The sequence below is a fragment of the Trichomycterus rosablanca genome, chromosome 7 (genome assembly GCF_030014385.1).
Source record: "Trichomycterus rosablanca isolate fTriRos1 chromosome 7, fTriRos1.hap1, whole genome shotgun sequence".
In the NCBI taxonomy this organism is placed as follows: Eukaryota; Metazoa; Chordata; class Actinopteri; order Siluriformes; family Trichomycteridae; genus Trichomycterus; species Trichomycterus rosablanca.
Genome location: NC_085994.1, coordinates 36,946,861 through 37,010,846, shown reverse-complemented (window position 1 = coordinate 37,010,846; position 63,986 = coordinate 36,946,861). Strand labels below are relative to the sequence as shown.

The window sequence follows — 63,986 nt, the reverse complement described above, 5'->3', positions numbered from 1 at the left end:
ATTGTAATGTACATGAGTGTATGTGTAGTATTGTAATGTACATGAGTGTATGTGTAGTGTAATGTACATGAGTGTATGTGTAGTGTGTGTAATGTACATGAGTGTATGTGTAGTGTGTGTAATGTACATGAGTGTATGTGTAGTATTGTAATGTACATGAGTGTATGTGTAGTGTGTGTAATGTACATGAGTGTATGTGTAGTATTGTAATGTACATGAGTGTATGTGTAGTGTGTGTAAAGTACATGAGTGTATGTGTAGTATGTGTAATGTACATGAGTGTATGTGCAGTGTAATGTACATGAGTGTATGTGTAGTGTGTGTAATGTACATGAGTGTATGTGTAGTGTGTGTAATGTACATGAGTGTATGTGTAGTGTAATGTACATGAGTGTATGTGTAGTGTGTGTAATGTACATGAGTGTATGTGTAGTATTGTAATGTACATGAGTGTATGTGTAGTGTGTGTAATGTACATGAGTGTATGTGTAGTGTGTGTAAAGTACATGAGTGTATGTGTAGTATGTGTAATGTACATGAGTGTATGTGCAGTGTAATGTACATGAGTGTATGTGTAGTGGGTGTAATGTACATGAGTGTATGTGTAGTGTGTGTAATGTACATGACTGTATGTGTAGTGTGTGTAATGTACATGAGTGTATGTGTAGTGTAATGTACATGAGTGTATGTGTAGTGTGGGTAATGTACATGAGTGTATGTGTAGTGTGTGTAATGTACATGACTGTATGTGTAGTGTGGGTAATGTACATGAGTGTATGTGTAGTGTGTGTAATGTACATGAGTGTATGTGTAGTGTAATGTACATGAGTGTATGTGTAGTGTGGGTAATGTACATGAGTGTATGTGTGGTGTGTGTTTGTAATGCACGTGTGTATGTGTACAGTATGTGTGTAGTATGTGTTCGTCCGTGTGTAATGTGGATGTGAGTGTACTGTACATGTGTGTATGTGTAGTATGTGTATTGTGGGTAATGTACATGAGTGTATGTCTAGTGTGTTTGTAATGCACGTGTGTATGTGTACAGTATGTGTGTGTGTATGTGTACTGTACAAGTTTGTATGTGTAGTATGTGTAGTGTGTGTGTGTGTGTGTTTGTGCGTGTGTGTGTGTATTGAAGTAGAGGGACAGTGTAGCTGGCTGTAATCAGGCGGGTGCTTTGGCGTGTGTCAGGGTCATGGTTTAGGGGAGGAGATGCTCGCGTGTATGAACTGCGCGTGTGGTGAATTTGATGGCGGTAGATTTGGCGAATGTCAGGGTCGAGGGAATGGAGAGGAGATGGAGAGAGGGGGGTGAGAGGGGGGTAAACGAGGACCACACCTGTAGCTGCCACACTTTAGGAGCGTGCCTATGAAGACACCCAGCCAGAGTCAGCGATAACACGCTTCAGCTTTCTGATAGGCCTGTTAGCCTCAAGGCTAAAACACTAAAAACACTTATTTACTGAGCACTAATTGTTCATAACTCTGAAATCATTCACTCACCCTGTTTACACCTGCGTTAGCTTTATGTGTCGCCACTGATAAAAGGACCTGGATTAGGGTGAAACAGTCTGTAATGTCTGTAACAGACTGAGGTAATGGATGATATAATAATAATAATATTAATAATAATATTAATAATAATAATAATAATAATAATAATAATAATAATAATAATAATAATAATAATAATGGGTATTGTGATCTCAGTCAGTTCTGAATCAATGTTTGAAGTTTAGAAATTTCACGCACGTGTGGGTTTTCTCTGGGTACTCCAGGACATGAGGGCATGTGTGAGTACATGTGGGACAGTGGTAGCATACTGGGTAGAGCTGTTGGTTATTAACTGAAAGGCTGTGGGTTTGAACCCAGCCAATGCAAGGCCCTTAAATAAGGCCCTTAACCCTCAATGATTACCCATGTGCTCGGGCCTTAGCTTCCAAACAAGCATTTATTGTACTGTATATGTGTATATGTACTGTTTATAAGAGAAACAAAGACATTCCATCTACCCTACATTATCCTTATGTGTGTTGCCGGTCAATGCATGAGGTATTGTTGCCTCATGACCAGTTTAATGGTGAAACCAGACCCACTTAAACCCTGACCTAAGTAAAATATTCATATTTCTTTTATTTGGTTTTGCCTCTTGCCTTTTGTTATTGGATAATTTTCCCCAGTTTGACCAAACCCTTCCTTATCATTTAATATCAGGAAAACAGCTTCCACGAGAACTGGGTGCCATGGCAACACATTACTGATGCTACGACTGAAAAATTACTGACACTTCACAAAACACTTTCTAAATCTATATATTAGTGACTATATTTTCATTTTTCTTACATTTAATGTAATTTTTTTTTTTTATTACAAATCATAATATAAAAATTTGAATCTTTAACATGTACTGTTACATATACACTATATGGCCAAACGTATTTGGACACTTGACCATGAGATTGTTGGAAATCCAATTAAAATAAAGTGACAGTGACCTCTGTGTGATCTTTTCAGCTATAACAACAGATACTTTTCTGGGAAGGCATCTCACAAGACTTTGAAATATGTCTGTGGGAATTTATGCCCATTCAGTCAAAAAAGCATTTGTATGGCTGGTCACTGATGTTGGTCAATTAATGTTCCAGTCCATTCCATAGTTGTTCAGTGGGACTGAGGTCAGGGCTCTGTACAGGTCACTAGAATTTCTTTATTGATGAATAAATACATTTCTGATTAATTCATTATTTAGTTCATATTTTTTAGCTGGTCTGCATTATTTTTTAAGTATTTGCTTGCAAAATGCAGTGATGTGTACATTTTGCTTTTTGAGATAATTAAAGTTCGCAATTTAGATAGATTTTCACAATAAATAAAATTGGATTTTAACAATATGAAATAATTGTTAAAATTGCAATAATCAGAAAATGTTATGTTACAAAGGTTACGTTTTCCATCTCTATGAAGCATCATCCTGTAATTTGTGATCGAAATAATTCCTGGTTTGTGCTGGGTCATTCAGAGATATGAATGGTTTAAATGCTGTGTGTGTATGTGTGAATGTGTGTGTGTGTGTGTGTGTGTGTGTGTGTGTGAGACAGCACTACCTACCGGTCTGTTGTGGCCTTGGCTGAGTGGAGGATGATAGATGGATTTTGTTGGCAACTTTTCAAACCAGCTGCTCCAGATAGTGCAGCGTGCGAGGACTCCGATCCAGAGTCAGCGCCTAAAATGTGCCAAAGAGTGGTGGACAGATAAACTCAGGGCCAGTCCATCTATTAGTCCATCTTATGGGTGACCACCTCAAGTCCTGATCTGTAAGCTTTTACAGAAAACTTTTTGTAGGCCACAATAACAATTGATCCCAGAAAGATCATCACATCCACATTGCAGATTAGTGGTGGAAGCATCATGATATGGTGTTGATTTTCTATAAATGATGACTCATGCTTTGAGACAATGTCTACTGTAAAAAGCGCTATATAAATACAGTTGACTCGACTTGACTACACATCATTAAAGGAAATATAAATGGAGTAAAGATAATATGCTATATCGAGGAACAGAAATCTTTTTATTGACTGAGAAATTAAATGTAAATGTTTTAACATGTCATCGACCCCAAAAAATAACGCCAAATTAAGTTCTGACTGGTTTTGAAAAAAGAATATGAACGGACTTCAATGGCCTGGCCAAGTTATTGATTTTATTTCATTTTTCCTTTCATTTTCAACAACTGCTTTATTCTGGTCAGGGTCTGTAGGTATATTGTTATTGGCCTTTTCTCAGACATAACCAGTCATGTCGTGTAGACACTGCCAGTCGTAGCAACACTGAGATTCAAACCAACAACTGCACCACCCGAGCACTTTATCAAGCTTAATCTTATTACAATTGATAGAGGAATTTAAAATTGTGAGTTTTTCAGCGGGACACTTATAACCTTGGGGATTTAAGGATAGCACAGTAAGAGGAATGAGTGAAAACTAAGCAACAATGCTGCAAAGAGGGATTTTTTTCTTACCATGGACATCTTAATAATGTAACTGCAGCAAAGAAGAAATGTTTTATAGTTTTTGACTAGTGAATATCAGCACTAGAAAAAAAAATTTAATAGCAAGAACAAAAGAGATGGGATACTTGTCCTCTCCCCCACTTTTGTGTCATTTTATTATAAAAGTTTTTCCACAAAGATACTTTAAAGGTTACCAGATGCTAAGTTAACCCCTATGCTACCGTTCAAACTTGTCACGCTTGTACTAATTCTATTTCTGTACCGGGGTATAAGTGGGGTAATGTTAAATGGCCCCATTCTTAAATTCTCACTTATAGCAACATGGGCCCTGTAGTCGGATCTGAATAAACTGCTTACACAGGGAGGAAGTACAGAGCCTCTTCCTGGCAGTAATAAATAACAGCCCTCTACTTTAGTAAATATATTTATACTTTTATGAATCCAAGGACACGTGGGTATTGTCCTTGTGATTCTTGAGCATGTGAACGTATCTCCATTGTTTGCTGATGGACAAAGCGAAGTGCCCCAAATGGTCTAAGACGGGAACCAAGCGCGTGCAGTGTGTCCGGCTGCACTAGCATTGTTGTGTTCAGTGTCCATGTGTTCTACTGTTTAAGGCCACTTCAACCAAAGAAGTACTGTTCACATCAAGAGCACACACACACACACATGGGCCTACATGTGCACACACATACTGCCATGTCAGCAATTTAACTGTTACAGACCGGCACACACTGTAACTACACTTTATATAAAATTATTCTAGGTTAAAGCACTGCAAATGTATTGGCTCCGGTGGTTCCTCCAGTGGGTATAAAGGTTATGACAATATCAGTGTGGGTCATAAGCTTGATTTTAATTATAACTTTATTGGAACAAAATTTATTCAAAATAAAAATATGTTAAAATATTTGCTAAGATTGCATTATCCTGTAATACCTGATGATATTAGAGAATCTACAGCAAGGAATCTTAGTGCCCTCCCTAAAACAGAATCCTTCCAGATCCTCCAGACTCTTTTGTGGACTCTCCTTTTCAATTCACACACAATGTTTTCAATGGTGCTTGAGGTCTTTAAACGAAAAGCTCAAATCTGTGCTCAGCACATCATTTTTGTGTGAATTTGAACATATGTCCTGCTAACAGACACAAATATGACACACTTGGCAGAGGCTGACTTAAAATATTTTGGTACTTTATAGAGTCCATAATACCATGTAGTAACAACACAATTTCTAGGGACATTGTATGAAAACCGACAAATGTAAACCTCTTCCAACCATAATAAAGTTAGGACCATTAGGGCCTGGTTCCAGTACGAGTTTCAGCAGCATGAAACTGAAAAAAGTGTGTCTAGTGTCTAACTATAGGTTTAGACTTGATGACCCCAAAAATGCTACCATCTTATGAACATTTCCAAATCTAATCCTTGGACAATTTTTGACACTTACAAAACACCATTTACAGCTGTGTTTTGAAGCTTTATCATGTTGATGGACCACCACCAAATGTAGGATCACTGATATAAAAACGTACAATGTACCTTTAAGGGCTGTTGGTATTTTTCATTTGATTTGTATTTTTATATATTAATGGTTTTGCACATAGTTTTCTGTTCTGCTCTTAGTGCAGAGAAATCTGTTAAAATTATTGTTCATTGTAATCACACATGCACTGTAGATGTGGTGGATGTTTGAGTATTCCTGGAATGCAACACCGTACATTAAGCATTAAAGCAAATCTGTAGAAAAAAATCTGTCAAAGTTAGAAACATATGAGTTAAATCATTATTCAGAATTTATATAATTTTATAACTTTATAACACCCCACATTTAGAGTTGTTAGAGATCTGTACAGAAGCAGGAATGGTGTGAGCAGGACTCGATCAGACAGACTGCAGCTGTTTTCTTCACTATCAGCAGTGATGTTTTAGAGAAGAGCTTGGAGGAATTTAGCAAACAGCCAGTACGGAGTCAAAGCACTGCACTGATGTCTGCTTCACCAATAACACACACCAACACACACCATCACACACGCTGCAGCTCTGACTGCATTTCTAACCTTGGGACATGAGCAGATATGCTGATATGCTTTTACATTCATTAAAATCAAACATTCAGCTCAGTTTGGGACTATTTTCACACTGTAATAAGATCAAATTGTAAGTAATTAGTACTAACATTAACTGATTGTTAAGAAAGAAAGAAAGAAAGAAAGAAAGAAAGAAAGAAAGAAAGAAAGAAAGAAAGAAAGAAAGAAAGAAAGAAAGAAAGAAAGAAAGAAAGAAAGAAAGAAAGAAAGAAAGAAAGAAAGAAAGAAAGAAAGAAAGAAAGAAAGAAAGAGAAAGAAACAGTGATTTTGTGATAAAATCATAAAGTGTTTTTACAGTTATTGCTTGCAAATGTGGTTCAGTTACTAAGTTGAGGAAATTACTTTTCCACTGGGGTAATATGACTGTAGGATTAATTTGTTTTGTTCATGTCATTTTCATAAACTGCTTTATCTTGGTCACAGCAGGTCCAGTTTCACCGTGAAACACTGGGCAGGAACAGCTTGGACAGGTGTCAATCCATCGCAGAGTTTTGGCCACCCCTGCATCCCTTGCAAAAGCCAGTCATGTCTGTGTAGATGCCAGGTCGACCAGTAGCACCACTGATGCATGCCAGTTCACCTGCTGCATGGTTTGGAAGGTATGATGAAACAAAAGTATGCAGAGGAATCCCATACAGATGTGGTAAGAACATGCATAACTTTTACAGCTAGTGACTGATGGTGTCATACTGCTGCGTGGCACCCACTTTGCCAGCTGCATCACGTGTTGCCTTTGTAACGTTACAGACTGCAAAAGTACCTGGGTACATCGTGGGTACATCCTACATGTTTATGATGGGGCCTCCTTTGTATCTAACAGGAGTCCCTTTCTTTCACCAACAAAAACCCATCAACCCATTTAAGATATATGTAGGTGTGGCAACATGGTGGTGCAACTGGTAGAGTTGATGACATAAAACAACATGGGCTTAGGGTAACATTTACTTTTGTAGTATTTAGCCAACTTCATCCAGTGTGATGTACAATTAGCTGAGTGATGTAGCTGAGTACCTTAACTGTTAAACCACCACTGCCACTGTTTAATCATCTCCTCTGGACGCTGTGAGCAGTTTGGTATGTTCTTGCCAAGTCCTAATACATTTCCTTTAAGTACTCTGGATTTCTCCCATGTGAGAAGAGATGGATTGGCTGCTCTATATTAACCCTTGGTATGAATGATTAAGTGAACGGTGCTCAGCGTAGAGTGTGTTCCTGCCTTGCACCCAGTGTTTTCAAGGTGGCGTTGGTCACTCTGCAGCCCTGACCAGTGTGGTGAAGCTGTTAATTATTCTTTGTGGGATTTAAAATTCAGTTGTACAGAAGTAAAGCCTGTAGGTAATAAATCAGTACTGCAGACATTCATTAAACACTGTGATATAGTGCTGTGTGCTGTATCCTCCTCCTTTCACACTGTGTGTGTGTGTGTGTGTGTGCGTGTGCGAGTGTGCGAGAGTCACATGAGTGTCTAATGTCCAATGAATGTTACCGAGCTCTGCTGTTAGAGCATAAAGAGGAGACTCACGGGCTCAGGAAGATGGGTGAGCGGGTCCAGTGCTGCTGATCACCTCCAGTTACACACTTACAGCTCCATTAGTGCTAGTGTGTGTGTGCATGAGTCTGTTCAGGTGTGTATGACTGTGTGTATATGTGTGTGTGAGAGTGTACATTTATCTGGACTCAACCGGACCTGTTGGAGAACATCAGTTTACCTTACAAACATTACACGCAAATGCTGGAGGCGCAAACTAAAGGTAAGATCCTCATCACCAGCGCAAAATCTGAACCAGCAAGTCAGAATCAATACATTCCTAAATAAAAGCAGGTACAGAGTTTGTTCGTTATTATATTGTATGTGTTCATTATCCATAGTTTCAGCAAAGAAACCAACTCATGAAAACGTTTTAAAATGTAAAAGAAATTATGTTCAAACTACCCGAACTGTAAATCAGTAATAATATTAATAATAATGATAATAATTGTTAAATAATATATTTTTCGAATAATTAAAATTTCTGAGCGATTCATGTCCTTACACCATCTGATTATATTTATGTATTTTGTCAAATTATTTTATGTAAATATGGGTAAACTTGTTTAAAATAATGTAAAAACAAATGCAAAAAATACCCATTCTTGATTATAATTTTAACATTAAAAATGATGTAAATGATGAATGTAAAAGTAAATATAAGTAATGTATTACTTGAAGGTGATTATTTATTTCTAACCAATAATAACACATGTATTATATTATATTTCAATACATTATATAGATTATTCAGAGCCAAATTTACGCAGATCTGATGCCTGTGCGGTTCCTTGCAAAACTTTGTCATAGTTAAAAATAAGCTGGTACATACTCTAAATTAAACATAAATAAATAAATATAACATAAATATGACATTTGAATGCGAATGCTACTTCATCTAGGAAATAAACAGTAATTGTGCGTTTAATGTGCAGAGGTTTGTTCTCTGTAGCATGATGTGTTTACTTACTTTCACTTAAATATGAATAAAATCCTGGAATTTGACCGGGGTGTCCAAACTTTTTTCATAAGACTACACACAGAGATGATGTTTATTAAAGTGGACAAATATTTGTCATGTTTTATTAATTTCGTAATAAATAATAAGAGATGCGTAAGACGACCGATAAATACAAAGATGCTTTTAAAATGAACTAATAGTATTTATTTTCACACAGTTTACAAGTACAATGGCTTTTAGTTTATTACCAAGCTAAGTTTGTTTTAGCCCAATTAAACTAGTTATTGGTGCAAAAATTAACTTAATTAAGTGTGTACCTGTATTAGATTGTATTAAATAACAGTCTATTCATGCCACGCTTCATTTTTCTTCTACAAAATACACACAACATTACTATTTAGTAAAAATGGTCAGTTTTTAGCAAGATTTTCTTGTTACTTCAGGTATTTGTTTATTTTTATTTTTTTTTATTGAAGTTTTTGGAGAAGTAAAAGTAGGCGATATGAAATTAATCTAAGACAGAGTGAACCGACATGGACAATTTCCAAAGGTTTTTTTAAACTAATAAATTATTTATTCACCATTTATTTCAATTCTTTTAGAGGACTGAAGTATTTTTAAAACTGTTGGAGCAAAGCGAAGCTTTTTAAAGAGTAATGTTTTTAGATAAAGTGCAAATATAACGCAGCTTATAATATTGTATAGTAATAAATGACATTGTTTTCTAAACGTCCTAAAACAAAACATAATAATAATAACAATAATAATAGCAATACTAATGTACAACGGTCCTTATGCATTTCATCTTTTTTTACTTGCTTTTTACATTTGGCTAGTTTTATAAATACGCCTTAGACCTATAAATAATAATAATATTAATAATAATATTAATAATAATTAATCTGATATTGAATAAATGGAATATTTGTTATTTGGTTGGTTTTCTTACCGACTTTAAACTGTAATTTAGTCAAAATTATAATCTGATGTGACCTTGAAAAAAAAATAAAAAAAGGGTTTTAAGTGTCATTTCAGGACAAGAATTTTCCTGGAAGCTCATTTTCAAATTAAAAATTGTACCGACAGTGAAATCAAATTCTCATTTAGTAAAATGCTCTATTTATAAAAATAAAGAGAAGCTAGGAACTTTGATTTACCCTCTGATCACACTGGAAATGCGGCCAAGTTTGTATTACAAAGACTTTAGTTGCGGGCTTGAATATTTGTATTTATTTATTGATTGATTTATGGCTGCATGTATGTAGAAACCAAAACTGAATACAGTGTGGAGAACCGTTTGGGTGTAAATAATGTGTAGTGGTCACTGTTTGTGTGTAAGTTCAAGTTTAACAATGTGAAAATGAATAAAAATGCTGTATTTATATAAATAATGGCTGTTAAACCAGAGCAAGTGGTAGGTGCGACTAAACTGAGATTCTTTTAGATTATTTTCTATTTGCTGAGGACTTCAGAAATAGATGCAAGATACAAGTGACTTTAACCTGTAAGGAATTTGTACATCAGTGATTTTAGTTAGCTCCATGATTTGATGCTTTCGCCAATAATGCAGTGACTTAAAATCTGTAGCTGTTATCGGTACCATGCTGTGATACTTTGGTTTGTTTTAATGCATCCCGATAAGCATCTTCAAATAGATCTTCGAACAATCGAATAATCGAACAGGTTGCATTTGGATCCACATCAACTGTTTTTGTATTTGTTATTCAAAAACCACCCGTCACGCTCTGTGGGGTCACGAAAAAAATTGATGTTTATTGGAGAAACGAAAAGTGTAATAAAGAGAGCTATATATTGTGACGATGCAAGTGTTGGTGTCCCACAACTCCAACAGCCCAGGTTTGATCCTCATCCTGGAATCTTTATTTCCCTTCAGCTCAGAACGTTCACGGGAAGCCCGTTCACCGTGACCTTGACCAGGATAAAGCAGTTAATGCACTACATACATAAAAATTGGAAAATCATAGCACTGTAATTACAAAATCACGCTTTTGTATTCTGATGAAACTCCGACGTCACATTTCCTTCCATAAAACAGTAAATATATTTAATACTGTTTTTATATTCTTATACTGTTAACCTGAAACACCTGATCTTTATACAGTAATACTAATATAGCTTACAGAAATACTTCGAGCTGCAATATGTGGGCGATGTACTGTGTTAATATCACGTATTAATATTATAGTCACCTGATATTTAGTCATATTAACACCTGTTAATATTTACTGTTGCTGGATACTGTCACCATAATCTGTGATCTAGCCCTAATTATTCACAATTTTAAGGTTGAGGTGAGCGTGTGTGTGTGTGTGTGTGTGTGTGTGGAGGGGGGGGGGGGGGGGGGGGTGATGCGCTGGGGTTAAGTTGGTGTTAGCGTAGATCCAACACCTGAGCTCTTTTTAATGGGGTTCACAAGTAACTCGTTACCTCCTCATCCTCAGCAACGTGTGTGGGGGGAGTGGGTGGATGGGGGTTAAGTGGGTGTGTTTGCATACATCCAACACCTGAGCTCTTTTTAATGGGGTACACAAGCAGTAGCATCCTCATCCCATAGTCAACGCGCGCTGTGTGTTAGTGTGTGTGTGTGTGTGTGTGTGTGTGTTTGTGTACTTTGCAGTTCTGTAGATATAATTCACACATGTTGTACTTTAACGTGCTTGTTTGTTTATTCGATTCATTTTACTTTATATTTATTTATTTATTTTATAAAAACATTTACTTTGCAATAAAAAATACTTTCATATTTTATTTGAGATTATTTTACATAACTGTTTTATAATTATTTACAACGTCTCATTTTATTATAACTATTTTATTGCAATAACATTTATGAAGATTTAAGATTTAATTATATTGTTCCATTGTTCATGACACATTCTAGTTAAGCACGTCAGGAATTAGCAGTACCTTAAATATTATATTATTATACTAAATATTATATTATTATATTAAATAGCAAAGATGTTAATTGAAGATTTAGATTTAGGATTTTAACTGGTAAGTCCACTTTAATAAAACCTAAGCAACTGTTTGATTCATTAATAAATAAAATAGCTCATACATAACTGGAAAACACAGTAATCCAATCCATTCTATTTCATTCCAAAAGTCCTAAAACCCACCATGCTTAATAAAGGCTGTATCTAATGATTATGTTTATATTTAAACCTCAGTACTATATATATTCAAAACAGTAACAAAAATAAAGAAAAACAATATTTATACAGTGGATATGAACACAACCTATTTATGCCAGGTTTATACGATGTACAAAAATTAGCATATTTTTCTTTTACCTGAGTCTATCAGCATGGCATATCTTGATATGGCAATCCTGGCCTCTTCTTCCTTGCAAAGATGCTCCAGATTCTAAGACCATTCCAAAACTTTGATCTTCTTTTGGCCATTCTATTGTTGATTTGGAGGTATGCTTAGGGTCATTGTCTTGCTAATAGGTGAAACTGTTCTTTATCATAATGCTGCCACCACCAAGCTTCACTGTGTTCTTCTGGTGTTTGTTTTTTTGTGTCAAACATACCTTTTGGAATTAGGGCCAAAAGGTTAAATCTAGACCATAACACATTTTCCACAAGGCTTAGAAAGACTTGTTAAAGGTTTTTGCAAAATGTAGAGCGGCTTGGATGTTTTTCCTTATAAGAAAAGGCTTCCATCTTTCCACCCTACCCCACAGCCCAGACATATAAAGAATATATTAGAGACAAATAATATATTAGAGAATGTTGTCATATGTAGTACACAACCAGTACTTAACATAAATTCCTGCGTCTTCTTCATTGTTCTTGAAGGCCTCTTGGCTGCCTCTTGGACCACTTTTCTTCTTGTCTTTTTATCAATTTTAAAGGAACTTCCAGTTCTTAATGTATTTTACCACTTGTTGATGGCTGTCTTTATTGTGTTTCATTGTATATTTTTAGATGTCCTAGGCTTTTGCTGTAAGATGCAACTAAGTAAATGTTAGGAAAAACCTGCCTAAAGAGCTGAACTTTATATGGTGTTAAGTCACTGTAATTGATGGCAGGTGTCACTGATTATATTTGACATGAGTTTTTTGTGATTAATTTATTCTGAACTCAGCCACACCTTACTTACACAACCACATTATTTTGTATTTTTCCCCTCTAAACTAAACGATTTAAGTTTGTTTTCAATTGAATTGTACAGATTGTAGGTCACATTAAAGGTGGAAATAAATATGAAATTACTTATTTTGGTTTTATTTTTTTTACATCACAAGGGTGTGACTTTCTATATTAACTGTACATAAGATCACTAATGTGCAATGTGTGTGTGTGTGTGTGTGTGTGTGTGTGGAATGCAGTGGTGTGTACAGGTGCAGTGATGGAGTTCAGTACTACAGAGGAGGATTTAGAGGAGTTGTGTCCGGTGTGTGGAGATAAAGTGTCCGGTTATCATTACGGACTGCTCACCTGTGAGAGCTGCAAGGTGCGTCCTTATTCATTATAAAATAGTATATACTTAGTGTTTGATTATATAGAAATGAAATTATATAAAAGTGTGTAGTTTTTCTTTTTTTTTAAATGTTATATTCATATTAAATCTGACTAGATTACTTTCCCTGTTGTTATACCAGCTCTGGTTAATTTAATAATGTGAAGTCTGTGGTTTTCCTAACACATTGAATTCCAGTTTTTATTATTACATTGTGAAGCTTTTTCTACATAACATCGCGAAATAATAGTTCACATAATGTTTAAATATTTTTTAACCATTAGGGTTTATTTTTAATTGATGTTATGTTTACCTGATACAATTCTTAACTTTTGTTAACATTACATTTAAAAACGTTATTTAATTTAATTAAATGTAATTTTCTTTTTGTCTTTATTCATACAACGTTAAGCAATGTCTGCTGTTTTTTTATCGAATTTGTCATTGTCATTGTTTCTTATTTTATCTAATTTTATTACTTATTATTACGTACAGCAGAAAAGGATGAATATGTGATTTACTCAACAGATTATTCGTCAATGATTATTGTTTATTTTTTATTACTTGTATTACTTTAAAAACGTACATTAGAACACATACGTACATTTATTTATTCTTAGTATTTTGTATTTTAGTATTTAAGTTATTTAGTCTTTTTCTAAATTCTTAGAGACTAATGGTTTACAGTTATAGAATGAACTTCATTTAGTTTCTTGGCTTTAATCAAGCACCGTTAATTCCTGATAAATTACGTTTATATTTTTGGCATTTTAGTGGACGCTTTTATCCAAAGCGACTTACAGTTGTGACAGTATTCAATCTAAGCAATTAAGGGTTAAGGGTCTTGCTCAAGGGCCCAACAGTAGCAATCTGGCAGTGGTGGGGCTTGAACCGGCAACCTTCTGATTACTGGACCAGTACCTTAAGTGCACTAGGCTACAGCAATAAATGAATAAAAAAAACGTATTTTCCCTACATCCATCTCATGGTATTTATTGTTTTTGATCATTTAAAGCATATTTGCATTCAGATGTACCCACAATAACCGAGAATATTAATGTTTATATTTTCTGCCCTACCTTTTCTACCTCCTGTCATTATTCTCAGGGCTTTTTTAAACGGACTGTGCAGAACAATAAGAGATACACGTGTAATCAGAATCAGGACTGTGGGATTGATAAAACTCAGAGGAAAAGATGCCCTTTCTGTCGCTTCCAGAAATGTCTCAGTGTCGGCATGAGATTAGAAGGTAAGATATCGAGTTTTTTTTGTTATTTATTTATATTTTATTCAATCTGACATGTAAGGAAATAGCGCATCAATGTAATATGCACGCATGATTATTTGTCCGCATGTCCGATTTTGCACAAGATTATTGAAATAGCTACGTTTTGTAAATGCTGGTAGCTATAAATACGATGTGGAAATATTCTTTCATATTTTATTTTATTTTTTGTTTACAAATGTGCGAAGCAAGTTATTAAAACTAAGTGGGTGATTATTTCAAATTCATAAAGAAAAACACACATTTGCTTTTTTCCATAAGTGCAGAAATGTGTTTTTACTTTGAGTCTAAATACTTAGACTCAAAAATAAAGCTGTATTTAAATAATCTTGTTTGAGCTGTATCTACTCCTTGGTTGACATGTTAAAACTCTAAAATATTGGTAGATGGTTTTAAGAAAACAGCCTTTCTGTATGTCAGCTTGAATTTTTGTGATCATCTCAACTGTTTGGTAGACTCAGTCACAAGTTTTTTTTTTGTTTTTTTTACAAACCCACGTTTCATTTATAGATCATGCTGTATAATTAGTTTGCTAATATTAATACAGTTAATAAGTATGTTGTAAAAAAATTAAATGTATTCAATGTTCGGATTCAAGGCCACCGCTGCAATTTCAATAAAACGCTTCTGCTATTGGAAATTATGACGTCACTGTGTGGGATTTTGGACGTGAATCAATCGCTGTAAACATTAATATTGCTTTTTATTTGCTGTACTTGCTTTTAAGAAACAACTTGCAAAATAATATACAATATAATGTAAAATAACATAAAATATTAGGTCATATGCAAATTCCCACTCAGGGTACACACATCAGGGCCTCCTCAATATTTAAAGTGGCATCATGATTCCCACTGACTTCCCACTGAACTAATTTCTTTCAACAAATAAAACACATTAATTTATGTTGTCTTGTAAATGCATTTAATATTTTATCATGATACAGGTATTGCATTGCGATGTCTTAAAGTTTGCTGGAGAAGTAAGATAGCTAAGCATTTATTAAAGAGGCAAGATTAATTAAAGAGGAAAATGTTTGCAGTGAAGAATAAGTTTGTTTGTTTGTTTTATTAGGATTTTAACGTCATGTTTTACACTTTGGTTACATTCATGATAGGAACAGTAGTTACTCATTACACAAGGTTAATCAGTCCACAAGGTTATATCGAACACAGTCGTGGACAATTTAGTGTCCCCAATTCACCTCACTTGCATGTCTTTGGACTGTGGGAGGAAACCGGAGCACCCGGAAGAAACCCACTCAGACACGGGGAGAACATGCAAACTCCACACAGAAAGGACCCGGACCGCCCCACCTGGGGATCAAACCCAGGATCTTCTTGCTGTGAGGCGACAGTGCTACCCACTTAGCCACCGTGCTAAGAACAAGTACAGTAGTTTGTGGTGTTACAATACAATCACATACAATAAGTCATTGCAAAGTTTTTTGTCTAACATACCTCACATAAAACAAGATTGATTTTCCCATGATGTCCAACTTTATTTTAAACCTCTGCCCTAGAAGCTCCTAACACTGCTAATGATTTGTACCTTTAAACACCAGGTTAGTGTTTAGTGGTTAAAACCAAAACAAGACCTACTAGGACCAAGACAACAAATGAAGAGTGCTAATAAAGTAGTATGAAGGTCTACCTGATAAGATTATCACTGGCATGGTAGAGAATATTAATAATCATTTTGTGCTCCAAATAACAACAAAATTCAAAACATAGGATGTGTGTGTGTGTGTGTGTGTGTGTGTGTGTAAGTGTGTGAGTAAGCAGACTCAATCTTTTTCCATTATAAGATGGTAAATTATGATTCTAAAGGGATGCACATGGTCAGAAACAATACTCACATCAGCTGAGCCATTTAAAATATGCTTGATGGATACTGTATTGGGGTCAGACGTGTGCCACACACAAAACCACACACCATTGAACCACCAACAACCATTTAACTGTTGATTCATGCCAGGTTGGTTTTATGGATTTTTGCTGTTCATGCAAATTTCGGACCTGATCATCTGCATGATGCAGCAGAAATCAAGACTAGTTAGAGCAGCAGATCAATCTTCTGCTTGTAGTCTAGGTTAGTCTGCACCCACTGTAGCCTCACATTCCTGTTGTTGGCTAACAGGAGTGGACTAAATGTTCTTTTGCTGTAGTAGTTTGATTTGAACTTAGATGCTTTTCTGTTTACAATGGCACTAAAGAGTGGTTATGAGTTTGAGTAGCCTTCATGTCTAACCATTCAAGTCATTCCACTCTGACCTGTTTTATGAACAATGCTTATCCACTCACAGAAGTGCCACCTAATGGATGTTCCTTGCACCACTATAATTGTTGTGCACTAACCCTGAAGCAGCAGTTCTCAATTGTACATTCTCAAATTAGCTTTTTGGCTCCAGACATCAACAATGGTGCCACGGTCAACATCACTTGGATCACGGTTAATTCACATTTAGCAGTCTGATATATGTCTCCATAATGCTGCACTATGTTGGCTTATTGGATCATTCCATAAACTGCGCTGTACAGTTAGTGTCAATGCTGTGTGTATCTATACAGACTTTTGACGAGACCAGAACAAAACAGACAAAAAAAAGACCTTCCTTTGGTTGCCATTAATTACTAGTTGCAATATGCAGCCTCACGCAGCCAAAACTGGGAACAGCTTTCCCAGGCAGGCCGGCATGCAGAAAAGCACCTGCTTCCGCAAGCCTGTGTGACACATTCCTGAACCCCTGATAAGCCTCGCTTAGTTCTGCACTGGACTCATTTGGACTGTTTAGAAAAACTGGAGTGGAAAATGTCCATATGAAGAGAAATGCTTGTCTATTTTCTTTACTGGTTTTCTTGGTGCCTGCACTGCTGAAATAAAATTCTTATATCATTCTGGAAGCATAAGTAAATATAAATAACTAAACATATAAATTTTTTTTAATTAAGATGAGTGTAACATTTTAGAACTCAAGCCGTACTAAAGAAGTAGAATCATTTCTTTTCCCCTTTCTTTTTTCTCTCCCAGCGGTTCGTGCTGACCGTATGCGTGGTGGGAGGAACAAGTTTGGCCCCATGTACAAAAGAGACCGCGCTCTGAAGCAACAGAAGAGGGCTCTGATCAGAGCGAGTGCTTTTAAACTCGAACCCAACCCACCACTGTTGCCCACCACCCAAGCTGACTACCCATTCCCAGGCTCAGTGCCAGGCCTGCTGCCACCCTCCCTTGGCCCTCCAGACTACGACTGCTCACCCGCGTGCCCCCAAGCATTAGGAATGACCCTGCACAGCTATGGCTCTTTCCCAGCTCAGTACCAGTACACAACCCCTACTATACCTGGTAGATCCATCAAGGCAGAGCACCCAGACCCGTATTCTGGTTCGCCTGACTCCTCTCTCGGGTATCCCTACATTGACGGGTGCATTCCGGCCTCACCGCAGACCAGCCCTCTAAACCCAGCTGTCCCATCACTGCTGCTGGAGCTGCTTAGCTGTGAACCTGATGAGGAGCAGGTATGGTCCAAACCCAGTTGTTATATTTTAAACCTGTTAAAGTACATTTGTATACTGGATGTTTTGTGTCTCTTTTATCTAGTGCAAAGGTTTTGAAACTAAATTAGAACATCTATCTGCCCCATGGGGGCACCACCCATGGTGTTAGCATTCTAACACTAAGGACCATGCAGTATAAAACTTGGGACACAACCTATTGTTTAACACCATGTTAAGTAGGCTGACTAGCTAGTAAATGAACCTACATTGGTTAGAATTTTACCATCTATACCACCTATTTGTATCACTATATATATATTTTTTTTGTTAAAGTGTACCACAATGGTTACACATTTTACGTACTGCATAGACAAAAATTATGGACACCCCTTCTAGTTTTAAATTCATGTGTTTCAGCCACAATTACTAACTGGTGTAATACATTGCTCAGCTATACTCTTTTGACTAAGTGGGCACAAATTTTCACAGACATACTTTAATGTCTTGTGGAAAACCTTCCCAGAAGAGTGGCTGTTGTTAAAGCTAAAAAGATCACATAGAGGTCACTGTATTTTAATAGCATTTGTTTTTGAATTGGGATGTCCAACAAGCTTATGGTCAGGTGTACGAATGCTTACATTTGGCAAAGGAAAACATGAATAGAATTTCAATCTTTGTAGTTGCAAAAGAAATAGTGGTTACTGTTGTGAAATAGTCCAATAATATAACAATTGGAAATAAGTACAATTTTGTTTAAAAAGCCAGCTTAGTTTCACAAATAAGTTCTGTGGCTAAAGGTTTCTGACCACGGCACCATCATAGAACAATTAAAATCTAGATTTAATTTAAATTGAACTAGATGCAACTGAAAAGGTGTTGTGCTTGATCGGTAATGTCATACTAAGTTTTTTCCTCTGGAAACATGTCCAAAAGACTATTTTTTTAATCAAAACCATCCACCAAAAGCAGGCTGAGGTTAGCTTGAGATGAAGTGTGGAGTAAGGAATTATATCACATTTACATTTTACATTTACATTTTTGCCATTTAGCAGATGCCTTTATCCAAAGCGACTTACATTACAGTACACAGTCTGAGCAATTGAGGGTTAAGGGCCTTGCTCAAGGGCCCAGCAGCAGCAACCTGGCAGTGGTGGGGCTAGAACCAGCAACCTTCTTAGTATATCCTGTATATAATGTATATCGTAGATACCGTTTATCCTGCACTTGCTGCTTATTGCACTTCTGATTAGATGCTAAACTGCATTTCGTTGCCTTGTACTTGTACATGTGTAATGACAGTAAAGTTGAATCTAATCTAATCTAACCACTAGGCTACATTTTGCCCTTATATCACAAACTAATGTATTAAAAAATTTAAACAGTTATCATTTGCATAAGATTGGAAATTTGGATGTTCCTTGCACCACTTTGTGTGACGTTTTGCCTTATTTTGGATTTCTCAGGTGAGAGCAAAGATCTGCGCCTACCTGCAGCAGGAGCAGAATGGGCGTGGCAAACTGGACAAGCCCCGCCCCTCCAACTTGATCTGTGTGATGGCAGACCAGACACTGTTCTCTATAGTGGAATGGGCCAGAAGCTGCATCTTCTTCAAAGAACTGAAGGTGTGTTACGATAAAATATAAATGTTTCACGTTTGCTGTAATTAAAGCGTTACAGAAGCTGATATCAACACCTGTTCCATTTTTTAGGTTTGCTGGTAGCTCTAGTTAGAAAATCTCATCAAAATTCATTTGAAAAGAATGTAAGAATTTGTGAACGTTTTGGTGTGATTCAGTCAACGAGGTCATTTGATTGCAAGTTTGTGTGAATGACAAATTTTGAAAAGCGATGAATGAAATGTACATCTAGCAAAACCTTTTACACAGAGCGACTTACAATGGGCCCTGCTAAGGGGCCTAACAGTGACAACTTGGCAGTGAACTTGGCAGTGGGGCTTGAACCAGCGTCCTTTTAATGACTAGTTCATTACCTTAACACTAAGCTACCACTGTCCTCACATGGTAACAGAGTTTGCTACTGTACAAGAATAACAAGAAACTTTTGACTGAATCCAATAAAATAATTTTAGCTGGAGCCTATCTCAGCTTTTCAATGGGTGCAAGGCACACAGTAACATCCTGGACGGGGCGCCAGTCCATCGCAGGGCAGACACACATACACACACCCAATCACCTACAGGGCAATTCAGTGTCTCCAGTTAACCTGACTGCATGTTTTTGGACTGTGGGAGGAAACCAGAGCTCCCGGAGGAAACCCACGTGTATATGAATTCATTTTTATTAAAATGTTGAATAAATTGCAAAACGATTTTCTCCACAAGCATCAAATGCAAATTAAATTTTCTCTTAAATATATCTTTTAGGGCGGCACGGTGGCTCAGTGGGTAGCACTGTCGCCTCAAAGCAAGAAGGTCCTGGGTTCGATCCCCAGGTGGGGCGGTCCGGGTCCTTTCTGTATGGAGTTTGCATGTTCAGTCTGTGTGGGTTTCCTCCCACAGTCCAAAGACATGCAAGTGAGGTGAATTGGAGATACAAAATTGCCCATGACATTTTTTTGACATTAAACTTGCAAACTGATGAATCTTGTGTAACGAGTAACTTTGTCCTGTCATGAATGTAACCAAAGTGTGTAAAACATGATGTTAAAATCCTAATACATAAATATATCTTTTAAAAATATTGATGAAAATGAACTGAAAAATGTAAATCGCCAGCTTCCCGTGTCAGATTTTCATGGTTTTATTTTGCATGGATTATTCTAATAACTAAAATGAAAAATCTAGCAGAAATGTCCCCATCAGCATGAAGCTACATTTGAGTCATAACTTTACAGAGGGTTCAGTGTGGTGCTTTGTCTTGAGTGAATATGATTGTTATGGAGAAACTTTGATATTTTGTCTCCAAATCCTGAACTGGGTGATAACATTTGGGAACACCGAAACATGTAGATATGTAACCGGTGTTGGTTGTGCCTCCGTGGAAGTGTGGTTAAAAAGATTATAGCCAATGCTAACACAGCAGATTGTGCAAATGGGCGCTGACATATAGAGTCTGTCTGGAGTCTGCAGAGTGTGTCAGATCAATAATATCATTCTGTATGTCCTTGGTGATTATTTCAAGGAATACTTAAGTTTTTTGTCATTCAGTTCTGGAGCTTCACTACAGTAAGAAAAGAATTGAAAATCTGTTTACTCTAAAATCAGTTAGAATTAAAGTCTGAAGTGAGTTTAATCCATCAATCACTCAGTACTCAGTCCTCTGATTAATTTGCTTATGGTTGCCACTGAGACATTAGTCCCAGCCTTCATCAGGTCATCCTGTTAGACTTTTCCAGCAACACAGGGGTTTTTCTTCAGTCTTGCTGAGGCCTCAGGACAAAATTTTGGGTTTCCCAAATGGCCAGACAGGTTTACTGCTGCACCATGAGTTTGGAGCTTCCAGACAATACCAATGGTGTCTATAGGAATGTTCAAGGTCTTGGAAATGTTCTTACACACATTTTCTCTCTCAGCTTTTGTAGCAGCTCCTTAGTTTTCAGAATGGTTGCAACACACCTTGAATACTTGAATCTCTTAAAACATCAAAGATGAAGCAAATGAAGGCTGGTTATTGTGTCCAAATGGTTTAATCATGTTGTAACCCACCTTTAGCTTCTACAGACTAGCAGCAGGTTTTACGATTTACAACAAATAGTAGCCTTGTTTATCGTTTTTTTCTGTATTAAAAGAAGAAGAATATGACTGTTGATCAGGACGCTGCATCATGAATAGTTGGCCTACATCAGCTACATTAAATAATGTGTTGCAGTTCAGAACAGGCAGCGTGCTTTAGCATAATAGATTTGTTGTTGCTGTAGCAAATATTAGACATTGTTAAATATGTAGCTTTTCCGATACCTGTAAATCCTCCTCGCTTCTCTGTGTGCTGCTGTAGTCATGTGTTATGAAAGAAATGGAGTCAACTAACTGATAAGGTGGAATGTTACAAGACAAAGCCGATTTCTCAGATCTAGTTGTTATGTCCGGAATGATAAAGAAATAAAAATAATAAATACCAGTGATAAGGAATATCTTCAGATCTGTTGTTTAACTCCGTAAACTCTTTCATGAGATTCACATTTTCTGTTTGAAATGGCTGAAATCACTTTTAGTGCTAAAAATAATAATGCTAATAATAATTATTATGATTGAGGAGCTCATGTGGCACATTGGTCTGTTACACCAGCCCACCACCACTGAGATTCAGGTTCGAATTTCAGCTGTGCTATCAGCCAGCTGGGCTTTTACACAAACATAACTGGCTACGTCTGAAATGGATTTGAGCTTTGTTTAGGGTATACATTGGTAAAACGATGTAACAGTGAATGTGGAGGTAATGTAAACAGTATGATTAACACCGGAAGCATTCACAATGTATGTTTTATACAAAGTGGGAGAACAGTTCATTACAAGCACCACCTAAACATGCTCATCAAAAAATATAAATGCAGTTGATTTTGAAAGCTTTTCCTGACTATATCAGTGTAGTAAACAGAGTTCTATCTTTACAGTGATCAATTACAACAATAAAACCACTAATTAACTTTTATCTTGTTACAATGGCACCTGTCAAGGGGTGGGACATATTAGACAGCACGTGAATGATCAGTCCTTAAAGCTGAAGTGTTAAAAGCAGGAAAAATGGGCAAACATAAAATCTGAGACTTTGACAGGGGTAAATGGTTGGACGGCTGGTTCAGATCGTCTCCAAATCTTCAGTGGTTAGTACCTACTAACAGTAGACTAAGAGGGACAACTGGTGAACTAGTGTCAGGTTCATTAATGTGCATGGGGAGTAAAGGCTAACCAGTCTAGTCTGATCCCACAAATGAGTCCCTGCAGCACAAACTGCTGATGAAATGAATGCTGGCTAAGATAGAAAGGCGTCAGAACACACAGTGCATCACAGCTTTCTGTGTATGTGAATGAAGTGGAAACATCTAGGAGCAACAACAGCTTAGTCTTGAATCCATACAATCTCATAATGCAAGCTAAGTAGTTGCAACATTGTATGTGTATGAGGCTGTGCAGCTGGGGACCAGGCAATATGCCAATGCTGACCCCTGCTTAATGCTAAAAGCATCTGCAATGGGCACTTTAGCATCAGTACTGGACAATGGAGCAATGGAAGAAGTTGGCCTGCTCATTTTTTTACATTGTGTGAAAGGCTGAAGGATGAACCTCCTTTAGCACCATCAGCTGCCACCAAACACTCCTGATAACTGGAGATCAGTCTTTTTCATCCCTCTGGTTACATTTTAGACCTTGCTGTATGCTTAACCTCTATATGATTTAAAAAGCCAGATTTATTTATACCATTTGAGGTGAAATATATTAAAAGTATACACCGTTAAACGGGTTGAGAGGTTACATTAATAGCCTGAATGCAGCTGTGATGGCAGTAGCGTGTTCGCACGTTGTCTTTGAAAGCAGGTGAACGTGTTGAATTCGTATGTTCTGGTTTGGCTTCTGTTCACGTACACACGACTCTTTCTCTGCTGTTTAATTACATTCCAGACTTTAGATAGCTCAGGAATTCAGCTCTCCAGCTCCTCCAGATCTCCATGTGTATTGTTGCAAACTGCTGAAAGCAAGCATTGCCAAGACACCTACGAAAAAAGGAGAGATGACTGCTGGAAACATGTCTAGCCCTTGGGTGCATGGATGATGTTAAAAAAAGAAAAGAAAAAAAGAATCTGTTCCTCAGATGAAAGCGTCACTGTCTGGTTAAAAAAAATTCAAAATAATTTTTGGGGGTTTTGTTGGCACCTGGTTGTTGTAACATTTTACACTTATAAGAGACAACAGTCATGTGATTTCACTGATTTTAGAAATCGTTATTTTTATTACTAAATAATTGGAACACGTTTTTTTCAGCTTTTTCTTTGTTCTCTGTGATCAGCAACAAACTTTAGTCGAGCTTTAAAGTGACAGTTTTGAAGCAGTGGCTTGTTTTTTGTGTGTCAGCCTTTAAGCCCATGTCATTGTAAAGCTTGCTTAACCGTGGACAGTGACACCTGTGTTCCAGCAGATGATGGCAGACCAGTACTTGGTGGTTTTTGGATATCATCCGACAATGCAACTTGTTAGATGTCACATTCCATAACCATGGATATAAATTCTACTAAAGTGTGTCTGTAAGAATTTGTGACTGTTTAATGCTTAAGTGCCCAAATGCTCAAGAGAGCATTTGTGAGGATCAGCATTAGTACTGCACAGCAGTAGGTTCATAGATTGTGCTTCCATAAGTGCCCAGTCAAAAGCTTAAGATCAACATGGCAGGAACACCAGTCAGCAAGAATAGTGTAAAGCACACTGCCACTAGACACTGAAGCAGTGGAAATGTTTTCTGGAGTAATAAATAATGCCACACATCATCTGGCAAATGGGTTTGCTAAAACAGAAGAGAAATAAAGGTCTTTGGTAGTTTCGTATTATCTGAGTACATGTTTAGTTCCATTGAAGGAAAATCCCAATGCTAGAGCATACCTGTTGGCAACATTTTGGAAAAGGCTCCTTCTTATTTTACCATGATTATGCCCTCATCTCTATTTAATAGTTTTTAAGTGAATGGAATTATGACTGTGAGCCAAGTTACCCAACTTCAGTACCCAACACCTCGAATACCCTTGAGGCTGAATGGAAGTGAATCTACAGTCATGTACTAAAGTCTAGTGGAAAGCTTTTCCAGAAAATTGAAGCCTGTTAGAGCAACAACTCTATATTAACACCCATTGTTTAAGTTGTAATGTTTGGGTATCCACAAATTCTTGGCCATATTTTGTATTTGTTTGCCAACAATCATGCAAACCAACATTAGAGTTGTTGCTCTACCTGAGTTGATACTCAGGTTGATTGTGTTGGAGTCTTGACTCTTTTAAGGTCTGCTTTTAAATCATTATTTCAGAAACATCACAAACATCACATAATTTTGTATAGTGTCTTACAGTCGAGTCTCTTTGCATACAAACGTTTGTACACACAGTAATATCCTGTATGCATAAACTGGCTAACCAAGCTGTCAGGCAATAAACTAGTTCCTTCTTTAAATTGCTACAATAGCACTAAGCCACAATGTTTTTTTTTTGTTTTTTTTAAGTATTTAGGTTTATTTTTAATGAATGTAAAAATGATTCTGTGATTGCAGGTTGGGGATCAGATGCAGCTGCTTCATAACTGCTGGAGTGAACTCCTGCTTCTGGATCATGTCTTCAGACAGGTGCATCATGGGAGAGACAATACTCTGCTACTCATCACCGGACAGGAAGTGAGTTCCCCAGTTAAATTAAATTAAACAAAGTTTCTAAGTCTGTGATTGCTTGGTAATTAAATGCTGAGGTTTTGTGTTAAATTCAAAGTCACATACGGACTTAGATTAATATTGAACAATATTAAGTCAGGCTTGATAACTACAAATCAATCATTGATTTTGTTCCTGAACATTTTGAGGAGCTTAATTTATTATGAATGTATTTGAATTTAGTCTAATTTGTCTTTAAATAAAGTAAGCAGTAAAGTAAGTATGCAGAACAATAAGATACCAAGAACAGAGACTTGTGGGACTCAGTGGTGTCATTTTTTGATGTCTCATGATTGGTGACAGTATATTATATATAGTATGTATGTGTGTGTTTCAGGTGGAGCTTGCAGGTATTGTTTCTGATTCAGGTCTTACCCTCTCGAGCCTGGTACAGAGGGGACAGGAACTGGCTCGCCGGCTGCAGCTTCTTCAGGTGGATCGCAGAGAAATGGCCTGCCTCAAATTCCTCGTTCTTTTTAACCCCAGTAAGTCCTTTTATCATCCTAAATACACAGCAAAACACATTGTTCGAAATATGGAGTGTGTGGGTTTTGTACAGCAACAAGGGTCCTGGAGACCTGGGTTCAATCCCTGCCTCAGGTCACAGCAGTGAGGCTTTATGAACCTTTGTGTGTGTGTGTGTATGTGTGTGCATGTGTGTGTGTATGTGTGTGTATGTGTGTGTGTAGAATTTTTCTGGGTATTCTGGTTCCCTCTAACTTTCTAAACATTATTAAATGGATCAGATATTTGAATTCGTCCTTAAAGAGTGTATGTAAGATTTCACATCCTATCAAAGCACCTTTCTAATAAACTGCATTTAGTTGCGCTACAGTTTGTTTGATTGAGGTTTGAATAGAGTTTGATTCATAAATGAGGATTTTTTAAAAAGAACTGAAATCAAAAAGCATGTTATGGCTTTCTCAGAATTTCTGCAAAGCTTATTTTCTGATTTAATAATTGAAGCACAAAAACTACTTAAGTTTAATGTGGGTTTAAAAGAACATCCAGATTTGCGGGGACTAAAACATACATACACCAACTTGTTTAGAAAATGCTGTTACGCCGCTCATGCCGTATAGGGCACTCAGCCTTGACACACAGACACCTTCTCTTGGGAGAAGATGCGCCAAACTGCCAGTGCTGTGGATCACAATTGACAATAAAAAATTTTTTGACAGAATGCCGAGCCATCGAAGATACCAGAAAAATATTTTACAAAGACACTAATATGAAAGACCTCTTCGAACACAATAACCCACAAAAAATCCTGAATTTTTTAAATGACCTAAAGATTAAAAGCCAAATATAGTACATCAACTTTCATTTAGCTTAAACTTGTTTCGAACCCAACTCTAATGCCATGTACATAGCCTAATTTGAGCTGGAATGGCAATAAACACAAACAAACAAACAGTTATGCCGCTCAGTGGGCGCAGCAGTAAAATACGCTAGCATACCAATGCTGGGATTTCGAATACATCGTATCAAATCTCAGCGATGCCATCCGGCTGGGCTGGGTGGCCACAGGGATGGGATGAGCCACACTAGGGTTCCGCATAACTGGTGCAATTACGGGTGATTGATGGTGCCTGCGCAGAGTTGGGGAATAATGCTGATCAGGGTGTGGCTGTCCATACACAAGGCTGATCCACATATAAACTGGCCTCGTGCAGGTGAAAAGAGGCAGTCAGTACTGCACACGTGTCGGAGGGGGTGTGTGTCAGTTGGGAAGTTCCACAATCAGCAGTGGAGGGTTGTATTGGTAGAGGAAAAGCATAACACAATCAGGGTAATTGAATTCGACTAGATTAGGGGAGAAAATTGGGGGAAAGAAAAAAAATAATAATACGTGTGGCATGGCCTTCTAATTATCCAATTACTTAATGATTATAATCTGGTGACTTTTCTGTGCTCGAAAAAAATTTTTTTTTAACCAAGAGTCAGGATCAAAACCTAACGTGAACTCATCCTGAAGAGTAAATGTGCCTTTATGGTTGGATAGGCAGCAAAACAACGTCTGTCATGAATTAGAATTAAAATTAGATTCTGTCAGCATTCAGTCAAAGAAAAAAAGTCAGTGGGGACAGAGAGGGGACAGGAACTGGCTCGTCGGCTACAGCTTCTTCAGGTGGATTGCTGAGAAATGGCCTGCCTCAAATTCCTCGTTCTTTTTAACCCCAGTAAGTCCTTTTATTATCCTAAATACACAGCAAAACACATTGTTCGAAATATGGAGTGTGTGGGTTTTGTACAGCAACAAGGGTCCTGGAGACCTGGGTTCAATCCCTGCCTCAGGTCACAGCAGTGAGGCTTTATGAACCTTTTTGTGTGTGTGTATGTGTGTGTATGTGTGTGTATGTGTGTGTGTGTAGGATTTTTCTGGGTATTCTGGTTCCCACAGTCAAAGAAAAAAAGTCAGTGAAATCATTAAAATTCCAAAACTGCTACAGCAAACACATCCCTAACAAGTGCAGTAAACTCCACTGTTCAAATATTCTGTCCAAATTCCACTGATGCTAATAAACTCTTATGCAATACTTTGGTCCCTTAAGCCTACAGGAACTCGACAACATTTTGTTGTAAAATATTCAAGAAGCCAAACAGCCCAGCAGGGCACATTTTGCATAAGCTTTTTAATTGCACATTAGTCATAAGGGCAACACAAAGACATTAAAGAATACCAATAAATAAATGAATATATTAATTAATATTTAATGAAATTAATGTTTTTTAGACAATGCAGTGCTAGTCAAAGCTCACAGACACAAAATGTGTTCCTCCTGAAAATTTCGAAGCAATTACAATTTTTTATTGGCTGCAGGGCACAAAGAGCACAGAAAAAAAAACCCAATCCAAAAGCATTTTCTATTTCGACTCCGTCACATTCAGCCCCTCTCGCTCTAGCTGGAAATGGAAACAGGTTTATTGGGTAATTTGTGTCCTTCAAATCTATTTCAAAGTTATTCAGCGTTTTAATTAGAGGTTGAATGGCTGTTCAGACGAGACCCGGCTAAGGCGCCCATTCAGGCTATTGTACACGGCGTGCACTCAGTCACACACACACAGAACTACACATACACACACACGTCTTTCTCTCAACCACACAGCGATGTATACTGTACATTCACCCATTTATTACTCCAGAACTCGAACCCATATGCCCACACAGTCACGGCTGTACTCAGCTATTCAATCTTAATTAGTAAAAAGAAATAAACATTCATTTAAAAACACATTTAAACTCACATACACCTAATAAGCACTTTATTGGTTAAATATTCATTAATTGTATATTTTACAAGCTGTGCCTACCACATACCATACAGATGAACATGTGGATATACAGTACATGTACTGACTAAAGCCTAGATGGTGTTTGGGTGGTGGACGTTTATTATCACCGCAATGACATCAACATTGTAATAATATGGTAGCGTGTTGTCCTGATATCAGTGTTGCAGGTGCAGCAGTGTTGTTGGGACTTTTGTTTAAATGATGTGTTGCTTTAATTTACTGGTCTCTTTATTAGGAACACATACCCCATTACCACTTAAGAGTATAATTAGAGACTAGAGCTTTTTTCTTTTATTTTGTCATTCACAATGTATGTTAATCCTCCTCTAGTTTATCTGATCACAGGATGTTTTTGATAAAAAAATTCATTAAAGTAAAAAAGTGATTGCAATAATTACAGTTTTACTGTAAACAAAGGATCACATAAATGGACCACTGTCAGATTATGAGTAAACAGATGACCCTAAGGATTTTTAGAAATTGCCCCCTGCCCTAATAATATTTGCTGCTCAACAGTGATCATATAGTGGCCACTCTCTACAGTTGGTTGAGGAAACCGACAGTTGCAACAGATGAATATTTTGTTCTTGTTTTTGCCGTCTGTGCAGACGTGAAGGTGCTGGAGAACCAGGCGCTGGTGGAGAGTGTACAGGAGCAGGTAAACAGCTCTCTGCTGGAGTACACACTCACCACCTACCCTCAACACATGGACAGGTTTAGCCAGCTGGTGCTGCGACTGCCCGAAATGCGTGCCCTGAGCGCCCAGGCCGAGGAGTACCTGAGCACCAAGCACCTGAGCGGAGACGTACCCTGCAACAACCTGCTCATCGAGATGCTGCACGCCAAACGAGCCTCTACCATCTGAACCAGGCGTCTGTGTGGACATCAAAAGCTGGTGCGTTCTGAGGACACTGCAGAGTATTTCTGTTTCTTAAGTGCTATTAACACCCTTTCTGATGTTGCTTGTGGATTTAAACTGTCCTGACACTTATAAATTATTCCTATATTAAGATTCTGCATTATAAAAAGTGTGTTTTTTTCTGCTGGGTAGCATTTGAACTCTACAGAGCTCGGTTCTGTCTGTTGTGTCTTTACTGGAATTGTTGCTTGGTAAACAGAATTAGGGGACTGTGGTCACTGAGGACACAAGGAACCTATCCATACGCTGCCTTTTCAAAATCCTGTGTCTGTATCTGTATCTCGGGAACACAAGTGGCTGCCCAAAGCTGCCTTCTGAATAGATGGCATGGCTAAAGACGTATTTTAAAGCTGCAGTGTGTGTTTTTTGGGAATTTGGAGAGTTATTTCATTCATTCATTCATTTACTGTACTAACTGTGACATCCTGGTCAAGGTTGTCTTGGAAACACTGGGCACAAATAATACACCCTAATACACCCTAGTCAGGTCGCCAATCCACACTCGTACATCCATGAACTCACTTAGATCTAAGAACAAATAAAAACTCAACCAAACAGACATTGATTGGATATAAGGATCGAACCCAGGTTGTCAGGTCCCATGTTGTTTTAGGATGCCCACTGTACCAGTTGTACCACCATGCCACCCTATTGCAAGCAAGATTTTTTTTTTGCTGCAGTATGTTTCTTTCTGACATTGTTGAGTTTTTCTAGTATACAGTCGAGCTTCCTCTGAGTGTTTCTGTTTCCTCTAACCCCCAAAAACATGCCAGTTAGTAGACTGGCTATTCTAATTAAACTTTAGATATGAGTGAGTGAAAATAAGTAAACTTTAGATTGACAGTCTGTCCAGTATGCATTCCCAGTACATTGTAGGCTTTGGACTTACCATAACCCTGACCTGGAAAGTTGAAGCGTTCATAAAATTGAAAGCTATAATGCTGTTGTCTTTTATTTTTGAATGGAAAGGTTACATACTGCACCTTTCCATGAGAACAGTATTGTGATTTGTAATCGATTATCAGCACATGCCTATTGCAAGACATCATTTTCAGACTATCATACACCACTGTGAGTTCATCTTTCAGTAGTACCGACATTACTGACATGAAAATGACTGTGACATGCGTATTATACATTCCTTGGAACAAAGTTTCACATCAGCGGTTACATTTGGGGTTTTTATTAGTCCTTTGATATTTTTATATCTTTTATTTAGTTTAAGTTTGACATGAGATGAAAAAATGGATGCACCAGACTTGCAATTTGAAGGATTTTACAAGCAGTACTTTTTTCTTGTATGCTTTTAAGGATTTTTTAAAATCAAAATATAAACCACAACACCACTACCAACAGCACTATGTGGACTAAACTGTGAATGCCCTAATCAAAACATGAATTTCTCATTTAAGCTGAACCAAAATGCTGCTTTGCTCCATTTCTGATCTAGTTTTTCTAGTGGATAGATCTGTTTAATCACAGATACCACAAATTACTTATTTTCAGTATTTCGACTGTAGTTGTAATAAGTTATATTTATCTTACGTTCTTTTGGAATTGCTCGCTCCTTTGCAGGAATACATTTCTGTTTAGTTCACTGATGGAACTGAAAAGCTCTTTTTCTGTGGGTAATTTTTTATCATTGGATGCATTTGTGCGTTTATAAACTTCTGACACTTTAAAGTGGTCCTGGCTTTCTCATTTTTATAATTCTAGTGTCACAGTTATAGTTCTAAAATTGCCTTTCAAATATGTTTAGGAATTCAGTTTAGTTTATTGTACATTGAAATTAATGTCAGTGTTTTCTGTGAGTCCTAGGATTTAATTTTATTTAATTCATTTTAGTGGCCATCATCCACTAAGCTAGCAGTTGTTTCATTACTTATTTATTATTATTTATCTAGTATTATAGCTCTTTTTATAATCACTTTCAGGACCACACATATCCCCATTCATCACTGTTTATAATTACCAATTACATAGTTCTGAAACCATCAGTTACATAGTTCCAGAATCTCAGTTTAAAAAGTTAAGAAAGTCATTTATAACTTCTGCAGTCTCGAGTTATGGTCCATTTATAATATACTTAGTTCAAGAATATAAAAGTTTATAATTTAATAGTTCAGCATTGTTGCCCTTACAGAAGGGCCTTGGTTTGATTCTTTCTGTGTCGAGTTTGCATGTTCTCTTTGTGTCTGTGTGGTTTCCCCTCACAAGTCCAAAGACATGCAGTCAGGTTAGCTGGGGCTACTAAAATTAGATCTATAATCTAAATATAGATCTATAATCTTCTTTACAACTATAGTTTTACAATACAGTAGTGCAGGGTGTCCTTTTTTTAATCTACCACTTTAAATTGTGTGAAATCAACTTTAGTGACACCTGTAACCTTCACGATCGAAAATCCCAACTGCTGTTTTAAAAGAATTATGAGATTCTAAGATGTGTTTCCTGAACTGATGTTTATGTGGCTACAACTCGGTATCAACGATGCACCTGTAACATCACTATTACATTTAATGTTATATGTAGTATTACAGCAAAATAGAGAATCTATTGAGATGCTGATGCAATTGACATAAATTTTATTTATTGTCTTTGCAATTCAAGCATCTTACTATCATCACAGAGTTGAAAGCTGAATGGCACAGGGCACACACGTCAGTAAATAATCAGTAAATCAGACTAATTTCCCATATGCAAATGTGGATATACTGTACCTGTGTCTTTCTGAATTACGAGTAGTTCTTGTCTGGTGTCCATCTTTTCATCTCCTGCTTGTGCATTTTTTTTACCTTTGCTTATTTAAATGAAGTGTATTTGTTTAAGCCTCCAGTAATTTCTGCACAGTTCAGCTTGGGGAATGGATCACACACTTTAGCCCGGGTGATATTCCAACGTATCAAGCTGTTTATTTTGCTCACCATGTTTAATTATTATAAATTTTTATTTTATTTATGCAGTTTATCTTATTACCTAGACCATCTTTATGCTAAGCATCCTAACTGGGCCTTGTACCGCATTTTCAAGCTGACATTTGTGTATATGTTGTACTCTGCCAAAACACTGCTAATGTTCCTAACAGTGCTTTTCTATGGAACTATGGGAAAGTGTCATTGTGACTGTTCTGGTCTTTTTAGTTACAATCAGCTTTTGGCCTACAAGTTTAAGACAGAATAAGAAATAGTATTTATTTAAATAATTCAGATACAGAGATGCTATACTACGAAGATACTTCTTTGTGCTTGTCCACATTATCTGACTGCAAAGTGCTTTATTTCTTATTAAAATGTGAATAAAGAAATTAAATCATACATATATGGAGGTGATTATTTATTAAAAATGTGCTGCAGATTTTGGAAAAGGAAATGCCACATGCGTTGTGTGTGTATGTTTGCTTTTGAATACACACATTAAACCGAGTGTGATGTGGAAAGGCTCGTCATCCAGGCAGCCTGTGAGAGTCTCTCCATGCTGCCTCTAAAGGAGCGTAATGGGAAGGTCAGAAAACATTCACACATGTTGCCACGCTTTTGTGCTTTCACAAAGCTAGAGTGGGTTTCCTCCCGCCTATTTACGCTTCTTTATTCACCCACTCGGCTTTGTCTTGCCTTTAAGAAAATGATTGGCTCCACCTGAACCTCACACACTGAAGAATTGATTTTGACTTGTGAATTTGCCTGTTTGAAGGATGAATGTAAAGAGGCGGCTGAAGGAAATGAAAAGGAAGATGCTGTGCTGTGTAAACATGTTTCTGTCGTCCTCATTCACAAACATCTGTTACCGTTCTGAACACATTCACACAATTCTACTTTTAGCTGGAATAAATAGTTCCTATTTCGTCAGGAGGAATCGACCATATGCTGATGTGATTCTGCTTTTAATTAATGATAGAAAGATGATAATTGCCAGTATTTTCTGTTAAGCTGGTGAAGTGCTTTACTGAATAGTTTTAGTAAAAACCTAAACATAAATAAATAAATAAAATGTATTTAATTTATTTATTAAGAAATAAATAAAAAAAAGTGCTTTTTGAAGAACTCTTGTACATGAAACAGTGGCTTCTGTGCCAAGTTTAAATAAAACACAAATACTACGGTACATGGCAGTGAAAACGTTTTTCCCCTCCCAGATTTATTCTATTTTTATTACTTTTAATATTAGACAAAGATAACCCAAATAAACACAATGTGCATTTTTAAAACAATGGTTTTATTTATTGAAGAAAAAAATTCTGTTCAACCCTACCTGGCCCTATGTGACAGGTAATTGCTCTCTTAACTACTAAATCAATCGGTTAACCAAATTCAATTGACACTTGGGTCCAGTTTCACCACCCACACCCACACATAATTACTGCCAAACCTGTCGAATGTACTACTTAAATAGAATCTGTCTGGCAATGTGAAGCAGGTCAGAAGGTCTCAATAATCAGCATGTGATGCCATGTTCTAAAAAGATTCAAATCCAGATGCGAAACAAAGTGTTTTATTGTTGTTGTCAGAGCAATTATTGATCATTTTTCCACATAAATGTACATAATTTACTATTAAACGGAGAACAAATATTGTACAATTAGATCTTATTATTTGCATATACACTATTTGAATGAAAGTATGTGGACACATGACCATGAGCTTCTTGGACCAATAATATGGACATAAATATAATTGCTCCCTCCCTTTGCAACTACTGTATATCAGTCTACATTCTTCGATTTTGGAGCCCCACCACTGTCACCTTGAGCAGGGCCATTAACCCTCAATTGCTTAGAATGTATACTGTCACAACTGTATGTCACTTTGGTCTGCAAAATGCTGAAAATGTAAATGTGTCTGTTTAGTAAAAAGAGCATCTGTAAGGACGAGAAGGCCTGGCTCACAATCAATGTTCCAGTTCCTCCTAAAAATATTCAGTTGATTTGAGGTCAGGGCTCTGTGCAGGCCACTGGATTTACATCACATGAAATTTGTAAACGTATCTCTTTATGAACCTCACAGACTGAAACAGTAAAGAGCCTTCCCCAAACTCTTGCTGCAAAGCTTATGATAATTTAAAACTTGATTTTATTTACTTGTTAGCAAAGGGTGTGGCTAAAATAAGAAGCGGTGTCCACATAGTTTGGTTATATAAGTGTATCATACAGGCAAAAATGGCCAAAAATATTTGTTTTCGGAATACTAACACACATTTTAGGCCACTACATTTCACTTAAATACAGTCCTGTTTTTATTTCAGGATCTTATTTAAGCAGATATTAATGCTGGCACTTACTATAGACTAAAAGAACCTCTGCACATACTGTACAGTTCTTATAATGATGATTTCTCCACTGAACAGACTGGCTCTACATGACCTAGCATTACATCCACACAGTTTACTCACTGACAACCGAGGGCTGTCTGGTCCGAGTGTAACACACAGTGCGTATTTAGTAGCGCGAGTTGAGTTCAGCAAAGGTACGAGCTGAGAGGAGAAACTCCCCTTCGTTTTACCGTCTTTATCACCAACACATGGTGCTGCTGTCTTACTGAAACCCTGGGAATGAGAAGGACTGCTGCACCGCGGGGGAGGAACAGTCTTCTCCACCTGTGTGTGTGTGTGTGTGTTTGTACGTATGTGTGTGTGTGTGCAGGATTTCAGGGGGTGAGAAGCAGGGGTATTTCTCCAGTGTCCTTTTCAACAGGCTGCAATAGAGTATTCAGGGTCAGCACAGGTCCAAATACTAACATCAAGCTGATCACATGCCACAACAGAATACAGCACATGCACTGCTCATTACCCCCAAAATATTGAACGTATTACCCAATCAACATCATTGATCTTTTGTAATCGTGCATGATGTTTTGTAGGCTAATTCCTAAATTGATGCATGCAACACATTACGAAAAAAATTGGGACGGGGCAAACAGTAGGGGCGTTGAAATGAAATAAATTTGGGAATGCAGTCATGACTGAAAAACTATGTGCCCGAGTAGTAAAACAGCTGGAAAACAATGTTTCAGCATGCACTACAGCACATAATTTAGGGATTTTGCCATCTACAGTTCATAACATTATTCATCACTGTGCATAAAAGGCCAATAGAACAATACTGAATGACTGTGACCTTCAACCCCTCAGACTGCACTGTACTGAGAAACTGACATGCTTCTGTAATAAATGTAACTACATGGGATGAGGAATCTGGACAATCCTCACCAATAAATACAGTTAAGCTTTTACTATGCAAAGCAGAAGCTAAATAGCAACAACATCCAGAAATGCCACTGATTTCTCTAAGCTCAAGATCTCAAGACTAACACAACACAAAACTGAAACGTGTGAGTTCATTATGAGCTCTTAAAATATGTATGCTCTTCTTTTCATTTAATTTTCATCAACTGCATTAACTCTGGTCAGGCTCGCAGCAGGTCCAGTTCCGTTAGAAACACTGACCTTGCTAATCACCAGAGCACCTGTTTATTATATTACAGTTTAGACTTACTACTACTAACTTCTACAAACTAACATTAATGTGCAAAGTCAAAAATAATTCGTTTACCTGAGGGTTTGAAGGATGTTAACTGAACCACCTACAAAAAAGATCATGAATAGCACAAGTTTAAGGGAGGGATATGGGTTTCTATAGCTTTCGAGCAATTTATTAGGAAAACCTATATATACATATATACTGTATATTCGTATACAGCACAGAACAGGTTACTTACAGAATTTCTTCCAGATGGCTTTAATGAAAAAGTCACAAAGTTGTCGTTTCTGAAGCTTTCTAAAGAGAGAGAGAAAATAAAAGATTGGTAGAGAGTTAGGTTATCAGAAAATGCACAATATTTTAGAAAATATATTTCCCACAAATGTTGGCTTCACTTTATTATGAGACCTACTCAAGGAAGCTTATAACACATTCATAAACAATAACTAAATCTTATATAAAGCAAAGTGAGACGCTATGTTAAAATGTGTGAAATAACAAAATATTTAAGTGTGTTGCATAAAACTGAGGAAAAAGAATGAGGTTATGGAGAGAATTAAGCCCTCTACATCTATAAAAATAATGATTTAAATCTGTTATGATGCACGATTCTGACTGACCAATTTCACACACTGAAAAAGCCTTGATCTCAGCTAAATGTTTGATGCCTTTACCTTATAAACGATTCATTTATCACCCATAACACAGCCCAAATATTACTGTCCTTTCTTAAAACTCTTACTGTTGGTACCTAATATTATGCTTAAAATGCTTAAAAACAGATCAGAAACTAAAAAACAAAAATATTAGTGTGTTTAGGTTTGTGTATTAAAGTATTTCAGAGACTATTTCCTGAATTTTTACACAAAATTGTTGTAAATCTTCAATTTATTAGAAGTTCAATAAATGAACAATTCTATCATTATAAATCATTTTCTTACATCTTGGTGCCTCTATTGTTGAGCATAAATGAAATACTTTCCCATTTAAATTCTATATTTTAAGTTCACTTGAGGGATTATGAACAACTAAATGGTCAGTTCATATTTCTTCTTTCACTGCAGTATAAATATGAGGTGTCACGCAGGTCGAATTCTCTTACTCATGAATCACTGTAAGAACAACCAGATCAGCAAAAGGTCAGCAATGGTGCACAAGTCAGGAAATAGCTAAACAGTTAACGATGGCTTCACTTCTATTAGGGCAATAATGAAGATGTTTAATGCAGCTGGAGGTGTTAAGAATCTTTGACTGCATGTACAGTAATAAGGATGGTTCAAGTGGCCACATAATCTCAAAAGATCACACTTAGGGAATTAAATACATTAGTTGAGTTAAAACATTTCAATCAGACTTCATAACCAGAAGCTGTGTTCGTGTACAGGCGAAAGCTATTGCTGTCAAAAGCTAACAAACTTAAGCACTTGTAGTTTACCAGAAGTTCCTAGAACTTTTAGTTAGACATTTTTCCATGTTAGATTTGTTAGACATTTTGGCAGGAAGAGGTTGGGTGCAGAAACAAAGAGCCATGCAGAAAAAGATTTTATTCCTACTGTGAAGCATGGTGGTGGATGCTAATGTGGGACTGCTGTTCCATTAAAGTAGCCCTGGGCTACTTATGTGGATACATGGAATCAAACTAAAACCTGTCTCTTCCAGGAGGTTTAAACTGGGCAAACCTTCCTACAAGATAATGATTTAAAGCATGCCTCAAAAATCAACACTGATCACAGAATCAAGGTTTAGCTGTAGCAGCGTGGCAGTAACAGTGCTCTAAACTTAATCATATAAAAACCTGTAGGATCAGCTGGAGAGTCTACAAGTGTGAACCTCGAAACATGAAAGATCTGAGGAGATTTTTCATAAACTGATGGTCTCAGACCTGTTCCCATGTGTTCTCCAGTCTCATTAAACATAGAACACAGGAAGCTCAGCTATTATCTTAGCAAAGGAAAGTTGCACAATGTAGTTAATGAAGGAGTTCCAGCCATTGTGGCACAAGCTGATAAAATAAGATTTTTTTTTTCATTCAATGTACCTTACAAAAGGGGAAGCTTCTTGTTCCTATTTTAAATAAAAATAAAAGTATATGCAAAAATGTTTTTATAGTCAGTTGTGTGTGCATTTTCCAGAAGTGCCAGTAGTTGATGAGGTGGATGTAAGACCTACCACATTTGCCAGGAAAAAAAAAAACTTTATAAAATCAAAATTTATGGCACTGTTAAAGGGCGGTTGGCAGTAGAAATATGAGAGAGAATGGCAACTCTGATAAAAAAAACACACGTGTTGAGAATGAGGAGAATTACTGGCTATTAAACATCTGACGTTAATTTTGGCAGTCAGCACTGCTGGTGTCAAAAATGGCCACAGACGAGTTCGTGGGTTCGAATCTCGGCTTTGCTACCGGCCGGCTGGGCGCCTTCTAGCAGGCACAATTGGCTAATGCCTGCAGCAGACAAAATTGACTTTCAGTTTGCTGGGTGGGAAAAACCGGACTAAACAGTAGGGTTATCAATGCTGTGTAAGGAACAAGGTTGCCCAGGGCGCCTGTACAGTAAATGGAGGAGCGCAGAGATCGGGGCGTGGCTCTCTGTACACAAAGCCTGTATGTATGGGTGAATAAGAAGGGATTGGTGGACAGCGCACACATGGGAGGGATTGTGTGTCAGGCAAATTTACACCCTCCTTGGATGCCGCCGGGGTCCCAAGGGGCAGATTGGCAAACGCTAAATTGGGAGAAAAAGGAATTAAAATGCATAAATTAATACTCAAAAAATGGCCACATACAAGGTTCACCTATTTACTTAAACAGTATGTGCTTACTCCAGACTTAGGGTGACTGTGTATAAGGGTGTATAAGGTATGTGTGTGTGGAGTGTTCTTATAGGTATAAAATGACTTCTGGGGGGGACTGAGGTACCTTTTAGTTCAGCAGCAGTATTATCATGACCTGTGGTGATTATTTTTGCAATTATAACACCATTATAATCATTGATGCAGCGCTTTTACACATGCAAGTATTAATAAAGACACTACAGTATATTAGCTGAAAGAATCATTTTGATACCATCAAAGTGAAGAATTTTGGTTAGGTACTCTTTATTTAGAACAAATGTTAATGGAAAATGAAATGAAACGTTAAGAAAGACAAGCATGCATTAAAAACATTAACAGAAAGTTAAATGGCTGCTCATGAATATTAACAGTGACTTTATCTCACTCCTCCAGCACTGTAGTGTACAGCATATAATGTATGCACTGCTTATGAATGTGTCATGAAGCCCCAATGTAGATGCCCTTTAAATAAAGAGTAACCCCCTTTTCTTTCTTTAAGATGACACTTTTAACATGCACACACACACAGATGCACACAGTTTCAGGTGCGGTCACACACCATTCTTAATGACGAGGGAGCTCGCCGTGGAGTTGGTGATGTAGCTGGAGCTGCTGCTCTCTGGACTCGAAGGGGTTGGCAAGCTTTCTGCCCATGATCCACCGTGAGTCCTCTGAGATGGCATGAAGCTGACCGGCTGAGAACAATTCTGCAAGATCAGGAAAAGATCAGAGCTCGTGTACTGTGTGACAGTAAAACATCTCTTATAAAGCAGCCACAAACTTAACAGACTGAGGCAGTTGGAAGCATTCAGCGATATTTTGCCAAAACATTGATAAAACAGATGAATAATTATAATTTATAATAGTTTTTTATGATTATTTTTTTTATGTTGAAGGCACGGTTTCTGTTATATTGTGTGTGATTGTGTGCATGAAGGTGGAATTATATTTATATTTTTTTCGCTTACAGTAAATGACAAAGCTTTTCTCTTTTCCTGAATTCTCTTTATGGCGTTCTGCACCTGCGGTTCAAAAGTATACAAGGTCATGACTTGAATGTTGTGCTTGTAAAAGCGTGTATGCACTAATAAAAGAGAAAATTGGTTGTTGCGTACCTCACTGTTGTAAACAGCATACACCAAAAAGATGTACAAGCCCTGTGGAGGGGACACCAGAGTTAAGAGTGTAAATTGTAAATAAGTGACAAAGAAGTAGCACTTGGTTGGCGCAGCGGTAAAACATGCTAACCCACAGCTGCTGATATCCGGGGTTTGAATCTGCACAACATATACAAGCAGATTCACACTGAAATTGGTCATTAAAAGACAATGGCTGTGACAATATGGCCATTTTTTCAAAGGCATTAAAGGCTGTGTAATGCTCATGGTTTAAAAAATGCATCATTACCAGCTCCGAGATTCTGAACTCCTCGGTTTGAAACTCGGCACTGCCACCAGTCGGCTGGGCGCCATCTAGCGGGCATAATTGTCAGTGCCTGCAGCAGACACAGTTCTGCTAGGGCGAGATGACCGGACTACGTGGGTGGGTTGTTCAAACGCTGTGTAAGGACCCTGATTGGCAGACAGAGAGGCACCTGTGCAGAGTGCACACCCCCTGCTAAAGGCTGCACGCGGGTCGGGGGAGGTGTGAGCAGCGGAAGACAAATTGACTATGCTAAATTAGGAGAAAATGCATAAAATAAAATAGAAAAAAAATGCATCATCTTAACTATATTATTTATAATAATATAACCAGAGAAACGGGACCAAAGATGTCACTGTGAGCGGGGGTACTTTTGTAAATTATAAAACTACTGAGGTGGCAAACTAAGCTGTGCTGGATTAATTTATTTTTTAGTTTCAAAATTAATTGTTGCTTTTTCAGTTTTAATATCCAAAACTTGAGTGAATAAATGCACTGGTTGTAAAATAAACAATAAACAATAACATAAACAAAAGTGTGTGAACACTTGTTTCCCCTCAACTGAACAAAGTGAGACAAACACAAACTGAAAAAAAAAAAAAAAAAAACTAAAATTAATGGCATCAAGAGTCGACTTAAAAGCTGCACAGCTTAAAAACATCCAAACAAGTTTCCCAAAGTTCAACAATCTGAGCCAATTCCACTTCCACATAAGAAAACAGTTTCTTCTTTCTTTTCTAATCCAGCCTGATTTTCACTGACCTCAGATCAGGAGTCAGTGGTGATAGATTTGTGAGGCTTAATTATATCAGCACTGCTTCCTTCCAAACACGGAACCAACTGATGATCCTCCTACTCCCTCTGTATCTCTCGCCCCCAACTCTATCTCTCTCTCTCTCCTGCGCACACACCATAAATCTAAATTAACAAGCCCAGCACAGGGTCAATCAACGGCCAGCCTGGTCCACGGAAAGCTTAAGAGCAAGAGAGTGAGACAGACAGAGAGAGAGAGAAAGAGAGAGACAGAAGGAGAGAGAGAGGGAGGAAAGGAGGAAGGAGTCGGGGAGGACAGGAAAGAGAGAAGGATTAAAAGGAAGGAAGGAAAGGATCAAAAAAGAGAGTCCAGTCTATAGACGTATTTATTCGAGTTATGAGTTATGAGGGGGTAATAAACATTTATAGCAGAAGTCTTGTGTAAAACACACACTGATGCACTTTAACAGTAGGTGGACACCTGACCATGAGGTTGTTGGACATCCCATTCCAAAAGCATGGACATTAATAGTTGACCCCCGTTTGGTTGGTATAACAGCCTCAATTAGTCAAGAAAGCAATTATGAGGTCAAACATTGATGCTGGATGAAGGATTGGCTTGCAATCAATGTTCCAATTCATCCCAAAGGAGTTTAATGAGGTGGAGATCAGGGCTATATGCAGGCCACTGCAGTCCATCTGAACCAAAACATGTCTTTATAGATCTCGCATTGTGTCAGTCATGCTTCACCAAACCGTTACCACAAAGTTGAAAGCATGTCATTTATTGTAAACAATTTTTATAGCTGATAGCAAAAATTGTGCACCCAAAATCTACAGGGATTAGTAGTTTTATTCATTCATTACTTCCTTCCCTCATTAATTCATTTATTTCTTCCTTCCCTCATTCCTTCTTTCCTTCATTCATGCATACATTCATTCACTGTCTGTTTTACTATCATTCTATCCTGGTCAGGGTTGTGGTGGGTCTGATTCATTGGGTAAAAGGCATAAAACACCCTGAACAGGTTGCTAGTCCATAACAGGGAACACACACACACACACACACAAACACAATGTTACTAACTCCAACTAGCCTGACTGCATGTCTTTGGACTTGGAGGAAACCCACGTGGACACTGGGAGAACATGCAAACTCCACACAAAAGGGACACCAGCTGTTTAGTTGGGGAATCTAACCCAGGCCATTCTTACAGCACTACCCATTGCACCACCGTGCCACCTGTAAATAGCATACAGTACACCAAAGCTCTGTGTGTGTGTGTGTGTGTGTGTGTGTTAGGTACCTGGAATGCATTAAGTGCAATGAAGAGATAAGCCAGAACCACAGACAGATGCACCAAGATCCCACACAGCCATGTGAGACCCAGAACCGGCATCAGAATAAACACGGGACGTGTCGCTGCCCTGCAAATGCAAACTGTATTAGGTGGGCTGGCATGATTTACCACTGTGTACAAAATAAATGTTTTGTTATACATTTTTACATTTTTAACATTATATTATGCTGAGGGAGAAAAATAGTGGTGGGCTTACTAAAAAATTAAGCCTCTAAAAGGTCACTGACAAAAAAATAACTCCTATTTGACAACATTATTTCTAAAACAGCAATTATATAAAGGTTCAGTATATTAATGGAATTAAAGAAAGAGATTTTAGCTGAGCTGGGTTATTATTATTATCATTATTAGCCTAGTAGCTCTAATGAACAAATTTTTAGTACAGAGACACCAAACATTAAAATAAAAATTTAAAAAAGTAGTGTACATTGAATTTTCCATCAAACCATTTCTTCTTTTTTCCTCCTGCTCTTTATGGCTGAACTGGCGGCTGTCATATGTTCCTGGCATACCATCAACTGTTCAAGGTCTCTGTGATTTCAGATTTTTCGTGCTATTCTTTCCTTTCTACTGCACAACAGGCGCAGGAGCGTGCCATTTCGGAGCTGCACAGTGACAATTCGTCTCCGCTGCTCCATTCTGCCACAAAAGCAGATGAGATTTTCGATTTTGGTTGATGGGACAGAAGGCGCTAGTTTTATATAACGTCAACAGTGCTTGAAGAGTCTTAAGTGGTGCGGCAATAAATGTAGCAATTATCGTCAGAGCTGAGCTGAAGAAAAAGAGCGCTGAAAGAGGGAATGTGTAGGTGGGGGGAGTGGGGTTGGGTTGGGTTGTGTGTGTGTGGGGGGGGGGGGGGGGGGTAATGAGAGTTTGGATTGATCGTGTGCTGCTGTTTACACCATTCTAAAGTGTGTTTGTATGTCTGAGTGGCTCCCGAGTCGTGGAAGAGAATCTGGTTATCTATGCCAGACAAAAATATGGGCTTTTTAAAGACTTCTGCTTTTTAGATTCTTTTTTTGAACAGCTAGGTGTAGTTTAAAGATACATAATTATCATTTCTTTACAACCAACACCACCATCAGCAATTAATAAAAGAGCAAAGTCCTGGTAGCAAAATTATAGTAGAAGGTGGTAGTGGCACATCAGAAATGGCTTGTAATTTAGGATTAGGTTAGCATTAGCCACAATTTGGTTTTGCTCACTGGTAATCTGTCCATCAGGTAGTAGGATTTCTAAATGCTGGCATTATGCTGGCACAGAGAGAGAAATACATTTGAAGGGTCTTACCAGGTCAGATCCAGAGGACGGGCTTTGGTGTCCGAGCTTGGTGCCAGCATTTTCGCCCGCCGCCGTGCACTAGAGACGGTCACCATGATGACCCGACACAGGACCACGGCATTAACCTAAGAACAAGAGACAGCAACAGATATGACAGGGAAGCTTAAAACACACAGAAACAAACACAAACACATACACATACACACACACACACACACACACTTACTGTTAGAACGAACAGCACAGGCCCCACAAAAGCCCAAATAATATCAGAGTCAGTGTTGAGCCAGCAGTGCTGCTCCGCCTTGTACTTTTTTAGCGACACTGTCAAGGTTACAGAGACAATGATGATCGGCAAACCTGCGAATGGTAAACACACACAAACACATGCACAGTTATTACTCACACAAACAACATTATAAACACACACACACACACACACACACACACACACACAAACACATGCACAGTTATTACTCACACAAACAACATTATAAACACACAAACACACACACACACACACACACAAACACATGCACAGTTATTACTCACACAAACAACATTATAAACACACACACACACACACACAAACACATGCACAGTTATTACTCACACAAACAACATTATAAACACACACACACACACAAACACATGCACAGTTATTACTCACACAAACATTATAAACACACAAACACAAACACATGCACAGTTATTACTCACACAAACAACATTATAAACACACACAAGCATGCACAGTCATTACACACACACACACACAAATACATAAACACATGCATGTAATGATCATGGCTACACACACACGCTAATGACTAATATTACTTAATAAATACTGGTAGAATACTACTGGAATCTAGTGCCATCTGGAAACACTACTGTGTTTATGGCAAACACACCCTGGGCAGGTCACTAATCCATCGCAGTCAACACACACCTGTTCACTTACATCTAGTAATAATTTAAAGTAGCAAATCCACCTTTTGCATGTTTTGGGAGGTATAAGGAACCCAAGTGAACAAAGAGAAACAAGTCAGACCTCTCAAAGAGAGTGACGACTTTAAACCAAGATCCCTAGGACATGGTGCTGTAGGGAACTCACACTTCTGCGACATTATTGTGCAGCACTTTGAGGATTTGATAAGGCTTTTTTGTAACACACTGAACTAACACTCAGAAGACTTGGGACAGTAAAACTAATGAAAATATAAACAGGGAGCAGTGATTTGTAAAACTAAGTTGACCTGTATTTGAAGGAGAACAGTACACGGACAAAAAACAGGAACAACGTATATAAACATCTTAAAAAAGGGCCTGCAATCATGCTAGGGTATAAAAGAAGGATCCAAAAAAGGCCTAGTCATTTATAATCAGACATTGACAGTATTAATGTGGGGAGTAATTGTGAAACAGTTTGGGAAGGGGGTGAGGGAACTCTGAGATAGTTTAGAATAGAGTTCACAGCGTCTAAAGAGCATGAGCGTCTAGGAGTTTTCGTTTATAAAAGTTTTCTCCCAAACGAAGTTCCTAAGTTAATTCTCAACTTGGTTTGGCACCCTGTCCAGGGTAGTCCTGACCAGCACCCAGTGTTTTCCAGTGGAACCAGACCCCAAGTGACCCTTACCAGGATAAAGCAGTTGATAAACGGTTCTATATCTGCCTAATTTAAGAAAATAAAATACACTAATTCTTTCCTGAGGAAAAAGACTATTTTTATTATTAGTTCCTTCTGTGGAAATGGATTTTGTTTTGTAGACTATAATGAAAGATACCCCAGCCGAGGGCGTAGTAGAATCTCATCCTGCGGTCCTCACTGATGTTGACAGAGACAACTTTACTCCAGAGCAGCAACCCCTCCACCAACATCCAGCAGAAAGATGAGAGGAAGAACAGGTGAAGAAGAGCTGTGACCACCAAACACAGGTCCTACACACACACACACACACACTAAGTGATTCAAGGTCGTAATCACAAATCACAATATTTATTGAAGTGACATGTTGATTTGCCCCCTTCACCCCCCAAATGTTCAATTCATGGCTACGACCTTGCACTAATTAGCAAACAAAGTCCCTTTAGTCAGTTAGCCAGTTAGCTAAGACGTTTTTGGTGCTCAGTGCTTCTTTAGTCTACATTGAAAAATATTCATTTACCAAAAAATGATACTTTAACGAGCTTAAATACAAGCTGATATATTTTGTATAATTGCTTGACACCGGGTTTCGTTTAATCGTTAAAAGCTCCATTATTCCACAGTGTAATGAATCGCCTGCGAAATCTTTCTCCACCAGCAGGGGGCGCGCAGGACAAGAAATAGTATTAGCAGTAGTTCAATAAAGAAATACAGGACCCAGGGACTCGACTCAAGTATCAACTCTTGGAAATATTAAAATAATATTTTTAGCTGACAGTATTAACCCACGATCACCTCATTGTCTATTATTGATTAATTTGTTAATAAACATCCCTAGTTTGACACCCTCTACTTGGAATAATGCTGGTGGTAAGGAAAATGTGTTCTGACTTCAGTTGTCCATTATAGCTGCCCAATGAGCACACAATATCTGATATGTTTTTCTGACTGTGACATGATAATGATGTAAATATGTTGAAAAGTAAAAAAATCTCTGGTTTATGTTTAGAAGCACGAGGTTACAGGACAATTTGTGTTTTAATTTTAAAAGTATGTTTGAGACATAAAGGAGCTTGAAGGTAGCTAAATAACATATATGAAAAAGTTTGATGGAAAGTTTTGTTTGCCCAACACGCTACATAACAGGGTATAACAGTTTTCTCTAATGATATATAAAATACCAGCTGATCAACATACAAGTCATATATCAGTTTCGATAGCTATAAGGAAGGCCCTCAAGATCACATCGGACTTGAGGCCCCCAACTTGTTTGCCAAACTTCCATGTGGCAAGCACTTTTGGAGCATTTGGTCAAGGGCAAATAGATTAAAGAACAGTTTTAATCTGCAGGATGTCAGGATTGTAAATGGGGGTGGGGGTAAATATTTCACAAATGCAGCAATAATGCAACTATTACAAATAAATAAACAGCTACTCTTTAACAATACAATTAACAAATGCCTTTATGGTCAGATAATCGTATTATTTTCTGCGCATTTTCATTTGCACTGTATTTTTCAGGAGAAGTGCGAGAAGGCAAGACCTAAAGAGAAAGGTGAAATCAGTGCAAAACACACAAAGAATAGCGCACACAGACAAAAGCAGAATCCAGGACATTTTTGGTGATGTAGAAATTCCGACTGGAAGACTTTTTTAGGTCCAAAAAAGAGGACATGTCCGGGAAAAAGAGGACGTATGGTCACCCTAGACTTCAGGTCAATCCTGTTCATTAACATCAAGCTAGTTCAGTCACTGATGTGCTACACTAATAATCATAAATAGCACCTTATTATTCTACCAAAATGTCAGAGTGACTTTAAATACGTTCCATTATCACTTCTAAAATCTGCTGCTATTCTATATCTTTGTATATATAGTGTTATGTTTTTAAAATGTTGTTAAATCATCAGTACTGTGAGGTTACTGGTGTCTCGCATCCAGCATTCCAGTAAACAAATGTTTCTGGAATGCAATGCACATGCAAAATAAAAGTACTTTACTTGACTTGAGGTACTTTTTGCAGTACTGTACCTGGTTTTCAGAGGCCCAATAGCTGGAGATTAGCAGGAACTGAGCAACAGCTAAAGCCACTATCAGATTCTTATGCACCGTGGTCCGATCTGACTTTGGGACACTAGAGGGAGACACAGAGCAAGAAACACACAGATCAACAGGTGACTGGTGCAGGAGAAATGATGAGCTAGGATTACAGTTTACACATTTTATATTAATGATTAGATCATACGATGGTTTTTATTAAATGCATGTCACATGCGATATTTAGTTAATATTTGCACATGATAAAGCATCAAGTATGTGGAAACCTGACCACAAGCTTGTAGGGGTCAAGCATTCGGGCCTGTTCCATTCTCCTGGTGTAAGCCATACATACACTCTCATATGACCTTATCTATTTTTTCTTATCTCTGTAGTCATATGGTTATTGGTCCTGGCCTGATCCTTTCCAAGTCACATTTCTTGCCATTTTCTTTGATGAGGTATACTGTGCTAAGTAATATTTAGCATACATATTAGGCAGTATGGGAGCTTGGGTGGAGCAGTGTTGAACTATGCTAGCTCACTACCACTGGGATCCAGGGGTCAAATTCCCAATGGCGCTGTCGGTCATTCACATACAGACATGATCAACAGTGTCTGAAGGGAAGAGGATGGCTAGGCCTTATGATGGATTGGCATTCTGTCTTTGGTTACTGCACTAAAGACTTCAGAGTTGTTGACTATTGACTATCTACTGCTGTATACACTTTACCAGCCCCACTAGGTGGTGGGTGCATCAGTAAAAATCTGTCATATTGTAATACAGACACTTTGCTGACACACAGTGTTTCTCACCCGACAGCAATGAAGAGGATAAATGTGAAGATCAGCCCACACAACGACACTCCACAGCCGATAAAACTAAGAATCTGCAAACCTCTGTCATCCTCTACTGTACGCTGCAAACAAAACACACACAAACACATACACAACAGCTTTGACCTCACCCGTACTTAGATTTCAATCAAATTAGGGAACTAAACATTGTTTGTCTGTGTCTGAATGTTCAGAACACATATTTTGGAACACAAAAGCAAAAATAAGTTCCTTAGTAACTTTTCTGCAATGTCACGTCAATGAAACCCAACCTGAACATCATAAATCTGTAGAAGCAGCGCAAAATTGGTGGTGTGGTTACAGTAACAGGAAGTAGAGTCTTGTTCAGAGGAAGTGACCACACAGCCATCAGTGGACCACGTTCCTCCATTTTCTGGCCTGAAGAGTAAACAAAAAATAAGCATTCCAGGAAAGTTACATCTGAATTAAATCAGGTCATTAAATAGAATGTCCGTCTGTTTATTTAATTTATTTAACAATTTATTTAACTAATGTAACAGTTAATTAGCTGATGATGCACTTGAGTGGTTGCATAATCTGTAGAATATTATTTACTAAAAATAACTTGCTCTTTACCATTTCAAAAAATACATTTCACAAAAAATCACTGACATTTCCTTTAACTAGCCATTAACCTAAGTAGGGTATGAAATTAAAGTAAAGCAGTGAGATGCATTTGAGAACCTACTTACATGAGATTGAAATCCCAAAAGGCACAGACTGGCTTTTGAACGTTCCCCAAAGTGCTCTAAGGAGGAAAAGAAGAAAATAGTTTTTTAAAATTTGATTTAATGTTGCAATGTTTTATGCTTTGTGTAAAATAATCATACCTTGATTTGATGGCGGAGGGTGAATTGAACACCCAGGCGGACAAGCTGTCCATCACCAATCACTGCACTGGAGATCAATGATGAGCCCAGAACTGTCCCCATATACCTGATATACAGTCACATAACAACAACACAAACACACATCCACACAAAGTCCAGTAAGCCTAAAGCCATACCTCAAGCATAATTAGCATAATTGAAGGCCATAATTTAGAAGCTAAAATGGGGTCGGATTTCAACAGTCTGAGTGCTGACACTTACCTGTGGGAGCTGTCGGTAATGGTGGGAAACAATGTAATGTTTTCCCTCTCGTTTAAAAGCGGAGTCAAGGAGCCATACCATGCATTCAACAGAGTCACTTTTGAAAAACCTGAACACATACAAACACCGTGTTAAACTGTATTCACAACAGTAACATTCGTATAGCCTGAATATGCAGTGTAGCCCATTGTTAGGCTAGTAACAAGATATTTGCTCGCTTCTTGATGTCTTATATTTTTATATATTTGTTACACAAGATTCTTAGACAAAAAATTATATAACAAAATGTAATATAATAAAGCTCATTGTATGTGATATGACTCAACACTGGCAGGAACCCAACACTGGCAGGTGATAAGAAACGGCCACAGATTGAACACATGGTGGAGACGACGTGTGGTGACTGATTATATGTGAGTGAATGCGATCAATCAAAACGTCCTCAGAGAAAATTAGAAGTAAATATTCACGTACCCTTGTTATGGAGCTCTTGCATGCTTTGAGCTGGGACAGAAATGCAGTCCAAACTTGTCTGATTGGCTTCACCAGAAACACAAAAGTCAGATCCCTGAGAACTTTCTGACACAACCGTCTGATGGACCTGCAAGCCTGTGTTTCAAACAGTTAATACAGGCAGTGAGGTTAGTAAAAATGGCAGTAAAAATGAATACACACGTGACCATGCAGAAATGAGGGTGAATGTTTGGTAAGACGCACTGATATTGTTGCTGTGGATTTGGACATGGTCTGTGTCCTCCAGGAGCAGGGGACTGAGGTTGGATGCCATGCGATCGATGGTCTGCACCACAGCCATTGGTCCACTAACAATCTAAAGACAAAGTACGATAGAAACAGTAATGAAACATAAAATTGGAAAGCTTTGAGCCACTTGAAGTGTCTTGAATAGCCTTCTAGTATTCATTTATACACTGGACATGATTGGTTACACCTTGGACAAGACCAGTGCATCGCACTCACACACACTCATTTACTCAATTACGACTGGTGACAGTAGCCAATCCCTCAGGGTAGTGAATGTAAACCCAAGTAAAACCCAGACAAACACGGGAAGAACATGTAAGACTTCATCCCGACCAGGGGTGGGAATTAAACCCCAGTTCTCAAGACCCATGTTACTGTGGGGCACCCACATGACCTGCTGCACCAACAGCACAGTATTTAATACATTTACATTTTCGGCATTTAGCAGGCGGCATTTATCCAAAGCGATGTACAGTACTGTGACAGTATACAGTCTAAGCAATTGAGGGTTAAGGGCCTTGCTTAGGGGCCCAACAGTGACAACCTGGCAGTGGTGGGGCTTGAAACAGTGACTGCCCTAATACAAATGTGTAACCTTTAAACTTTAAATTGTTTGGTCCAGACAATATTTGTATAACTGTAGCCTAATGACCCATCTTTAAATCTTTAATCACATGCAGTACTGTGGTTTTACCTCGCTGATGTTCTGCCATTTCTTAGTGTTCTCCTGGCTGATAAGAGTATCCGCCAGGCCAATAAAGCTGTGACTTAGTTTGTGTGCCATCATGTTGCTCTGGTTGCCCGTTGCAGGCAGATCAGCAGCACGAGACAGCATCTGCACCAGGGACGGCAAGTCCCTGTCCTCCAGCTGGCCCTTGGACTTGTGTACGTAATGCTCGGAAACATTAAGCAGATGCAGGACAGATGTCCAGGTTTTATTTGCACCCGGCGCTCCGAAGACATCACTGGTGTTCTAAAATAAAGAAAATAACAATAAAGGGTGAAGCTAATGCACTAAATTGGACAGCATATCTGTTAGTCCAAGGGACAAACCTAGAACCTGCGGTGGACTGCATAATGGGTGTGTTATATTCTCAGGTCTTGTCAGCTAGTGTGGGAGAGCACCATTAGTGGCAAAATTCCAATGGGGAGAGAATTGGAGAAGACCAAATTGGAAGCAAATAGGGAAAAAAGTTTATTAAGAATCTATTTATTCTATTTATCTATTTATTAAGAATTTAACATCATGTTTTACACTTCGGTTACATTCATGACAGGACAGGTAGTTACTGGTTACACAAGATTCATCAGTTCACAAGTTTAATGTCAAACATAGTCATGGACAATTTTGTATCTCCAATTTACCTTCCTTGCACATCTTTGGACTGTGGGAGGAAACCAGAGCTCCCGGAGGAAAACCACGCAGACACGGGGACAGAATAAAAAAAAACCAAAAAAAACACAAAAAGGACCCAGACTGCCCCACCTTCTTGCTGTGAGGCGTCAGTGCTACCCACTGAGCCACTGTGCCGCCCGAAAAAAAAGATAACCTTGTGGTCTTCAAACACGGACCTAAAAAAAGCCAAATGCTTTGCTGTGGATTTAAATCAACTGAACACCGCCAGGCATGATTTAACAACCCTGTAGAATATGACTCACACTCTTCTTTAAATTTCCAATCAATCAGCCACTATAAAAATAGATGTGTCAAATGTGCAATAATAGAGGTGTTTAGAAAGAGTGCAATACTTTTTTTCACAGCATTGTATGCTTAGACTAGAGCGGACTAGCCTTGAGCTACTAACAAGCTAAGGCACTGCTAGTACAGCCATTAGTGCCCCTACAAAAAGAACATTTGTAAGTGGGTAATAAGTGTTCAAGTGCTCAGCAAAAGAAATTTATTTTTTGGTCCACGTTCAAAGACCACAAGGTTGTCAGCTGTACATACAGACAGGCTAGCTGCATGTCTGGCTGAAAACCTTGTGCTCTTTAAATGCAGACTAGAAAAAAGAACTTCTCTGCTGAGTGCTTGACCTTTTGTTACACATTTAAAACGTTCAGGTGGGGGACTTGTTTGAAGCAGCAAAATAAACAACACATTTTATAAAATGATACGTAGTTCATTCTAGAACATGAGTGTCGGTGCTGATATGGTGCTTGGTATGTGTTGGAATTTATTATTTTGGTAAAAGGATCTAGTGAAAGTGAGAACTAGATACTGAAAATAAAAGCACGAGACTGAGTACAAGGTTTACCATGCCATGTTGAAGTAGGTGCTTCATGAAAGGGCTTGGCTGATCTACGAGAGATTTCTCCAGCTCTTTCTTCTTCAGATAACGGTCTAGCAAACACACAGATACATTCTTAAAGATCAGATTCAACAGTAATTCTAAGCTTATTTTCTTTCAAGTTTACATATTTATGGACAGACCTTTGCTGGTTTTGCAGATGAAGAGGAACGTTTCTGAGCATGGTTCTGCCCTGTATCGTGGTGCACCATAATTAAACTCTTGTAGAACTTTGCATTTATCCTGCTGTATTTTATTCTGCTTCTGTAAACCTTAAATACAAGAGATACCAAAATAAGACTAAGACAAAATCATCTCAAGATTTTAACAGTTAACAGCCACAAAAGCTTTACAGCAAATATTATTTTGTTGCAAAAAGCTTTTTATTTTGGCACGCAGGAGCTAAACTCTTTCTCCTACTTCAGCTCAAATGTAAACAGAAATTGGCAGCAAAGGAGTGAATATGGCTGAATTTTTCAGAAAAGCATGTTTATTGCCTTACCTATCAGGGCACTGCTCATGAAGCTAGTAAAATAAAAAATTCAAGCATGCCAGTATAGTGTTACTCCTAAATATAAGGAACTTTATGACACAATAGATCAGAGAAGTTTTCTGTTGAATCAAAATGTAAGTTAACATTGCGAGCCATTTGCTAACAGTAGTGTTTACAATGTTGGTTTAGTATTACATGATATACTGTGTGATGGTTGTAACATTTTTTCGTGGTAGCAATTTCTACATTGAAAGTAAAAGGGGGAAAGTCTGCAGAAAGAAAATGCTATGTACATAAACATCAGTACTGCACTCGAAAACATGAGCTAAGGTAAACCTGTAGCTTGCTATTTGCTGGCTAAGATGCTATTTTTATTTTTTATTTTTTTAAGCATGTGTTACACTATATAAAATTCAGCCCAATTCTTGTTGCCACAGAATTTATTTATTTATTTTTTCCCAAGAAAAGGTTGGTGGTCATTAAATGGTTTATCTAGCCCAGCTAATTCACTGTCGCATGTAGCAGCCAATTTACTGCCAATACAAACAATGAAGGTCAGTTCTAATACCGTCAGGAATTGAAAAGTCCAGCAGCATGTTCACTGCTATGATGCTGGTAAAAAAAGCAACTGGAGGATGGCATAGAATGGCACATGTTAATGTCTGATCAAGTGTTAAATTATCAGACTAACTTAGGAGGGCAGGTTGGATAGGGTTTTTGTTCTAAGCTCCTGCAACAGCAACTCCTGCTGTCTGGTCAAGGTGCTGGTTGGTGTAAAGAAGCGGCCGGTGACTTTACAGAAGGCGGGCAACTAGTCTAAACCAGCATGGGATTGGCGCAAACAACAGAGGAACTGGAATAGGGAATTGGAAATGATTAACTTGGTAGAAAATGGGAAGAAATGAAAAAAGAAAATGTAAAATTATAGACATTAGTTTGCAGATGCAGTAGGTGTTTGTTATGCTGCTAGTACTTAGTGTGCGTGAAACAGAGATGATTATGTAATTAACAAATCTAGGAACATTCATCCAATACAACCACTGAAAACACTGTATTTATTAATTTGATCTATAGCTAGCACATTTTTTGTAAGAGCACAAATGTGTAGACTGAAAGGGGCTACATACCTGGGCAGTTCATTATTAAGGCTATCTCCTTCACCACAGTGTGCAGGGTCAGATTGCGCTCTTGCCAGCTAAAAAATGGCTTAAGATTCATCCCAGGTGAACAGATGGAAAGCATTTGAATCTGCGTCTGGTTCAACCACACGTCCCAAATATTAAACTCCGTTATGTTACCAACGAACGGTTCTGTAAAATTTCCACCGAAGGAATCTTGATCTTGTCCCAGAATAAAAATCCCACTTCCATAAATATCCCTGGATGAGCCTGAATCAGATGATGAATCACGTTGTTCGCCGTCCACATATATGACCCAATGCCCATCGCTTTTCTGCCAAGTGACGCAAATCTGATGCCAGCTGCCACTGTTTGGAAACCAAGCTTTATAAGAGTGGTGCTTTCCATGAATGATAAGGGCCAAATGGATCTGCTGCTTGACTTTGTCCACACGTCCACGCAGCTGGAATTCGTTCGTTAACTTGGGTGCGGCGTATGAGAACAGAGTGGCCACATCCTCATGATGCCGGCCGAACTGAGCATGCAGGCACACCGTTACGGCCGAAAGAGGAGGAAACGAGGTCTCCATTCGAGCATAGCCATCTTGTGATTTAGCAGGAAAGGACAAACCTGAGAGAATAACATCTGCAGTAGAAACAAAGGAGAAAAATAAGATGTTTGTCAGTGTAGTCAAGGTTACGGAACAAATTCTAGTTTGTAAGTAATCACCTTCCTTTTACTCAGTTTATTAATTTATTAGGATTTTAACGTCATGTTTTACCCACTCTGGTTACATTCATGACAGAAACGGTAATCACTGGTTACACGAGATTCATCAGTTCACGTTTTAATGTCAAACACAGTCATCGACAATTTCATATCTCAAATTCACCTCACTTGCACGTCTTTGGACTGTGGGAGGAAACCGGAGCTCCCGGAGGAAACCCACACAGACACAGGGAGAACATGCAAACTCCACACAGAAATACACATTATTAGTGTGTGTGTGTCTATTAACTTACTGTGTTCAGAAGCACTCTGTGTGGACTTGGTGTTCAGTTTATTATCGATTCTGACCCACACTGGTTGATGAATGGCAGCCTGAGCGAGGAGCTCCTTTGTACCCTCTTCATCCTCAGGCTGAGCCAGAACGGTGAGGGAGCTGAAGTGACTCTGGCAGTAATCGAGAGCCTGAGAGAAGCTGCAAGATGCATTTACAAGCTGCAACATGGAATCTGAGGACTCGAACTGGTGACTGAGAGCTACAGAATCTGCCATTAAAGAAGATGGAGTGTTATAATGGTTACACTTTTTTTTGAAGAAGAAGAAGACGAACTGCTGTCTGTATATAAGAGGTTCATTCACCGTGGTTTAAATTGCACAAGGCAGCTTGTGTCAAATGTTACAAGTGGGTAGGTTTAGAGCAAAGTGTGGGATTGCATGTCTTACACTCACTCACTTTCTTAACCGCTTATCCAATTAGGGTCACAGGGGGGTGCTGGAGCCTATCCCAGCTTTTCAATGGGCGCAAGGCACACAGTAACACCCTGAATGGGGCGCCAGTCCATCGCAGGGCAGACACACACACATACACATCCATTCACCTATAGGGCAATTCAGTGTCTCCAATTAACCTGACTGCATGTTTTTGGACTGTGGGAGGAAACCGGAGCTCCTGGAGGAAACACACGCAGACATGGGGAGAACATGCAAACTCCACACAGAAAGGACCCAGACCGCCCTGCCTGGGGATCGAACCCAGGACCTTCTTGCTGTGAGGTGACAGTGCTACCCACCGAGCTACTGTGCCGTCCTGCATGTCTTACAGTTTATTCAAAATAAATCTTAAAGTCTTAGATGACATTAAACGTTTATTTTCATTTTACATTAAATTTATTTCATATTTATTTCATTATCAAAATCTTCTTACTCACTGAGGATAAAACTGCTCTTCTACCTACACTGGTCAAGTAAGACTGCTGGCCATGAATGACAATGACATCAACTAGACTTAAACTTGTAATAAAGCAAACTGGAGCCCAAACTGGAGGCCAAACTGGAGCCCAATCTGATGTTCAGTAAAATTTAATAACGAAAAGACTTGAGCCAACTTACCCACAAAACACTTCTTAGTAATTTCTGGCTTAGGTTTCGGTGTTGCCATTGTTTTTTTAGAGCTGGCAGCATCTACAGTCTTCAGTGCAAGAAACACAAAACACAAAATAAACACAGAATCTAACAATACAGTGAACAAAGTTAAATAAGAGGTATTTAATAGTAGTATGTTGTATTTTAAAATATTAATTACAATTACCATTGCTGTTGCCAAAATCACCATCAGCAGCAGAGAGGACATCTTCACTGGATCATCTGCATCACGCAACAGAGAGAAAAGGAACAATCGCAAAGCTCAAGATTGTAAATTCAGTTAATAAAAATCAAACCAAACCAAAGCCTGATAGTCCAGGATATTAGATTCAGTAAATCAATAGCATTGAGCTGATACTGACTTGATCCTAAACTGGCACATGCAATGAAAGTTAGCCAGCACTGCAATGATTTCAGAAGTTAAAGTTCCTCTATTTCTCAAATAGTTCTGCATTCATGAAAATGAGAATTTGCCTTTTACGTTTTGAACACAATTACTAATGTTACCGACAAGTGAAATAATAGCAGGCAGCTTCATGTCTAAAGCAGAAATAATGAAAGAGCAGACTTACAGAAGCAGGGACTGTATCTGTACCCGTGCTGGTGTCTCTTTAGTCCCTCGTAGTGCAACGTCCCTTTGTCTGTGTTGCCACACATCTGTCTTGCTGTGTTTGTGTGTATGTGTGGGTTTGGGAGAGAACCAGGTTGTGTGGGATCACACAGGTCCACTTACAGGTGTGTGTGTGTGTTCATGACAATAATTTTAAATTAGTCACATTGAAAAGTTTTCAGAATGTATCTGTGTGTATATTATAATTATTTATAAAATCCCATTTATACCCAGTTTTAGATGTCAGTGCTCCTCTCCAGTTCTTCCTTCAGCTCAGATTCCATCATCATGTCCATACAAGACCAAATCCAACGTCACATCCAATCCGACCTCTGTCCTTACTGTTCAGCATTCTGTGTCTCTAAGTGTGTTTGAGTGTGTATGTGTGTGTTTGAGCAATAGGTGTGTGAAGACCCCTCTAGCACGGCCCTCCATTCAGTCTGTTTTGTCATGCAAATTTGGCTCATTTACTAACGCCATCGTGCGCAAGCAGTGAGAAACTTGGCTCGTTCACTTCATCAGGACCAGCAGGAGATCCAGCAGCAGAACACTTGCTGCTTATATTCATCAGTAGGCCACCTACAAACACACACACACACACACACATACACATGAAACAAACATACCAGCCAAATAAACAAACCAACCTTACTCTGTCGTGTGTGTGCACATGATGAAAAGACCACAGTGATTCTATAAAACTGACCTGCTTGCACACAGACAACACAGACATCAAGTGTAAAAATACACAAACCAAAAAAAAGAGAAAACGTATAGAAATAAGCGTTGTCAGATAGCTCAGAACACCGTTAATACCGTAAACTCTGTCTTGTGGAGTCCATGCCTTTACAGTCTGGTGCTGTTTTAGCTGCACAAGGGAGATCTACACAATATCAGGTAGATGGTTTACTGTTATTGCTGATTCTTGTTTCAGTTCAATGTATTTTTTCATACTTTTACCATCATTTTATCCAGACCAAAATCATGGTTTGTCCGGCCTCCCCTATTACACTGAGCACATTTATTTATTCATTATTTATTAGGATTTTAAAATCATGATTTACACACTTTGGTTACATTCATAACAGGATCGGTAATTACTGGTTACACAAGATCCATCAGTTCAAGTCTTTAATGTCAAACACAGTCATGGACAATTTTGTATCTCCAGTTCACCTCACTTTTATGTCTTTGGACTGTGGGAGGAAACCAGAGCTCCCGGAGGAAACCCACACAGACACAAGGAGAACATGCAAACTCCACACAGAAAGCACCCGGACCGCTCCACCTGGGAATCAAACCAAGGACCTTATTGCTACACACCAAGCCACCATTGCAGCCCCACCCAGGACAAGGTGCCAGTTCATGCCAAGGTTTCACCCCCCTCAGACATAGTCTATCATGTATGTATGTATGTAGATGCTCGGCCAGCCAACATCACCCCTGGATAGTGATGTTTGGTTGTTCAAATTGAAAGTGTCCTGGTCAAATTATTCTTCTTTAATTTTATTTACAAATAATATAAGAAATAAAACAGATCAATTTAAAATCTTAATTTGAGGAAGTACATCATCCACCCGAGAGCACTTATTGTTATTAGAGTATTGTATGTCACAGCTGGACTTCTTGTTTTGCTTGTATGAATATGCTCTCATGAACCCTGCATGTCTCAGGTGCAAACAGTTTCATGTTAAATGGAGAGCAACATGGGGCTAAAAGGTTAAGAAATAGCTCTATTGTTTTTGCAGTTCATCATAACTGCTATATTCTACTTGATGCTTCTTTAAATAGTAAATAAACAAATTAATCACATACCTCATTGCCTTTAATCAAAATGCATTATCTTTCATTCTAATCAATGCTCAGTGACTTTTCAACGTACTTCTCATATATTACCTGAAAATAATGAACTACGCTAAAAATGTAGCATTCTTCCCACACAGACCCCTCCTGACTTTTCCCCCGAGAAAAAAAAATCTACTACCACCCATTATCTACTACCACCCTCTGGTCATGAACAAAGACCAGCCTGGTGACCAGCATGACCACACACACAGAGGTGATGAATACCTGCTCACCATTCAAACCCTACACAGACCACTCACTCCCCTAACAATAGGAATAAGTTAAAGAGAGAACTGGGAAACGAAGACACACTGTTACTCTGAGTGGTAGAAATAAACCACAGAACTTTGGGGGTCCAGATGGGCTTCACATGTTGCAGTGCACTGTGGGATACTAAATACAGAAAAGATGCAGCAGCAACACACCATAAATGCCTTAAGTAGGAACTGAAAATGTGTAAAACTTCCAAAAACATTTACATCACTCAGCTTTAATACATTTTAGTTATTATTTAGGAAACATAAAAAGGATTTAATTTTATATTTCATCATAGATGCTCATATTGACAGAACTTATGAAAACGAAAACAAAATTTGTTTGCGTCAAAGGTAATATAAAAGATCATTATGGTATCCCACAAGGCTTTGTATCAGGTCCCTTATTGTTCTATTATTATGATGGCTGTAGTAATTTAAAAATGATTTTGCTGGTTTTCTTTATTGTACATATAATATATGTATGTTTGTACAAGTCATTTTGCATCGTTTTTGGGCACTTGTATTGTGCATGAGGGCACTGACATGCTAAAACAAGAAAGGGCTTTCCCTAAACTGTTCCCACAAAGCAGGACACAATTTTGAGGATGTTATTGTTTGCTAAAGCTGACTTTGCAACTAGGGATGAGCTATTTCTGTACTTTTTCCACTTCCGCTTGACTATCACAGCAGTAGGTCAGAAGTTTCAGACAAGTTACTGACTTTCGGGATGTAGGTATTTTAAGACAGCGCCACAGTCAATGTTATTGATCTCAATGTTTGTCTATAGACTTTACATGGTGGTTACATGGTACTTTATTTTATACATGTGTAAGCAATAGGTGTGACTGAAGTAGCTCAGCCCAGAAATTACAAAAGGTGTCTGCATACCACTGGCCATGTTAAGAACTTTGATTCTGGACATTATATGGCCAAACACTATATGCTCAATATATATATAAATATGTGGAAACCTGGGCGTGCTGGACAATTCCTTCTAAAACATTGGGTATTTACAGTATATGGAGTCTCTCCACCCTAAAGCTAAAATCCTTGTGTGGATACAACAGCCTCCACACCTGTCTGTGGAAACTTGTGCCCAATCAGTCAAAAAAGCATTTGTGACTTTTACAATTAATTCCAAAGTTGAGGTTAGGCAATGGCAATAAGGTCAGGGCTCTGTGCATTGGGTTCCTACACAACAAATTTGTCTTTATTGGCTTTGCCACTATTGCCACATGAATGGAAGCATCTCATTTATTTTATATGAATGATTTTACACCTGCTAGAATTGGATGTGACTAAAACTCCAGAGCTTAATAATTAGAAGGATTAGCCACACAATGATAGTTTAGCAGGCTAACTTCTCTTCCTATGCATTGAAAAGAGTTAGTGAAAAGTTTGAGACTGACTCAACCATAGCACAATAAATCTCAGGCTATAAAACTCAGCACTTCTGCACCTAAATGGGCATCAGAAGGAGGAGGAGAGGAGCTACAGGCATGTTTCTAAAGGAACCCAGAGCAACAGATGACCATATGAGAAACTTTGAGAAAGTACCTTTTAAACAGCCACTTAATCATGGCAGATGCTTGATCTGTTACAAACCTGCTGACTGAGGCTTTTCCACTCAACTCTCATTCAGATACACACATTCAGAGAAGAACTGAGGAAGTAGTTTTGTCAGGAGTGGCATGTTAGAAACTCTTATTATAAAGAAATCTGATGGGGCAACAGATCATTAGATAGATAGTTTCCTACAGTACGTTTTTAATTGTACAAGGGTATTTGTAAAAATAAAAGTTGGCTGAAGGTGAGGCTCAATCAGCATTCTCCAACAGACTCTACATTCACATGATATGCAGCAACACCTATTTTGTGCTGGCTGTGTCATTATTTCTTATGGATTAAGGTGGTGCTGCTTATCTTGTTGAAACAGCCCTTGGAAAAAAACATTGTTGCCTTTGATGGATAAATAGATACTTTATTAATCCCGAAGGAAATTAAGGATGGGCATGATATTGCTGGTTTGGGAGGTGGACTTGTCAGTGCACTCTCAGTGCAGATCCCAAGCCCTGGTAAAAACAGGAGGGTTGTGACAAGAAGGGCTGTAGCGTCACCTGTATTCAGGAGCAGCCGAAAAAAATGTAACTCAATATTCCTGAGATTTTATTATGTTAAAAATACTGTTGATAATTTATAAAGAAAAAAGTATTTCATATCTTGTCTGAGTATTACAGTAATATTTTTTATCAGATATATTAATTCACTCATTTATTCATTAAGTGTGTGTTTAACCAACACTTTATCCTGGTCATTCACACCCCAGAAGGGTTGGCAGTCCATCACAGGCCAGACACACACACACACACAGACACACTGTTTAATGTCTCCAATTGACCTGACTGCATGTCTTTGGACTTTTAAGGAAACCGGAGCATCTACAGGAAACCCACATGGACACAGGGAGAACATGCAAACTGTACACAGAAAAGACTTTGGTTGCCTGGCCAGGGCATCAAACCCAGGCCCTTCCTGCTCTGTGGCGACAGCGCTGTGCACTGCATTCTCATGCTGCCCTTCAGACAGATACAAAAAGGGTAAAATTGATTAATAATAAAACCACTGGTACAATTTTAGGCACCTTACCATCTACAGTGCATAATATCATCAAACGATTAAAAGAATAGATTAGATTTGTACTATACACATTTTTTATTACAAGGGCTGATTTTAAGTGGATTTATGTACTAGATTCATATTTTTAAAAAGTAGGTGAATATTTGTTTTCTCACCTGCTAAATTATAATGGAACTCTGACTCGTGCAGTGATTAGAATTGTGCACATGTAGACAAACTCATTGTGTCGAATCAGCTATTTTGGGTGTGATTAAAAAAAGTTTTTAAAAAAGCAGTGAAACATCCAAAAATGACACACAGTGTCTCATTTTCCAGTAAGTTTCTCTTCTGCACCCAACTGCTCTTTTTCATCCACCCTCACCCTGTCCCGCGCTTTTGGCCGAAACAAAAGAAAGCTGGCATTTTTTTTTCTTTCCCTTCCATGATAATTAAATTCATTGACCAGTCCTTTCACTGGCCTTTTCCAACAATGTCGACTATTCGCTGGTGCGAATTTCTATTTCCATGGCAATGTAAGGCTTGTAAGAATGGCATGGCAACGTTAAACAGACTCCTGGCTCAAGAGGAGAAGAAACAAAAGAGCAATGACCAACGTGGAGGAAAAGACATGGCCTTCTTTCCAAAAAATCCCCATCTATCTTTGTGGAATACTGATGGAGCCATTACATTTTTAATTTACACTGCAGTGCAAACTAAATGAAGACACATATTGGTTCTCTCAGAGTGAACAGAATGTGATAAATGGTGCCTTGATCTGATTTAAATGTCTCCATCATGGTGGAATTGTTCTGTTGGCTCTTTAATGAAGGATAACTATAAAACAGGAGCATGGAGATCTACTGGAAATCCTAATTGTCAAAAATCTACTACAGCGAGAAAGAAATGGTTGAATAAAGCATCCTGCTGTACACAACCAGTAAAAGCCATCAACTCCTTTAAGCATGAATGGTAGTAGATCTCTAAACTATGAGACAGATTGCTATCTAATATGATGGTCCACATCAAGACCATCCATTCAGTGTCCTATTACATTTATGACATCTCACTGCATGTATTTTCTAGTAATTAGCTTATACAGAGAATTGTAGAGCCCTGAAACAGTGGAAATAGTCCTGTTTGAGTCGTGTTTGTCAAACCCTAATCTAGGCACAGCAGACACACTTTACGGCCATTCTTCCTCCACCATCAATCAGATGCTCTGCCTGCCAGCCCGTCCCCATAGTGACCGTCTTTCACTGCTGTACAACATAAACATTCAGGAGAGTCACAGCACAGACAAAGAACTAAAAGTGAGGAGAGAAAATGGGCCAATCAAAAACAAACACAGATGAATCAGGTGTATGACATCGCTGATGATGTCACGTTGTCACCGAACCAAATATTCACACCCTCACACAGCACTAGAGTCGTGATTAGACTAGCTTTATTATACTCTTACTAAATTCAGCAGAAAATAACCAAAATAACAAAATAACCAGTTGCATGAAGTTAAGACATGTGAAGAACACATTTTTACTTCCAATCAGATCTTGATGTTGATATGGTTTTAAGACCATTGGCCAATTCGATAAATTGGCATCCAGTCCAGGGTATTTTCAGTAAAACTGGACCCACCTTGACACTGATCAGGTAAAGCAGTGAATGACATGAAATTAAAGGAAAACTCTATTCATTTAAATTTGCTGCATGGCCTTCTAATTCTTAGTTAGTACTAAGAGCTTAGAAAAACTAGTTCAAGTGCACTAGTTAGCTTAGCCCCAAGCATTAGAATAAAAAAGCTCTGTCAGAAAGCAGATCACAGATTTTCACATAAAAAAATGTCACTTGGAGCCATCAAGCATGCTTTTAATCACATGGACGTATACATTTATGTACAAGAAAGAAGCTCTGCAAAATACTACAAAATAAAATAACATTAAATGATGTATTGACAGTTTACTAAAATATGATTTCTATTTCTGTTTAGGTTGGATTAGGTTTGTTTATTTATAAATTTATTAATAATAATAATAATAATAATTTCACAATTATCACTATGGAGATATTTATAATACAGATATTTCTGTCTGCTGCGCCTACTGTGTATAATATTTGAACACACTGACACCATGTGGCCATTGCATTACTGAACTAGGCACGAGTGTCTGTGGAGGAATGACTAGATAGTTGAATAGATAAATGGATGGATGGATGGATGGATGATAATTGAATGGATGGATGATAATTGAATAGATTGATGGGTGGATGGATGGATGGATGGATGTTAATTGAATGGATGGAGATATGGAGGGATGATAATTTAATAGATGGATAGATGGATGGATGATAATATGACAGACGGATGGATGGATAGATGGATTTAAATTATCATTTTAAATTATTACTTTAAATTATCACTGACTAAATCGTTAAGGGTCCACAAGAGGCCACTGTTGAACTGTATGTGTTTAATGTTGGGACCATTTTGATGTGCGAAGTTTATAATAAGCAACGCAGTTTGGCAATAGTATTGGACCCGGAATTACTCCCTGTGGAACACCACACATTAAGAATTGTAATTATATAGTAATAAAATAAACATTTAAAGTATTATGTATTAAACACTCTGCATTTGCTTCACAGTGAACTAAACGTT

General features: G+C 38.0%; 2 protein-coding genes and 1 long non-coding RNA gene across 6 annotated transcripts; 2 read left to right on the top strand and 1 right to left on the bottom strand.

Moving 5' to 3' along the window:
* The first annotated feature begins 7,799 nt into the window (after positions 1–7,799).
* nr5a1a (nuclear receptor subfamily 5, group A, member 1a) lies at positions 7,800–29,492 on the top strand. Its single transcript, XM_062999362.1, has 8 exons — positions 7,800–7,853; positions 12,952–13,076; positions 14,190–14,331; positions 17,398–17,882; positions 19,325–19,483; positions 25,067–25,186; positions 25,557–25,704; positions 29,125–29,492. Exons 1-8 carry the CDS (start codon positions 7,832–7,834, stop codon positions 29,379–29,381), a joined length of 1,458 nt encoding a protein of 485 aa, XP_062855432.1. The 5' UTR covers positions 7,800–7,831; the 3' UTR covers positions 29,382–29,492.
* On the bottom strand, positions 25,550–56,936 carry adgrd2 (adhesion G protein-coupled receptor D2). 4 transcript variants are annotated; one of them, XM_062999359.1, is made up of 27 exons: positions 56,843–56,936; positions 56,575–56,730; positions 56,169–56,224; positions 55,970–56,048; positions 54,877–55,125; positions 53,864–54,499; positions 52,387–52,515; positions 52,211–52,296; positions 50,650–50,928; positions 49,911–50,022; positions 49,668–49,802; positions 49,194–49,302; positions 48,933–49,038; positions 48,795–48,850; positions 48,354–48,480; positions 48,061–48,164; positions 47,239–47,341; positions 45,347–45,500; positions 43,786–43,919; positions 43,569–43,684; positions 42,225–42,345; positions 39,858–39,899; positions 39,711–39,764; positions 39,302–39,449; positions 36,146–36,204; positions 35,980–36,010; positions 25,550–25,722 (listed from the first exon to the last, which is right to left on the bottom strand). In XM_062999359.1, exons 2-27 carry the CDS (start codon positions 56,657–56,659, stop codon positions 25,718–25,720), a joined length of 3,315 nt encoding a protein of 1,104 aa, XP_062855429.1. In that variant the 5' UTR covers positions 56,660–56,730; positions 56,843–56,936; the 3' UTR covers positions 25,550–25,717. The 4 variants fall into 4 exon arrangements, with proteins under 4 accessions (XP_062855429.1, XP_062855428.1, XP_062855430.1 ...); XM_062999358.1 differs by lacking the exon at positions 25,550–25,722 and adding an exon at positions 33,628–35,122; XM_062999360.1 differs by lacking the exons at positions 25,550–25,722; positions 35,980–36,010; positions 36,146–36,204; ... (1 more) ...; positions 39,711–39,764; positions 39,858–39,899 and adding an exon at positions 40,944–41,063.
* LOC134318435 (uncharacterized) lies at positions 47,290–48,550 on the top strand. Its single transcript, XR_010013383.1, has 2 exons — positions 47,290–47,381; positions 48,068–48,550. It is a non-coding gene; the product is annotated as an uncharacterized LOC134318435 (long non-coding RNA).
* Positions 56,937–63,986: the final 7,050 nt, after the last annotated feature.

Coding starts and splice junctions, on each gene's coding strand:
- nr5a1a (XM_062999362.1), top strand. CDS start 7,832: ATGCTGGAGGCGCAAACTAAAG. Junction 19,484..25,066: donor TCTTCTTCAAAGAACTGAAG/GTGTGTTACGAT, acceptor CTGTGATTGCAG/GTTGGGGATCAGATGCAGCT. Junction 25,187..25,556: donor TACTCATCACCGGACAGGAA/GTGAGTTCCCCA, acceptor TGTGTGTTTCAG/GTGGAGCTTGCAGGTATTGT.
- adgrd2 (XM_062999358.1), bottom strand. CDS start 56,659: ATGTGTGGCAACACAGACAAAGGGACGTTGCACTACGAGGGACTAAAG. Junction 55,126..55,969: donor TACTAAGAAGTGTTTTGTGG/GTAAGTTGGCTC, acceptor CTTTAATGGCAG/ATTCTGTAGCTCTCAGTCAC. Junction 42,346..43,568: donor CGTCCTCTGGATCTGACCTG/GTAAGACCCTTC, acceptor TTGCATTTGCAG/GGCAGCGACACGTCCCGTGT.